Here is a 72,089-nt window from a genome sequence, read left to right as displayed (position 1 = left end):
TCATTGATACATAACTTAAGATACGAAGGCACATGAAGAAGACACAGAAATGAAGTCCTGGGACTACTCAACTAGCTGTTACATTCTTGACCACCAATGGTACTAATGTGGCATTTTCACACCATGCCTTATTTGACATACAATTAAGCATACATACGAGTACGAGTACCATTGGGGGCAAGAGTCGTCTAATTCTCGTTGGATTCGGTTTCACGAGCACCATGTCCAGAGTGACCGCCATGGCCAGGTTTGCCATGTCCATGTCCTCTTCCATGTCCATGTCCGTGTCGATATCCGTGCCCTTTTCCATGTTCGTGATGCTTAGCTTCCTCCACACTTTCCTCTGTAAAGTATGATCAGTCTCAAAATTAGTTGTGATTAGGCTTCTTTAAAAGATAATTAATGAAATCCTTAAAATTTACATCACTAATATGCTACTAATAGCTTACTAAGCAACAATAGTTGACTAGAAATTAAAATCAAAGGAAAAAAAGTTGAATTTCTTCAATTCCTAGACTAGTTTACAATATCATCAAACATTGAATAAAGGTGTCTAACATACCTACATATCAAATACGTATACAGCAAATATACATACATATATATATTGATACACAAACATGTATATATGAGGAATGAACTACTCACGTGTTTGGGTTGCCTCCGCTAGTTCTGTAGCTGAGACTTGGGAGGAAATGAGGAGCATGACAGCAAATAGAAGTCCAAGAAAAAGAAGGGAAGTCTTGGAGTAAGCCATTTCGAAATGAAGAAGAGTAGAAAATTAAGCACACTCACTCAGCTATAAGTGAATTGTTCTGCTCAAAGGGATGGATGAGAAGCGCAGAGTGACTCCCCCTATTTATACACGTTGGGAGAGAGAGAGAGAGAGTTAGAGAGAGAGACAGGAAAGGCGTCAAAAGGTCCACCTAGGAGAGTATGATAATGCTGACTTTTGATACACAAGAGTCAAGATCTTGAGTGACTAGTCTTCATCGATCAAATAAGATGAAAACAAATTATTAATCAATAATTGATTGTTTAAGTAAACTTCATTTTCCCAGCTAGGCAAAGGGCCCTCCCAATTGAACACTTCATGGAATATCAAGTTAGAAGGTCAGCAATGGTTAGAGTGTCCATAAAGTAACTTTTTTTTTTTTTTCCTCTCCTCCTCCCCCCTTATTTCATTTCTCTCGAAAACTCCTCATTTTTCTATTATATCGAGAATTTTTATTGAAAAAATTACATGAATCAAAATACCTTGAAATTATTGTATAGTTTATGAAAAGTAAAAAATTTTCATTAAGAAGAGTATCACATTTCAAAATTGCTTGTGGTATTGTATATTTTTTCCATCTTTTCAAATTTTAATTCGTGAAGACAAATATCAAGTGTTTATATAATGATGAAATATAATAATGTTTATACCATGTTTTATATCAAATGACCGACTAGAGATTCACACTCAATATTAACATAATTAATATACTAATAATCAATGAAAGGGTGGCATGTGTCTAACCATGAAAGAAATAAATAATTTATGGTGTAAGCTCCCAGAAAGAGAAATTGCTACAGTTTTATAAGAGGCTTTCATGTAATTTTTTTTACTTAAAACCAATGTGGGACTTTGTAATTTGAATTAAACTCTTTTTGTATTTTGTTAATTTGAATTAATTTTAATTTTATTAGGTAATTTTGAGTTTTATAGAATTTATATCAATTAATAAATAAATACTGAAACACTAAAACACTTTGCACATTTAATAATAGTATAGATATTAGGTAATTTTGAGTTTTATTGAATTTTTATCAATTAATAAATAAATACTGAAACGTTTTGCACAAAGGCCAAGAAAGTAGTACTACAACTGATCTTAGCCAAAAGACCAAGAAAGGTTAGCCAAAAGCCGACCCAAAAAAATTTAGTGCTACATTTGATCTTAGCCAAAAGGCCGAGAAGGTGTGATTATTTTTTTTTTAGCTCTATAGTTTTATAAGAGCCTTTCATGCAATCCTTTTCACTTAAAACCAATGTAGGACTTTGTAATTTGAATTAAACTCTTTTTATATTTTGTTAATTTAAATTAATTTGAATTTTATTAGGTAATTTTGAGTTTTATAAAATTTATATCAATTAATAAATAAATATTGAAACTCTTTGCACAAAGGCCGAGAAAGTAGTACTACACTTGATCTTAGCCAAAAGACTAAGAAAGGTTAGCCAAAAGGCCGACCAAAAAAAATTTAGTATTACACTTGATCTTAGTCAAAAGGCCGAGAATGTGTAAGTATTATTTCTTTAACTCTATAGTTTTATAAGAGGCTTTCATTTAATTATTTTTACTTGAAACCAATGTGGGACTTTGTAATTTGAATTAAACTCTTTTTATATTTTGTTAATTTGAATTAATTTTAATTTTATTAGATAATTTTGAGTTTTATAGAATTTATATTAATTAATAAATAAATACTGAAACACTTTGCACATTTAATAATAATATAGATATATATAGATATATATATATATATATTGGACAGAGGATCTTGTCCACACAATTTTTATGACCAAATTCCAAGATCCAATGGATTACACCTAAGTAGACTGAAATGCACTACTAGTCCAAGCCCACATAACATTTTCTCATATGTTGGGCTGGGCCATTAGCAGCTTTTGTAAGAACACGTTCAAACTCATCGGACATAAAGGTCAATTAATCTAAAGATCAATCTAGAAAAGCAAGGCCTAGTCGACGATATTCAGATCACCGGAATATGCATTGCCGGTCGCCGGAGATAAAGGTTTCCTCTCTCTCTATATATTGTGTGTATATATATAGTTAGGCATTTATATATTTTAGAAAATTGGGCGGAATCGTGAGACCCACATTTGAAAATTTTAGGCTAGAAATGATATAATTTTAAAAAAAAAAAGAAAAGAAAAGAAAAGAATAATATTTACCTTTATTCATGTTTGGATAAATTATGAAAGAAAAAAATAAATAAATAAATAATGATAAGAGTCAATTATTTGCGTCAGCCCATCGTCGTCACCGCCTTGCCCGCCGTTCAGCTCACCTTGCTCGCCGATCCATTCCACCGTCCATTCCAATCTCGCCGGCCCATTCCGCCATCTCCATAGCCGAGCACATCGCCATCTGTGTTTCGAGTACATAGCCGTCCACAGTTCACCGCCGAGCCCCCTTGAGCTCGCCGCAGCCTCCGCAGTTCACGGCCGAGTCAACTGAGCTCTCATCACAGCCGAGTCCTCCGCGCAAAAGCCGCCATCATCCGAGACCGAGCCATCCTGCCGACCTCGGATTTCTTTGGTCTCTTCTCTCTCTCTCTAGCTCTCAGTTTTGGGCTGTGTTGGGTGAAAGGCATATTTTGGCAGAAAAAAAAAAAAAGTTAAGAAGTGTATAAGTTAAAATGACGCAGTGTACGTTTTATAAGGGTAAACTGGTCTTTCAAAATTTTCGGTAACGGAAGTTGATGTCATGGGGGTAAATTGCAACAAAATCATAGTTTAGGGGGGTAATTGTGTTGGTAAAATATATGCTTAATGTGACTTTTAAGATATAACAACCTTTATACTAATATGTCATGAGATAATTAACAATATGCTAATAAATCATTAATTAAATATGCAACTCTATATTTAATTAAATATACAAAATAAAGCAATAAAATAATAATAATATGCAAGGAATGAACCTGGACCGAGGCTAGTATTGGATACTATGTCCTTAAGACAGATTCGCCCCGCTATGGTGCTAACGGACTCAGTGGCGTCTATCTCCCAGGATACAACGGTTTATATCCACCAGTAGCAGCACTACAAACTCGTGGATACGGCGAACCTCCTCCGTGTAATACTCTCTCTGACTAAAAAATGCATCTATATACTATATAAATGCTGCATTGGGTGTAATCCGAACCAAATGGTTCGGACCAATCTTAATATAGCTCGATGAAATTGGATTAGGATCGAAGTGGCTCGAACCACTTAACCTAAGGTTTGAACCCACTTGGGTTGGGTTCTAGTCTAGAGAGAGAGATAGAAGAAAATGAAAATGAATGACTTGCAAATGATCTAAAGGGGGGTATTTATAGAAATTGAAATGCCTTTTCGGATGGGGTGCGTCTTTTCATCATTGGACACAACCATTGCAATAGGTTGCAATGGTTCACATGGTGTCTATTCACCATTAGACACATCCATTCCAATAGGTTGCAATGGTTCACATGGTGTCTGTTCACCAATAGACACATCCATTCCAATAGGTTGTAATGGTTCACATGGTGTCTGTTCACCAATAGACACATCCATTCCAATAGGTTACAATGTGCCTTTTCGAGTGGGTGCAACTATGGGTTATGATGGTTCGGAAAAAGGTGTAACCCTTTGGAAAAAACTAAAAGTGGTTTTTTAATTTAAAAGGTATAACCCTTTAGAAAAAACTAAAATATGGTTTTTTAATTTAAAAGGTGTAACCTTTTAGAAAAACTAAAAAGTAGTTTTTTTAATTCAAAAAACCAACCACCCAAAAACCCTACTCATTTGTGAAACCCATTTAAATAAGCCCAGCCCAAAATTAGGCCCAATCCAAAATTCCAAAAAAAGAATAATCTGGACTTTACAATTAGGCCCAAGCCCAAGCCCAAATCCTAAACTCAACTTATTTAAATTTTAATTTGTTTCAACATTTTTTCCATGTGGGACAAACACTTCCCACATTTTGCATACCCATTTAGGCTTATCAAAACACCACACTTTGGAGCTAATTTCTCATTCATCCGGAAACGGATTTCAGAAAGTAAATATACCACATTCATCTCCTTACGGAGAGAAACGCGCTTGTCTAGAGATCCGTAAAAAATTATTAACGGAATCTATTTCAAATCTCATCCAAAGTTTATGTTTTTAATGCCCCCGTTTCCAACAATCCCCCACATGAATGGAAATTTGCGTAAAATGCAAAAGATGATTATGCAGACACTAGAGAGAGTATAATCGAAAAGTTACTGCATCAGGATAGGTGGCTTTTGGCTTTGAACCTTCCCTAGTGTATTGCTATCGGATTTACTGGCTAACTAGTGAACGCGATGTCTTGAACTGTTTAGCCGTTTGTGTAAACCAAGACAGTAACAAACACACAGTAGCTTTCCTCACAAAGTTGGTTCTCATTGTTGTGTTCATTTTGGCCCTGAACAAGTCCTGGTATTCAATGAGTGCTCTAGAAAACTTAGCCTTTATAGTTCTCATAGAAGCGGCCTTACTTCACACTCATATAGGTGACTTCTTATTAAGAGTATCCTACCAAACCCCACTTGAATTTTCAAGGTATAAGAGTCATTAAAAGCGTAGCTTATCCTGATCATCGCTGTAGGCAGCACTGTCTCATCATAGAAATGGGTAGAAGATTTATATCTTCCCAGTGCTTCTGGTGAGTCACTCAGAATTTCTGTTGTCCCTTTGAACCTAGATCTTGGGATCTCCAATCAGCTAGGTTGGGTTTCCATTAAGGTGACTCGTTAGCTTTCGGCTTTAAACCCCATTCCCCTCGATGAACTGTACAATTGCTCTCTAGTACAACCTTCAATTTTATATGTGGCCACAAGGTTGTGTTTAGAAATATTACACTCTGCAGAGATTTCTCCAGGTGAGAGCAACTGTATACTTTGTGCCCTAAAATTGCTTATTATTAGCAATATCATTTTCTTTAGTGGCACAGGTGTAGACTTACTTGAATTTTCCTCTAAGTGAAGTCTATTGACTTCCCTATTTGATTTATTCAAAGTTTCTAACTTTGAGTTATATTAAGAACATAGAACTACACCTTTAATATAAAAGACATATCCACTATTGGATTTGAAGTCTTTAATATCCCATATCCAGATTGCATCACTGTTACACCTCCAATTTAGTTAGATACCTCGATCTATGCAATATTGGATTTAGGGTGTATCTCAACTACCTAATTTATTATTTTTTAGTGATCCGATCCTGAATTGAAAATGTGCAATTAAACACAGTTATTAAGTTGCCTTACAATCTCAACCAATAATATACTTTGGTTAGTATATATATTTGAGATTTACATCTACAAAAGTTAGCTAGGCTTTTGTTATCATAACTAGTATTATCTCAATATCACTCTATTGAGAATATACTATATTATCAGATGTTAAATCTTTCATATCAAATATACCAATCAGTATATCATTTATATTTTAAGGCATACAATGACTTACGCATCACATTTATGTCATTGTCTCGGTAGTAGCTTTAATCCATTCAAGGACTTATAAGCTTACACACTTGACTTTTCAACTGGAACAAATAACTCAGCACTTCAACTGAAAAAAGAACTCTTCTAGTTGTTCTATAATATTTTCCTCATAGAAAATAATATGCACGTACTATTGTTATAATAATATAAATGATTTTTGGTTCTATCATAAAGCTCTTAGGACTTGGAACCCCCCACATTTATAAGTATTTCTGTTAAGATGAGTGACTCGTAACAAATTTCATCTATGGATAATATCTCCCCACAACTTTGAGATAATCCTGAAATTTTATCTCTAATGTATTTATTATGATTTTTCAACTATGAAAGTACCATATATTAAATACTTCACCTCATCTACCTTTTCAAGGTTCCATATTCGCTTCTCAACAAGCATATATAACAGTCTCTAGTGCATATGTACTCACTTTATCTTTAGCATATTCTTATAATAATTCACCGACAATATCGTGAATTAATGCTAAAGATATTAATTACAATGGGCTCGAATTAATATATTTGATTTTACTTCTTTTATATTTATAAATTGAGTTATTCATATTTAGGTTCATGTTAAGTCAGTCATATTAACATGTTATAACCTTTCATGTGTCACACATCACATAACTCAATCATTTAAGCAAATAATTATCTTATTATTTAAGCTTTGGATACAATCACTACAGAGTGAGCACTCACTTCTCAAGTATTATTACACACTCTTCTCATATCTCATTACTAAATTATGATGAGCACCTACTTTTCAGTTATTAACGCTAGCTTGAAGTTAAGTTTGTTTAGCTAGCAATTCTAGTAGCTCATACCTTTAGTACACACTTATCTAAGTGGTCTATCTTGGTAGTAGAGTAATTTGTTTTGAAGAATATTCTTCAAAAACTATTACTTTACAAGTAATATTATTTTCTCCTACATGAGCAACTATGATGAATAGCTCAAATAGCTTATGGCTAAAATAGCTACTCGTCACCCTCGTGTTCTTTTTTTTTTTTTTTTTCACTACCAAGTTGAGAGCTAGAACCAACTAACAGATTTTCCATCTTCCTCTTAGGTTCTGTGCACCTCATTAATCATTTTAACTTATAGCTAATCTAACTAGTTTGCAACTTAGTAACATTTTAGCTTTCAGCTAAATTGTACATTATAGCTAACTAGCTTGATTTAGCTTGTCTCAGTGTACTTGCTTACTGTATCCATAACATTTTCCATTAAACACTTTAAAGTTGTTGAAAAATCTTATCTCAGTGTACTTGCTTACTGTATCCATAACATTTTCCATTAAACACTTTAAAGTTGTTGAAAAATCTTATCTTATTCAGCCCATTCACAGCTATACGTGTCTTTAAACACTAGTATAGATCTTTTTCCCTTGACTATCAAGAGAATTGACATAGCTAGACTAGTCAATTTTTGTCTGTTGTATTAAATACACAAACCAGTCATGAACTCATACAAAATTAATAATATCAAACATTAAATCAACTATATTATAAAATTAAATTACTATGCACATTAAGTAATTCTACTACATAGTTTAATATTATAATCTCAATTAAAAGTAAGCACTTATATAAATAATATTGAACTCAGATAAATAATATTATACCATATGATTAATTATATCACATAACTAATCTAAGAAAAAAGATTTGTGGCTCATTCTCCAATAAACATGCTAGAAAATTAGGACCAAAAGATGTAAACGTTCTAGCCTACAAGAAAGTGATATGCACTGATGTTATAACCTATCAAAGGTTTTATGTAACGATCCACTCCATCACATAGTATGATATTGTCCACTTTGGGATCCAGCCCGCACGATTTTATTATTGGATTTTATCTCAAAAAGCCTCGTACCAATTGGAGATAACACCACTACATAAAATCACTTTACCTTTCCCTTACGTAGGTGGTGTGGGACTGTGCACCTGTAACTTGCTCAATGTGATAACATGTCAGTGCCTCTTGCACCCGCCCACGGCACACCCACCCACAAGGTTGCCACATTATAGGTCTCACTTTAACTTTTCATAGGAGTAAGATCTGCAACCTTAAATAGACACCCCCACACTTTTAAGAATTTATAGAAAGGTTTTCAACATTTCCATAATTCATATGATGTCACATTTCTAAGGTTTCATCTTTGCTTCGTGGCAAATACACATAACGGTATCTTGTGCAACCAATGATAAAAGTAACGAAGTACTTTTTTCCACCTCTAGTTGGTACATGTTTAAGGTAATGTCATATACTTCATAATATCATATTACAAAATTAAATAATTCAACCAATATTGAATAATTCAATAATCTACTTATATAACATGCTTCAATTTCACGTAATATTGAATGCATTAATATTTAACATATTATCATATAATAATGTATATAACATTATTTTATCATATCTCAACTATTAGTATAATATCTACTTATTTATATCTTAAATAGAAATATATAATAAAATCTACGCAAGGAAGGATTCTGTCTTAAGATTGTTGGTAAAATATATGCTTAATGTGACTTTTAAGATATAACAACCTTTATACTAATATGTCATGAGATAATTAACAATATGCTAATAAATCATTAATTAAATATGCAACTCTATATTTAATTAAATATACAAAATAAAGCAATAAAATAATAATAATATGCAAGGAATGAACCTAGACCGAGGCTAGTATTGGATACTATGTCCTTAAGACAGATTCGCCCTGCTATGGTGCTAACGGACTCAGTGGCGTCTATCTCCCAGGATACAACGGTCTACATCCACCAGTAGCAGCACTACAAACTCGTGGATACGGCGAACCTCCTCCGTGTAATACTCTCTCTGACTAAAAAATGCATCTATATACTATATAAATGCTGCATTGGGTGTAATCCGAACCAAATGGTTCGGACCAATCTTAATATAGCTCGATGAAATTGGATTAGGATCGAAGTGGCTCGAACCACTTAACCTAATGTTTGAACCCACTTGGGTTGGGTTCTAGTCTAGAGAGAGAGATAGAAGAAAATGAAAATGAATGACTTGCAAATGATCTAAAGGGGGGTATTTATAGAAATAGAAATGCCTTTTCGGATGGGGTGCGTCTTTTCATCATTGGACACAACCATTGCAATAGGTTGCAATGGTTCACATGGTGTCTATTCACCATTAGACACATCCATTCCAATAGGTTGCAATGGTTCACATGGTGTCTGTTCACCAATAGACACATCCATTCCAATAGGTTGCAATGGTTCACATGGTGTCTGTTCACCAATAGACACATCCATTCCAATAGGTTACAATGTGCCTTTTCGAGTAGGTGCAACTATGGGTTATGATGGTTCGGAAAAAGGTGTAACCCTTTGGAAAAAACTAAAAGTGGTTTTTTAATTTAAAAGGTATAACCCTTTAGAAAAAACTAAAATATGGTTTTTTAATTTAAAAGGTGTAACCTTTTAGAAAAACTAAAAAGTAGTTTTTTTAATTCAAAAAACCAACCACCCAAAAACCCTACTCATTTGTGAAACCCATTTAAATAAGCCCAGCCCAAAATTAGGCCCAATCCAAAATTCCAAAAAAAGAATAATCTGGACTTTACAATTAGGCCCAAGCCCAAGCCCAAATCCTAAACTCAGCTTATTTAAATTTCAATTTGTTTCAACATTTTTTCCATGTGGGACAAACACTTCCCACATTTTGTATACCCATTTAGGCTTATCAAAACACCACACTTTGGAGCTAATTTCTCATTCATTCGGAAACGGATTTCAGAAAGTAAATATACCACATTCATCTCCTTACGGAGAGAAACGTGCTTGTCTAGAGATCCGTAAAAAATTATTAACGGAATCTATTTCAAATCTCATCCAAAGTTTATGTTTTTAATGCCCCCGTTTCCAACAAATTGTAACAAAATTATAGTTCAGGGGGGTTTTTTGTAGTTGAGGGGGGTTTCTTACAAATGACCAATAGTTCAAGGGGGTAAATTGTAACAAAATCATAGTTCAGGGGGGTTTCTTGCAAATGACCAATAGTTCAGGGATGTTTAATGCACTTTACCCATTATTATATGATGATAGTTTCAAGATTATGAAAATACTACTTACTCACCGTCATTTCTTTCAAAATCTTCTCATTTTTTTTAGAGGATAACATATGAGAGACTTGAAGAGAGGGATAGTTATCCCTCAAAATCTCTCACAATTCTTTATTTTCTCTCTACTCAAAGTTATCCCGATTTTCACTATTTTTCTTTTATTTTCTTTCCAAATTTCTCCAAATCACTCGATCCAAAGGCAGCCGCAGCGTAACTTCTACTTTCCACATTCAGTGTAAGATAAACCAAAGTCACTTTCTAGGTACCTAACTTGATTGAATCATCCAAGTGGCCTTATTGTTCCTTCTTATTTATTGTCCGACCTTAATTATCATCAACTTTAGTAGCCATTAAATCTTTCTTGTCACTAAATTTGTTACTGTTTAAACTCTTTTTTTTTTTTTTTTCCTCACTTTTTGCTTTTCGGATCCCTGTTTCAAATAATAACTTTGGAGAGCAAGTAATTGAAGTAACTCAAGTCCTGCATTGATACATAAAAGGTACAAAGGCACATGAAGAAGACAGAAATGAAGTCGTGGGACTACTACTCAACTGTTACATATTCTTCCACCAACGGTACGTACTAATGTGGAAATTTCATACTATGCCTTATTGACACACAAGCAAACATACACATACTTGATTAATTAGTTTTCGCAATACACGAGTACAAGTACAATTGGGGGCGCGCAGGAGTCATCTAATTCTCGTCGGATTCGGTTTCACCAGCACCATGTCCAGGGCGACCACCATAGCTAGGTTTGCCATGTCCATGTCCTTTTCCGTGTCCGTGTCCGTGTTCATGTCCTTTTTCATGTTCGTGATACTTGACCTCCTCCACACTCTCCTCTGTAAAATATAATCAGTCTCAAAATTAGTTGTGAGTCAGCCTCTTTAAAAGATAATTAATGAGATCCTTAAAATTTTCATCACTAATATGCTATTAATGGCTAGAAATTAAAAGCGAAGGAAAAAAAGTCGAATTTCTTCAATTCCTCGACCAGCTTACAATATCATGAAACATTGAATAAAGATGTCGAACATACCTACATATCAAATAATATACATATCAAATAATATACATATAAATATAATATATATATATATATTTATAAGTGAGGAATGAACTACTCACGTGTTTGGGTTGCCTCGGCTAGTTCTCTAGCTGACACTTGGGAGGAAATGACAAGCATGACAGCAAACAGAAGTCCAAGAAAAAGAAGCGAAGTTTTGGAGTAAGCCATTTTGAAATAAAGATGGAGTGAATTGTTATAAGTGATTTGTTCTGCTCAATTCACGGGATGGATGAATGAGAAGTGCATGGTGACTCCCCCTATTTATACACGTTGGGATAGATAGACTTAGAAAGAGACGGAGAGAGAGAGGTTCACCTAGGAGAGGTTCACCTTGGAGAGTATGACAATGCTGACTTTTGATACACGACCAAGTTATCATCAAATACTATTATTAAAACAAACTATTTAATCAATAATACACGTGGACGCGGCAAATTGATTGTTTAATTAAACTTCATTTTCCAGAAGGGCCCTCCCAAATGAGTATCTTTAAGACTCTATCGGTTTAATTTGACACTTCATGGAAAATTAAGTGAGCAGGTTAGCAGTGGTTAGAGCGTCCATAAAGTAACTTCTTTTTCTTTCTCTTTTTTTTCACCCTATTTCATTTCTTTAGAAAACTTCTAATTTTTTTATTATATCGAGAAATTTTATTAATTCGAAAAGGTACATGAATCAAAATACATTAAAAATATTGTATACTTTATGAAAAAAATATATATATATATTAGGAAGTGTAATACATGTCAAAATAACTAAACCCTAAACCCTAAACAATATATTGTATATTTTCTCCTTCTTTTCAAGATTTAATTCATCAAAATAAATCAAGTGTTTATATAATGATGAAATATAATAGTTCCCTTTTTCTCTTAAATTCTAACGTATTATTTTTTCAATAGTCATAAAATAATTGTCATTTTTTTAAAATGTTACTTTGCTAACAACAATTCGTGCAAATTTCTTGTATTCCTGAATCATTAGAGCTAACCCGTGTGGGTTTCTTGTACTATGATAGACTTCTAGTTAATATTAGTGGTTTCGTAAAGGGAATATAGCAAACAAGACACTTCTTACCATATAACTTTTAACAAAGTCTAAAAGCAGTGCAAGTGGTAAAGCGTTTTATCTTCCATTGTTCAAATGGCAACAAATACTAGGGATAGGGAATAATATCTAACCAAATTAAAGCATATACTGTATTTGTGTATGTATATGTCATGTCTGACGTCACTGAGTCCTAAAGCTGGAAGGGAGGGTGACCCACACGTTTGACCTTGTTTTTCTGATCCAAAGGGTGTACCATCTCGGTCATCACGTGATTTTGGAATTTGTATGCATAGTCGATTGCCCAATTAATATTATATTTTGAAAGAAAAAATAAAGAAAGATTTGGCTCCTGTATGCCAGAGGAAATTAGGAAACAAGAGACATTTTTTGTCAAAAGTTGTATTCGGTAAGTAGGTTTTTTTTTGTCAAAAGTTGTTACATGCATACATATTAATTATGTTGTTTTTAATGTAATCTTCCTAAGTTTGTTTGTTAAAAAAAGGGACAAATTTTTACTTCAACTTGCATTTTTTTCATGTTTGGCAATTCGACGTACTTTTTGTCACTCCAAGCATTTATGCTACTATTTTGAAATTAAGGGTTTAATTCTTATAATTATTAAAAATGTGAAATCAAGCTACTACTGTTGTAAATTTATTTTATGTTTCATCTTGTATTAAGGGAAAAAGAATAAAGTTTTTTTCGAGAGAAAATACTTGTGTCTGTATCATTAAGGACATCTACGTAATATCAAAGTTCATTTATTATTACAAAGTGGATAGATATTATTCATGTGATTGTCTAACTATGGAGAATGGAACAGACAATAACAGGTAGGGACCAATAATTAAGGACTCTAATATTCCCCCATACTAGCCCCCCCTCTCTCTACTTTACATAAATATACTCTACATTTATCCCCACCCCGATGCTGTTAGTGCTAGTAGTCCTATCAATACTGACACCTGGTTGTTGTCGTGTTAGTTTTGTTCTGGCTAGTTTTTGTTCTTTGATGTTCTATGTGGTTCTTGTTGTGTTTGTGGTGATTGGTCCTTGTCTTGTACATGTCGTATGGCAGTTTTCTTGTCAGGTTAAAATATATATAGATATATATATATAATGGATTTTAATTAAGATTATTTTACTATTAAATGCACATAGAACTTCTTTATATATTTTTTAAGTTAAAGTGCATTAACACCCCCTCTGAGGTTTGGCAAAATGACACTCAAATATCTGTTTTTGGGACAATGACACCTTTTGAAGTCAACTAATTTGAAAAACTAACCAAATTGCCCTTTGACCATTTAGTTGACCTTTTTAACTTTACAAGTTAAAAAAATTAGACTAAACTACCCCTTATGACAAACTGCAACAATGCTAAAAATACAAACTATATATATACATCCCAATGAAGAATATAGACTATATATATATATACATCCTGAAACAGATTAATAACTGACATTTAACTTCATAAAAGTAGTCATTCACAGTCCATAACCCATAATAAACTTGCACCAAGTCATTACACATTATATAACCAACATTTGATACCAAAATTTACATAATCTATCATTACATAACCAACATTCAACATTTGACACCAAAATTTACATAATGTATCATTACATAACCAAAATTTTTGGTTTAAAAAAAAAAAAAAAAAAAAAACCATTTGTTTTCATTTTGCCACAATGTCTCAAAATAACAAAATTGATAACCCCCATTTGTTAAAAAAATTAATTTCATTCTGCCACAATTTATCAAAATAATTAAATTTTGGTAAAAAAAAAAAAAAAAAAAAAAAAAAAAAAAAAAAAAAAAAAAAACCAAACAGTAACAAAACTCCATATTTAGGAACAAAATTTAGTAAAAAAAAAACCACAAAAATCGAAGGGTTTTAGGAACAACGATTTCTTTACAAAAACAATAATAATAATAATAATTTAGGGCTTGCCAAAGCCTATGAAGTTCCTAAACAAAATTTAGGAACAAAGAAAATTTACCTTGATCGAAGCTCTTTACGATCAGGGAAGAAAATTTAGGCCTATAAAGTTCCAAAACAAAATTTACCAATCAGGGAACAATTCCTCGGCTTTTCCCTCTTGATTCGGATTGAACCAGTTAGGTCGTTGAGTAGGTCATTGGGTAACGAGACCAGAAGGCTTGGCTAGAAAGTCCTTCCTTCTTCCTTAATCAAAGCTCTTTATGAGTAAGGTCGTCTGGTTGCACCTCTGTAACGATATTCGCGATGAGATTAGGATATATATATATATACATATATGTGTGTGTTGATGTTGGGGCAGCAAGATGAGAAAGAGAGAACTGAAAGAGGAGAGACTCATCTCATCAGGAACTATGGCTTCCATGGATTCCGGCGAACTCATCGATTCCTGTCCGTTTTGGGCCTGAGCCCGCACGGTTTTGCTCTTGGACTTTACCCCAGAAGGCCTCATACCAATTGGAGATGACACACTTACATATAAGCACTTCACCTTTCCTGTACTCAGGCGATGTGGGACTGTACACCCGTAGCTCGCCAGTGTGGTAGCCTGTCAGTGTCTCTCGCACCCGCCCATAGGGTCATCACAATCCACACCCCTTAGAGGCTCGACGTCCCCGTCGGCACACTTCCGGCTGGGTCAGGCTCTGATACCACTTGTAACGACCCACTCCACCATATGATATGATATTGTCCGCTTTGGGCCTAAGCTCGCACGGTTTTGCTCTTGGACTTTACCCCAAAAGGCCTTATACCAATTGGAGATGACACATTTACATATAAGCACTTCACCTTTCCTCTACCCAGGCGATGTGGGACAGTGCACCCGTAGCTCGCTAGTGTGGTAGCTTGTTAGTGTCTCTCGCACCCGCCCATGGCACACCCGCCCATAGGGGCATCAACACTTCGTTCGTGTAGCCGAGCAACGTAAGACGATGTGTCTCCACAGCTTACCTTACGGACCGGGGGTAGACCAGATCTTCAAGCAGAGAGAGAGGGAGGCAGACGAGAGAATAAATGAAAGATTAGGGTTGTTAATCTGGCGCTAATTAGTGGCAGGGGCAATTGCGGTATTTTGACAGGTGCGATATTTTGTAATAAATTTGAATTTAATATTAAGGGCCAATTTTGTCTTTTCATATAATTTAAGGCCTTGTTTGGATGAAATTTTTTCAAGGGGATGTCAGTGTCTCAAAAGCAGCTAACTTTCATCTGAGTGTCTTTTTGCCAAATCTTAAAAGGTGTCAATGTACTTTACCCTATTTTTTATATAATATTTTGGTATAATTAATTGTCATCACCAAACCAAATTACTTTAATAATTACTTTTAACTATTATATTAATTCAAACTCATCCTTTATAATATTCCATCACAATAATAAGTGTCTAAGATGCTACGTATATAACAAATCAATTTACTTTTAAGAATTATCTCTATAATTGAATCCTCCTCAAACTTGTTTTTTTCAATTCTATACGTCTTTTTTTTTTTTTTTATGAAAATTATAAAAATACCAGCATTTAATGACTATGCACATTGCATAAATTAAAAATTAATCATTGGTTATTTATATATAAAGCTCAAATTGGGACTCTTATATGTTATTGTAAATAATAATATGATTTTAATTTTACTCTTAATACTTTCACTACTAGTATGCAAGGAGAAATCCCTCTTTAGCATAATATGATTTTATTTTATTTTTTCTCAAAACTTTTACCTATAACTTTTGGGTTAAAACACTCAAAATCAATATCACAAAATATGATTGGATGGCGTGACTTTGTAATTAATTTGACCAAAGTAAAAAAATTATTGTGTTAAAAATTTTATTATTCTATTAAAATCATACTACAGGAAGAGATTTATAAATTTGAATTTTAACGATCACACATACTAATTACTTAGTGTATTTCTTTATTATTATTGTAGTGCTATTAGTGATTTTCCTCTTAACATTGTCTCACTCTTCCAATTTTCAGGTAATATTATTTATTCGAGATGACACCTTTTCTACCTTCCCCACTTTCTTCGCTTCCTCAGTTGGTGCAATATGTAATCCGATAAATTAATTGAAAAAATTAATTTATTTTAAAAAAATTACTTAAACTAAATTTCAATAATCCAACATCACTCCCTTCATCATGGAACAAATGTCCTCTTTAATAATATATATATAGCTAATTGTCTTACAATGAATTGTGAGGATTTATACAAGCGTGTCTTGTTGGGAAACGTGCAAGTTTTTTAAAAACTTTTGAGGGATTTGCAATCATGGATCTTGATTCATCACATAGAAATAAGTTTTATGCAATAAATAAAAAATGATGTATCATTCAATAAACAGATTGAATACTTACATCAAAGGTTTGAGTAAACCTTTTAATCTTTCCTCTAAAGTGAATGTTCTCACTTATTGTACATCCTTTTAGCAAGATCATTTCTCCTTCTTCTTGATTATGATTTTCCCTTTAGGAATCACCAATATGCCTTGATGAACAACCTTGGAATCAAGGCTTGTGGTAGCCTCCTTTAGAAGAGAAAATAAACCCTAAAATCTAGAGAGAGAAAGTGTATTCATTTTTCTTGTTCTAAAAGTCACTCCTAAAATATACATGGACCCATGTATATATAGGCAAAATAAAAATAAGAAAATGAAACATTAAATCATTTTTCCATCTCTAATTCAACTTTCTCAATTCTAACAAGACTCCAATATCAACTTAGGCTATTAGTGAGAATCCTTTTGGGCTTACTATTTTCTCAGCTCCTATAAATTAATAATTGACCCGGTCCATTAAACAATGGACCCAATTCAATTAATTCATAAATTAATTTCTACTCCACTAAAAGAAATTACTTACACTCCAATTAAATAATAAATAACCTCTAAGTCAATGTTGCACTTTGACCCCTCTATGCTTATGATCGGTTGGTCAATTAAAATCAACCTTCGCAATAGCACGAATCATTGTAAAATAGGGCTATTGGTCGGGTAAGTCGAACCACTGGGACTGCGCTAGTCTATGGCAACCTAAGAGTCTAGATTACTTTTAGAATGATGAGGGGGTATATAGAGTTTTGTTGGTTTGTCACTTAGTCACTAGAATTGAAATGTGCTTAAAGAAATAAATGCAAGGAATTTAAGAGGAAGAAGTCTAGAAAAGGAGGTCTAGGGAAGTGAATTCACCACCAATCCTATAAACATACTAAATTTTTATTAACTTGGGAAACAATTTCACTACATGGCAATGATATGTAGCAATACTAGATTGCTACATTATCCTCAAGAAAATCATAGGATCAAGATTTAAGTATAATCCCTCAAAGAGCCACATGCTAGAACTACCTAGATTAGGGTGTAGCCATAACATGCTCACTAAGCTAGGGACCATCAAACCCCTCAATCACTATGGTAATAGCACATGAAGTCAAGATACAAGATTAATCTATCAAAAGGAAGTCTTAAGCTATGGATTAACAAATTTCTCATACAACATGCCTTTAAACCCATTTCACAATTTCATTTCCATTCTCACTATGAAGATGCAAGTTATATAATCATGAGAGGATAAAATCTAAGACAAGATAATGAACTCAACATGATCATTTATAGGCATTGAAATCCATTACAACAAGTGTAAGTGCTCTAAATCATGAAACTACCATATACATTAATCATTCCCTAAATTAGATGAAATTAAAACATGCTTACAAGAGAGAGCTTCATCACCTCCCTAGATGGAGGTTTAGTTATCCATGGATACAAAAATGGAAGAAGAAGAAGAAGGATCCATCTCCATTTTCGAGCTCCTACTGTAGCACTCTAGAACACCCTCTTCCTTGCTCTCTTCCCTCTCCTCTAATCTTGTAGAATTGAAGCTTCCTCAAAATGTGTGGCTCTCCCCTCTTTATCTAGATAAGAAATCCACCCAAAAAGCCCTCTCTCTCCTCCAAGAAACATCCCCAACTAACTCATAAAAGAGAGCTTCCAAAGTAGGTAAAATCTGAGCACAAGTGGGCTGAGTCGTGTAGAATTCTGCCCTAATTTCGAGTGCTCAAAATAGGGCCTCGAGCACTCGAAAATTGGGCAGAATGCCCTATTCTCCATTTGCTCCGCCCGGACCTACTTTGATGAAATGGCCATAACTTTGAGCTCTGAACTCCGAATGATGAACCGTTTAAAGATTTGGAAAGCTAATTCAGAGAATTAAATACTTCATGTTTTGGTGGAGATCCAATTCTCAAGGATGGTTGGTCGAAAATGAAGATCAAGGCAGAATTTCATTGCTGCCAGGCAGTTCTGCGCACCTCTGGTAACAAGGCCATAACTCTCTGTTCCGAGCTCCGAATGACAAACCGTTTGAAGATTTGGGAATCTGATTCAGAGGTCTAAATCTTTGATGTTGTGATGGAAGTCCAGTTCTTGAGTTTGATAGGTCAAAATGGTGAACAAAGTTCGGCCTTCACTGTTGCCAGAAATTCAGCTTTTGAGCACATTGTTGATCAAAAATCCACAAGGGCTTATTTTTGCTCCTTTTTTGCAATTAAACCTGAAAATGCATAAAAAACACACAAATGAAGATAATCTACTTAATTAAACAAACAACGGACTTAACTAATGCAACTTAGGGCGCTTGAATATACAATATTCGGCGCTTATCACACCCCCAAACTTACATTTTGCTAGTCATTTAGCAAAACTACAATGAAAAACTTAATGAAAAGACAACCATGGGCATGCTACTGCAAAAATATCATCCATGGTAAAATGAGATATATACATGGCTCAAAAATAACTTGAAACAGAAAAAAAGCTGGGGATGGGGTCATTGGGAAAACTACCTTGCATATATGAAACATTGATACAAAAATTGGCTAAATATATTTCCACATACATGCATCAACATCAAAGTCTATATAAATAACTCAATTGTCATCTCTTAAATGGAAGTCAACTCTAACTTCAGTGAAAGTGGATTGGATTCTCAACATGCGGCTTTCACTTTCTTTTCCAATTTCCAAGGACAAGTTTTCAAATCATTGAATTCCCCTTTAAATGAGGTCCCTAAGGCATGATTTTATTTACAAGACAACTTTTGTTGCTTGTTGACAATTTATTGTAACTCATAAGCGAAACATAGAATGGTTGTGCAATGCTGAAGTCCCTTAAGCTTTCTAACCAACCTATGTAGCAAACGTTAGGCCAACAGCTCCCAAACCAGATGGCTTTAGTTTGTTAAGTGTAGAGACACTCCAAAGGGCTTAATAGCTCAAGTTGGAAAGGCTACGAACTCCAGCAAACCATGTTTATTACAATTTTTTTTAAATGACCGTGCAATGTTTAAGTCATTTAAGCTTTCTAACCAACCCTTGTAACAAGCGTTAGGCCAACAACTCCCAAACTAGACGGCTTTAGGGTGCTAAGTGTAGAGACACTCCTAGGGCTTAATAGCTCGAGTTGGAAAGGCTACGAACGTCAACTGGTCATTTTTTTCTTTCTTTCTCAGGTCTTTTTTTTTTTTTTTTTTTTTTTTTTTTTTTTTTTAGACAACTTAAATCATGCCAAAGATATTCATCTATCAGGTTCATCAAATCAAATTAACTAGGCTAAGGTCAAGGTCGATCAAGTTGCATGCCTCACAGTTAAGTTTCCTATGTGCATCTGTGCATTGTGAAGCTTAAAAGAGTGTCAAATCCAGCGAGAATTTAATTGAGACATTTATACAGACTAATTTAAATCTACATGATCATTTCAACTCAAATTTTTCTTTATTTTCAAAAATTTCAATTGCTTCTATACACAAGGTATTAAACATATGCTTTATCTCCAACTAGTGTCAAGTTATACTATCATTGCTTAGCAAAAATTATGAAACCAAAAATGCATAAATGCACCCCCAAACTTGAATATCACATTGTCCTCAATGTGAGAAGACAAGTAAATGAAAATAAGAACAGAGAGGGTTAAAGAACAATAATACCAAGTCGAGTGACAAAGGCGAAGATGTTCAGCTATGTGAGTGCGCAACTGCGTCCCCCAAACTTGGACATGAAGACCTATCAAAATACGACGAATATACACAGGTAAAAGCATAGGTCTCTTAAGAAAAATCAAAACAAAAATGAAAATACTAAGATGAATATTATTGCAAGGTAAAAATCCATACAAAATACAAATTGGCATACATGAGTCATAAGTTTAAAATGGAAAACAAAATAATGCCAAAAGCCGTGCATTTAGAGAGATGAAGTTGGCTTAGGCAATTCGTCAAACACGTGGTGTGCAAAACAAAAAGGAAGAGGGCCAAAGGTTGATATGGTTGGTGCATGGTGAGGGGCATGCATGCATGGGGCTTGGGAGTTGGTTTGGTTGATGTGGTGGTATGCAAAGATGCCGAGAGGGGATTGTTTGCTGTGAGGACTGTGTTGGCATGGTTTATGGGTGGATGCCGAGAGTGAGAGGTGTGCAGGTTGGTGAAGTTCGAGCATGGTTTGTGAGGTGGGTTGGTATGTGGAGTTGTGGGTGGTGGCTTGGTGATGGGTTAGTTTAGTGTGTGCAAGGTGGTGTGCCGAGGGTAGGTGATGGTTTGTGGGTGATGAAAGGGTGGCCGAGAGGTGTGGCTTGGAGTGTGGGATGAGTTAAGAGGGACGGGTTAGTGGAGATTGCATGGTGGTGAGGGCTGCTAGGGCTCGGGGGTTTGTATGGTGGATGAGTTGGTCGATGCCGAGAGTTTAGTTTGGTGAAGAAGGGTGGAGTTTGTAAGGTTGATGCCGAGAGTGAGTTCGAGGGCTCGGGATTTGTGGGTTGAAGGCTTTTCGAGCACTCGAATGGGATCTTCGAGTGCTCGAAGATCTGGCAGTGGGTGCAGCACTTGGAAGAGGGCAGCTGCGAGCACTCAACATAGAGCTGAGATTGCTCGAAATTGAGGCAGAGGGTTCGAAATTTTGGGTTGGAATTTTCAAGCACTCAACTGGACTTTGGAGTGCACGAAATTGGCATCAGCAGGTGCGGAAATGAAGTTGCACACCATGGAAATTGAATGGTTGCAATGTGAAGGTAGTGAACTTGCATGGATGCATCGTGAGCTTGCATGATTGATGGTTCACATTTAGAGCACTCCAAATGGGAGCTAGAGTGCTCTAAATGAAGGCAGTAGCTTGGGATGAGATTGGTTCACATTTAGAGCACTCCAAAATGGAATTAGAGTGCTCTAAATACAAGCAGCAGCCTCGGAATGATGGTGGAGAAGTTTGGAGCAATCCAAATGGAAGCTAGAGCGCTCCAAACTTGGGCAGTGAGCATGCAAAATTGGTGTGGTAATTTGGAGCAATCCAAATGGAAGCTAGAGTGCTCCAAAAATGGGCAGTAGCTCATGGAATTTTGGTTAGATCATTCGAGCACTAGAATCTTGGTCCAGTGAGCATTTTGAATGGATGCAATTACTGAAACAAATGTGTCAAACTTTGCAACATCTTGCTAATGCATGAATCAAATTGGAGAAATTTTCAAAATGCAACACATTTCCAATGCATGGATGAATGTAGGAAAATTTTTAAACCTTTGCAACATCACACAATGCATGAATTAAATTTCAGAAATTTTTTTTAAAACTTTGCAAATTCATTCCAATGTAATGCATGGATGGAAAATTTTGAAAACTTTTCAACTTCTTTCTAATGCATGGACAATGTTCAAACTTTTGAACTTCAGTCCATTCTAATGCAAGGAGGGAAAAATTGAAATTGCACATCATCTCAAATGCATGGAAATTTCTTTTTTTTTTTTTTTTTTTTTTGTAAAAAAAAAACTTTCCAACTTCATTTTAATCCAATGCATGGAAAATTTTGAAAATTGTTCACAAGTTGCAATTTTTCTCTAATGCATGGAGAATATTGAAAAATTTTCAAACATTGCAAATTTCTAATGCATGGAAAAATTGCCAACTTTTAGAACATCACACAAAGCATGGGTGGATGTAAGAAAATTTTCAAACCTTTGCAACATCACACAATGCATGAATGAAATTTCTGGAGAAAATTTTAAACTTGTAAATTCATTCCATTCCAATGCATGGGAAATTTTGAAAGTTTTGTTTTGAAACCTTGCAATTTTTCAACTTTTAATCATCTCAAATGCATGAAGAATTTTGAGAAAATTTTCAAATTTTTCATTGAAAATGAGAAAATATGCACATGAGTCGCATTTGAAAAATCTAATGAAATTACTAGAAAGCGATGGAGACTTCCGGGAATGAAAAGTAGACTTGAGAAGGTGTAAGAAAAATCAAATTTTTGGCTTTTCTAAACCGTTTCCCAGAAAATTTGCAAGGCACGAGCAATTTCAAAGAGAAGGAAGCTTGGAAATTGAAAGAATTGCTTCCCTTGAGTTGCTAAATTTAATGTCGATAGCTAGACGAAGTTAGAGCAGGCACTAATCCTCAAAAATCTCGATAGCTAGACACACCGAGATCAAGTTAGTCCTCCTTACCCTATACCATGTCTCTCTAGAGATTCAAGCTTCCCTAAGTAAGAAAGTTCTTTTGAAAGCAGAAGGAAAAGAGCTTGAAGACAAAAGTTGGAAAGAGGTAATGGAAAGACCTCAATCCACTCTTCATCCTCAATGAAGAACTTTGGACTATGGGGCTGATTTGGATTAGGGAAAGGTGGATCAAATGAAGGCACATCAAGCAAAGACTTGTGAAGGTCCATATTGAGCACGGGTATGCTCGACCAATTATCCTTCAGAATTTCAACATCCTCCTCACACTTATCCGGCGGCTCAGGCTCAATAGCTTGAGATATTTCAAGTGAAGGAATAAGAGGAGGTGCAAGCTCCCAAGAGAGGGATACATTTGATGTTGCCCAAGGAAGAGAGTGAATGGGTGGAGGAATATTAAACAAAGAATTTACCTCCCAAATGGAATTGTCAACATTAAAATCCTCACAATTAAAATGAGCCAAACAAGCTTTTAGAGGATCCTCCATTGAAGGAGGTGCATCAAGCAAAGGATTATTTAGGGGTTGTTCTTGAGTTTTAAAGGATGCAATCTCATCATCTTTTTCCTCATTTTTAACCACAAATTCTTCCATTTTATGAGTGGTAACAATTTGATCTTCAACCACCATTTCATCATTTTCACATGTAATAACCACTTGATCATTCTCATGATGAAAGTTACTAGGAGTAATCTCATTATTCATAGAATTTTCTTTTGGATTGGCCATAAATTCAAATGAAAATGTTTCCTCCTCTTCATGATTTTTAGCATTAATCCTTTGTTGAATTTGAGATATTTGGTCATCTATCATTGCACTAACTTGGGACTGGTGATATGGTACCACTTGATTGATAGACTCTACTATGGATTGCATGCTAGCAAGGGAGGCCAATAGTTGATTGTTGGAGTCCATCATTTGTTTGTGCATAGACTCCATCATTTGTTTGTTAGCAACAATTAGCTCATCCAATGGAGACGGTGGAAAAAGAGAAGAGGGCTAGAAATAATGATCATTGGGTTGAAAATTGGCTTGAAAATGTTGCCCATGAGATTGTGGGGCTGAATTTTCCATGTCATGCCACAAGAAATTTTGGTGATCTCCCCTACCCGAGTCATAACCATTGAAGTATGGATCACTACCCGGTTCAGAGAAATTTGCATTTGGTTGCTCTAGATAAAAATCCGAGAATTGTCTCGTTGGAAGACAATCTTTTGTATGATGTGTATTACTAGAGCAAAAAGCACAAAACGCATGTGGTGTGTAGAATTGAGTTGGAAGATAACTACCCTCCATCTAGGACTTAAACATCAACAACACACAACATAATCAACATAACAATTCTTTATCATCAACTCCACATACAATGATCCCTTTCTCCTCAATTATCAACAAGATAGGAAATAAATGGCCACGACAAGGACCGATGCTTTGCAATATAGTAAAACAAAAATAGCCTCGACAAGGGCTTCACAAATAAATTAACTACTTCTAAGCTTAACACATGCACAATATCCATAATTCGAAACTAGAAGTCACGAGACTTACCTGGGGTCCTCTAGACTCACAATTTGCTAGCGTTCCCACGGCGAGTTTCGAGTCCCTAGAATCTCACAAACACGAAGATGATCAAAAATACACAAGGAGTATTCACAAGACACAATATTCACAATCAAACTAAAATTAACCCTAGAACTTTGGTCGCTAAACTGTTTGCAGTCCCCGGCAACGGCGCCAAAAATTGATCGGTTGGTCAATTAACATCAACCTTCGCAATAGCACGAATCATTGTAAAATAGGGCTATTGGTCGGGTAAGTCGAACCACTGGGACTGCGCTAGTCTATGGCAACCTAAGAGTCTAGATTACTTTTAGAATGATGAGGGGGTATATAGAGTTTTGTTGGTTTGTCACTTAGTCACTAGAATTGAAATGTGCTTAAAGAAATAAATGCAAGGAATTTAAGAGGAAGAAGTCTAGAAAAGGAGGTCTAGGGAAGTGAATTCACCACCAATCCTATAAACATACTAAATTTTTATTAACTTGGGAAACAATTTCACTACATGGCAATGATATGTAGCAATACTAGATTGCTACATTATCCTCAAGAAAATCATAGGATCAAGATTTAAGTATAATCCCTCAAAGAGCCACATGCTAGAACTACCTAGATTAGGGTGTAGCCATAACATGCTCACTAAGCTAGGGACCATCAAACCCCTCAATCACTATGGTAATAGCACATGAAGTCAAGATACAAGATTAATCCATCAAAAGGAAGTCTTAAGCTATGGATTAACAAATTTCTCATACAACATGCTTTTAAACCCATTTCACAATTTCATTTCCATTCTCACTATGAAGATGCAAGTTATATAATCATGAGAGGATAAAATCTAAGACAAGATAATGAACTCAACATGATCATTTATAGGCATTGAAATCCATTACAACAAGTGTAAGTGCTCTAAATCATGAAACTACCATATACATGAATCATTCCCCAAATTAGATGAAATTAAAGCATGCTTACAAGAGAGAGCTTCATCACCTCCCTAGATGGAGGTTTAGTTATCCATGGATACAAAAATGGAAGAAGAAGAAGAAGGATCCATCTCTATTTTCGAGCTCCTACTGTAGCACTCTAGAACACCCTCTTCCTTGCTCTCTTCCCTCTCCTCTAATCTTGTAGAATTGAAGCTTCCTCAAAATGTGTGGCTCTCCCCTCTTTATCTAGATAAGAAATCCACCCAAAAAGCCCTCTCTCTCCTCCAAGAAACATCCCCAACCAACTCATAAAGGAGAGCTTCCAAAGTAGGTAAAATCTGAGCACAAGTGGGCTGAGTCGTGTAGAATTCTGCCCTAATTTCGAGTGCTCGAAATAGGGCCTCGAGCACTCAAAAATTGGGCAGAATGCCCTATTCTCCATTTGCTCCGCCCGGACCTACTTTGATGAAATAGCCATAACTTTGCGCTCTGAACTCCGAATGACAAACCGTTTAAAGATTTGGAAAGCTAATTCAGAGAATTAAATACTTCATGTTTTGGTGGAGATCCAATTCTCAAGGATGGTTGGTCGAAAATGAAGATCAAGGCAGAATTTCATTGCTGCCAGGCAGTTCTGCGCACCTCTGGTAACAAGGCCATAACTCTCTGCTCCGAGCTCTGAATGACAAACCGTTTGAAGATTTGGGAAGCTGATTCAGAGGTCTAAATCTTTGATGTTGTGATGGAAGTCCAGTTCTTGAGTTTGATAGGTCAAAATGGTGAACAAAGTTCAGCCTTCACTGCTGCCAGAAATTCAGCTTTTGAGCACATTGTTGATCAAAAATCCACAAGGGCTTATTTTTGCTCCTTTTTTGCAATTAAACCTGAAAATGCATAAAAAAACACACAAATAAAGATAATCTACTTAATTAAACAAACAACGGACTTAACTAATGCAACTTAGGGCGCTTGAATATACAATATTCGGCGCTTATCAGCTTAATTATTTATCGGATAATTAAAGTCATCAATCCGACAACATAATTAATATAATTATTTTGTTACCTTTAATTATTTCCGGCTTGATCACAATAAAATATTTATTTAACAAAAATAATAATTTACTAAATAAATAAATATATATATATATATATATAATATTTGTCTAAAATATACGAAGGCCTTCGAATTTAATTTGTGATTAACCATAATCAAAACAAAATAAATACAAATAGCACTGATGCAAATACTGATAATATAGACCTCTAACAATTAATTACATAACTATCCAAAGTGTCAATCTAAGGATCCCAAGGTATCCGCCGAACAAATCAAAGTGATTATTAATTAATAAAAGAGTCTATACTTCTCTCATGCTTGAGAGTCAAAAGCCATGACTGTGATAGAGAGCAATTGCATACGACAGCTCTCGCAATATATCTCAATGTATCGTGGACTCGGTTCAAGTCTTAACTAATTAAATGTCAATCCATAATTACCGACTTTGAACCATTTATGATTACTAATTTATAACATAGTATTAATTGTCATTACATACATATATAAATATATCTTGTAATCAAGTGGACACAATTAATTCCATAATGAATAAAATAATAATACATTTCATTCACCAATTGTATAATGCTTTAATAATAATATTCAGATAAGGAACCATGACTTTTACAATTCAAAATAAGAATTTGCTATGTTAGGGCACACATATCCCAACAGCTCCCACTTGCACTTATAGCCAATTCGAATCATATCGAACTCCCATGTTCTCTATATGACGATTAAACATCTTGATCGGTAAAGCCTTTGTGAATGGATCAGCAAGGTTATGTTCCAGTGCAATCTTGGCTACATGTATATCTCCTCACTTTACTATATCACGAACCACATGATGTTTCCTCTGAATGTGTCTTGTTCCTTTATGAAATTTTGGGTCCTTTGTTTGGGCTATAGCAGCACTATTGTCGCAATAAAGCGTCATAGGCCAATCTATATGCTCCACAACTTCCAGTTCAATTAGAAAGATTCTCAACCAAACAGCTTATTTTGCTACCTCAGAGGCTGCAATGTACTCTGCTTCCATTGTTGAGTCAGCAGTACAACCCTACTTGACACTCTTCCAACTAACTGCCCCTCCATTGAACTTGAACACATATCCAGATGTAGATCTCCTGGCATCTAGATCTGATTGAAAATCAGAATCCGTATATCTGACTGGAACTAGATCATCACCTCTATAAACGAGCATGAAACTCTTAGTTCTTCTAAGGTATTTTAAGATATTCTTCACAGCTGACCAATGATCAAGTCCAGGATTGGACTGATATCTACTGACAATCCCTACAGAGTAGCAGATGTCAGGTCTGGTACAGACCATGGCATACATGAGACTACCAACTGCCGAAGCATATTGTACCCGCCTCATTTGCTCAATTTCCTTATCAGTCTTGGGAAACTGGTCATTAGAAAGAGCTAACCCATATCTAAATGGCAAAAACCCTTTCTTTGAGTTTTCCATTCCAAACCTGATCAGAACTTTGTCAATGTAAGACTTTTGAGACAAGCCTATTTTCTTTTTAACCCAATCTTGCATAAGCTTGATCCCAAGAATATAGCTTGCTTCTCCAAGATCTTTCATCTCAAATTTATTGAACAACTACCTTTTAACTGATGACAAAGCCTCTACATCATTACCAATGAGTAAGATATCATCAACATATAAAACGAGAATCATGATGACATTACCCTGTTTTTTTTTTGTAAACGCAAGGTTTAAACACTTTTTGTTCAAAGCCAAATAATTTGACTGCCTGATCAAAACAAATGTTCCATGTGCATGAAGCTTACTTAAGTCCATAAATAGACCTATTCAACTTACATACACAGTCCTCACGACCTTTAACCACGAAACAGTCTGGTTGCCTCATGTAGATGTCTTGTTCAAGATAGTCATTTAAAAATGCCATCTTAACATCCATCTGCTATATCTCATAGTCATAATAAACACTAATGGCTAAAAGAATGCGAATATATTTAAGCATTGCAACTGGTGAGAATGTATCCTCATAATCAATACCTTCACGTTGAGTGAAACCTTTGGCAACCAGTCTAGCTTTGAATGTCTCAACATTCCCATCCGTTCCTCTATTTCATTTGTAGATCCACTTACAACCAATAGGTTGAACCCCATTAGGAAGTTCTACAATATCCCAGACTTTGTTAGAATACATAGATTCCAACTCTGATTTCATGGCATCTTTCCAACGATTCGCATCTATATCGGTCAACGCTTCCGCATAGCTTACTGGATCTGACTCATGCTTATCAGGGACGGCCTCATAGACCTCACCCAAAAGCGTGAGTTTTTCGGGTCGGATGATAGTCCTCCCACTACGCCGAAGGACCGGTGCAGGAATGAAAGTACTAGATGATGGTAATTCAACAGGGACTTCTTGTGTCTCATCATTCTCAGTATTTATATCAAGTGTGTCCATAGGGGGTATATCTGATATGCCAACCATCTCCTCTAACACTATTTGGCTACTAGGTCTGTGGTTCATAATATAATCCTCCTCCAGGTAAACAACATGAGTACTGACAATAACCTTATTGTCCCTGTGATCATAAAATAATCCACCTCTTGTGCCCTTTGGATAGCCAATAAATAAGCATGCATCTAATCTTGCTTCTAACCTGTCTGCCTGTTTCTTACGCATGTGTGCTGGACACCCCTATATATACATGTGATTTAAACTATGTTTCTGTCCAAACCACAGCTCATATGGCGTTCCTGAAACAGATTTGGATGGAACACAGTTCAAGATGTACATCGCTAATTCTAAGGCTAATCCCCAAAATGATAGAGGTAATGTAGCAAAACTCATCATCGATCTAACCATGTTAAGTAAAGTTCTGTTTCTCCTTTTTGCCACTCCATTCTGTTGAGGGCAGTTAGGTGCGGATAACTGGCGCACAATACCCTCATTGACCATATGATCCTTGAACTCCCCCAAGAGGTATTCACCTCCTCGATCAGATCGAAGTGTTTTGATAAGTTTACCTAATCTACGCTCCACTTTCGCCTGAAATTCACGAAATTTTCCATAAGCTTCTGACTTGTGTCGCATTAGGTAAATATATCCAAAACATGAATAATCATCAATGAAAGTGATGAAGTACTCAAACCCTCCTCTCGCTGTGTGCACCAACTCTAATTGTTCTTTGGCTCTACATCCTTTGGCTGAGTAAGCCCTTCGAGTCATCTTTCCTTCAATACAGGATTCACAAGTTGGCATAGGCTCCTCTGCCTCACAAGGTAATAAACCTTCTTTAACCAACATTTGAATCCTATTTTGATTTATGTGACCCAATCGTAGATGCCAATGATGCAATGAGTTTGGAGAAACTACTTTTCTTTTAACATTCAATCTAGATGAAGTTGCATTTAATTCATAGTTTTGCATTTGATATGAGTTAGGAGTTAAAACATATAGACTATCTTTCAATGCACCAGAAGTTATAATACAATCATTTAATTCAATTAAAACATTTTTTCCAAAAGTAAAAATATAGTTTTTGCAAACCAACGAAGAAACTGAAATTAAATTGCGCCTAACATTTGGCGCATAAAGACAATCTTCTAAAATAAGACTCCTCCCACTATCAAACTACATATGAACCACTCCCACTGCTTTAGCTTCCACCTTGGCATTAGATCCCATATGCAAGTATATCTCTCATTCATTGAGGCTTTTAGACTCCTAGAATCCCTGCAATGAATTGCAAACATGATTAGTGGCTCCAGAATCTATACACTAGGAATCTATAGATTCAACCACATTACATGCCTCAACAATGAATATACCTTTTCCTTTACCTTGCGTGCGAAGTGTTGGGCAGTTAGGTTTCCAGTATCCCGGTTGACTGCAATGGAAGTAGTTTCCTTCGCCTTCAACCCGCACTTTCTTCTTCCACTTATCCTTTTTGATCACTTTGTTTGGCACAAACACAGTTTGGGCACCATCCTTCTTATTTTTCTTGCCCCTCCTCTTGGGCCTAGAAGTGGATGGTCCAGCAGACTGAGTGTAGTTGATAGATGCACCCTTACTTTTGATTATCCCTTCAAAGGTTACCAATTCATTCAGAAGTTCAGCAAGAGAGTACTCAAGCTTATTCATATAATACTTAACCCTAAAAGAGTTAAATGAGTCTAACAATGAAGTGATAATCATGTCAACCTGAAGTTCACCATCCAAGTTGCATCCAAGGATCTCAAGTTCATTTAGAAAACCAATCATTTTTAAACCATGTTCCTGAACTGAAGTACCTTGGACTATCTTGATGGTCATCAAGTTTGTCATAGCATTTTGGCGTGCACTCTTACCAATTTGCCCAAACATTTCCTTGAGGTTAAGCATGATGTCTGCAGAAGTGAGATATTGAAGATGTTAACTTTGGAGTACATTCGAGAGTGAAGCAAGAATGTAGCACCTAGTCATCTCATCTGCTTTATTCCATTTCTTAAAAATTTCATGCTCCTCAGGAGGATCCTCAGGCAAAGGTGGAGAAGGTTTAGGAGTAGTAAGCACATAATTCAACCCCTCATATGTGAGTACAATATCTAGTTGCCTTTTCCAATCGATATAATTAGGTCCAGTTAATCGATTTTCTTTTAGTATATTTGCAAGTGGACTGAGTGGACTAGTCATGATAAATCTGAAAATAAAAGCATTCATACAATAAATAAAGTGAATAAAAATAATCATGTAAGAATAAAATAATTAATTAATTGTGGGTCCCTTAACCACATTGCATGAAAAAACTGGACAATCAATATGATAATAACTTATCCGGTTGGCGAAATTCATTATTACTTATTGACGAGAACAACTCATTATTTCCATATCTCTTTAGACAATGCCTTATCTATATATGAAATAATTCCTGATTAAATTTAGCCTTTCTAAAATCACCTAGTATAGACCACTCCGTTGGGGAGCTAATACTATTGATTTTAGATTGAGTGTATAACGTAACTAATGCTCCGACGAAAAATCAAATATTAAATATATTGTCATTATTAACTTAGACTCTTTAAATCATGCGTAGGGCCTTATTTTTAAAGATCTAACTATAATGATCATTTAATAAATATATTTTCGTGAGACAACCATTATTGTAATCTAAACTCTTTAAATCATGCGTGGGGCTTTATTTTTAAAGTTCTAATCACAATTGTTATAATTACGAAGGCCATGGGGTAATATATAAAAATCCCTGCTCCCACTCAATTTTTAATTATATATAACTAGGGTTTTCTATTCATGATTTAATGTATGCAAAATGCCTTAATTTTAATCCAATTAAATTTAGAAAATATATGGATTATAAACGATTCACTAATATATAATTTGAGGCATTCTGTTAAAATAATTTTCAAAAATTATTTTTCGTTTCCCAATAAATGCCCTCAAATTAATTAGTAATCCAATCCAATTTATCTTCATAATTTAATTAATATAAATCAAGCCATTTAGATAAAAATCATGGATCCAATGCATGAACAATTATAATCAGTATTAAATTATTCCATGCATCATATAAATAAGTAAACAATAGACAGAAGCAATTTAAATGGCCAATGGATTCAACTTTTAACATTTAAATATTATTCTTGCTGTACGGGCGTCCTTCAACTGCCGGTAACCACCTATTGGAAGCTGGTACACATTAGGAGAAGCAAAACACCGCTTGGAACAAGCCCGGAGGACCCTTCATGCGCTGGCACGCGCCTAGGGAAGCTGGCTGGTCAAGGCACGTGCCCCCACGCGCCCCCACGCGCTGGCACGCGCCTAGGACGCGTGGGACGCGCCCCCACGGAGGAGAAAAAACTTTGGCTGGCGCGTGAAATGCACAAGCCAGCTTGTTCTCAATTTGCCACCTTCTGGCGCGTAAGGAACACGCGCCAAACTCACCTTCCCTGCATCACATGTGATTCCAGCCTCCTCCAACGCCACTTCTCGCTGTCGGTGATGCTCCGGCCACCGGAAAAAGGCCGAAAAATCCCAGAAAAATACGAAAAATTCCAAAAAATTAAATTAAACCTAAAAAAATTCCAGAAAAAATTCCAAAAAATTACTGAAGCATAATTTAACCCTTTCAGAATTTCTTAAAGCTTCATAGCATCATTTGATGAATATTAAATGACTTTAATAAATACTTACAATTTGTAATACAATGGAAAAAATAAAATTACATCATTGAATTTTCAAACGATTAAATCAAAGCCTTAATTACATTCATCCAAAGATAAAATTATATTCAATATACCTATAAGCTTGATCCGTGGCCCAAACACACATTATCATCCATTCACAATTATACATACATCATCATGTATAAATATATATCAATATAATAAATCATACATCAATAAATAAATATATATATATATATATATATGTAAATATAATTTGGATCCATGAAGATAATTCTGATAAACACATGATCTCTAGTAATGAATCAAACCATGCTCTGATACCACTGTTGGGAAACGTGCAAGTTTTTTAAAAACTTTTGAGGGATTTGCAATCATGGATCTTGATTCATCACATAGAGATAAGTTTTATACAAAAATAAATAAAAAATGATGTATCATTCAATAAACAGATTGAATACTTAAATCAAAGGTCTGAGTAGATCTTTTAATCTTTCCTCTAAAGTGAATGTTCTCACTTATTGTAGATCCTTTTAGCAAGTTCATTTCTCCTTCTTCTTGATTATGATATTCCTTTTAGGAATCACCAATATGCCTTGATAAACGACCTTGGAATCAAGGCTTGTGGTAGCCTCCTTTAGAAGAGAAAACAAACCCTAAAATCTAGAGAGAGAAAGTGTATTCCTTTTTCTTGTTCTAAAAGTCACTCCTAAAATATATATGGACCCATGTATATATAGGCAAAATAAAAATAAGAAAAGGAAATATTAAATCATTCTCCATCTCTAATTCAACTTTCTCATTCTAACAGGACTCCAATATCAACTTGAGCTATTGGTGAGAATCCTTTTGGGCTTTCTATTTTCTTGGCTCCTATAAATTAATAATTGGCCCGGTCCATTAAACAATGGACCAAATTCAATTAATTCATAAATTAATTTCTACTCCACTAAAAGAAATTAATTGCACTCCAATTAAATAGTAAATAACCTCTAAGTCAATGTTGCACTTTGACCCCTCCATACTTAATTATTTATCTTATAATTAAAGCCATCAATCCGACAACATAATTAATATAATTATTTTGTTACCTTTGATTATTTCCGGCTCGATCACAATAAAATATTTATTTGACAAAAATAATAATTTACTAAATAAATATATATATAGAAAACATTTGTCTAAAATATACGAAGGCCTTCGAATTTAATTTGTGATCAACCATAATCAAAACAAAATAAATACAAATAGCACTAATGCAAATATTGAGAATATAGACCTCTACCTATTAATTACATAACTACTCAAAGTGTCGATCTAAGGATCCCGAGGTATCAGCCGAACAAATCAAAATAATTAGTAATTAATAAAAGAGTCTATACTTCTCTCATACTTGAGAGTCAAAAGTCATGACTGTGATAGAGAGCAATTGCATACGACGGCTCTCGCAATATATCTCAATCTATCGTGAACTCGGTTCAAGTCTTAACTAATTAAATGTCCATCCATAATTACCGACTTTGAACCATTTATGATTACTAATTTATAACATAGTATTAATTGTCATTACATACATATATAAATATATCTTGTAATCAAGTGGACACAATCAATTCTATAATGAATCGAAAAGTAATACATTCCATTCACTAATTGTATAATGCTTTAATAATAATATTCAGATAAGGAACCACGACTTTTACAATCCAAAATAAGAATTGGCTACACTAGGACACACATATCTCAACATGTCTATCCCATAGTTACAAAAAAAAACAAATTTCTAGAGAAATTTATACAATTATTCAAAATTTAAGTGTCTAGAATATACAAGTCATGTAGACAATTTAGGTGGACATTTGTTTTTCTCGCAGCTTAATCTTCATAAAACTTCAAAAGTATATGGGTGATAGTAAGCTCATAACGAAAGTTTCCCGTACGTGCCCATATTCATTTGTGTTTTCTTTCTTGCACTTTTTGCTATTTTTAAAGGATGTTTTTAATGTAATTAAAACAGAAATAAGAAAGACTTTTTGAATCCCAATCGAATGAAACGAACTTGATTGATCGAAAGGTATGACGGCTCATGAAATGAACAATAAAATAATTTTTAATTCACAAAGTTTAGTTTAAAGAAAATTCTGAAATGTTGTTGTTTATTAATGAGTGTGTATTCAGTTTTGCAATAGATGAATATATATATATATATATATATATATATATATATATATAGATTTTTTTTCAAGATGAATATATATGGTAGACAACACCTAAAACTACAGAGAAACCCTCTAAAATGATGTCCATAATTGATTTGCCGAACGTGCCAAATGTGTGCTTAGACTTCTAATGATTTAATTGGGATATATAAAATTTCAATAATAACTTTTATAGCAAGGGCTTGTTTGGTTTGTAATTATGAAAACAATTTTCTGTTATAAAAATTTTGAAAACAAAAAATTGTATAAAAAAAACTATACTTAATTCAGTCTTTTGAAAATTCAGTTATAAAAAGACTTATTTTAAGAGAAAAGTCTTTTATAATTCTCTGAAAACTATCATCTGTTTTTTAATTTTCTAAAAGTAATTTTTAGAGTTACAAAAAAGCAAGCCCTATTACTTACCTCAATGTGATTCTTCAACTGGACTCTTATAAAAATGGCAATAAACATTCAAACAATTCATAACATCTATTATTTATTATTATTATTTTTTAGTTGATACTACGTACTCATGCGTTCACTGAGGTTCAAATCCCTAATATCTCTTTAAGAAGTAGGGACCTAATATTGCTGGGTCACTGCCCATTAAATTTTTTTTTCTATTTCTATAACAAAAAAACACACCCACACACACTCAAATATTTTTTATCTACACGCAAGCTTGAACACCCTCTTCCTGATAATTGTAAAGTTATACCACTGAACTAAATGCACTTTGCTAACATCAATTAATTTTATCTTATTGTCATAAAACTATTAATATTAACCTTTATATTAATTTGATAAGATAAATTATGTTATTGCTCACATCTTCACATATAATATGTACACATACAACCATATAGGTGAAAAAGTGCTTCTAGTCCTAGAAGCATGCCAACTTTCAATTGATCCTATAAGTTATGTTCCAAAATTACATGAAATTGAAGTTTTGAAAAAAAATAAAAATAAAAAATAAACTTAAAAAGTAGAGTCAAAGTAGAGTCAAATTTTCTTTTACTTTGACTCTACTTTTTAAGTTTCTTTTTTTTTTTTTTTTTTTTTTTTAATTTCACTAATTTTAATTTTAGAACTTAAATTTCATTCCGTCGAATAAATTTTAAATTCTATTCCGTAATTGAGGAATTCCTCTTTTAAAATTTTGAATGATATTTTAATCTAAATGAATCCTGTCCAAACATATTTCCTTTCCAAGTATCTAAAGGTCCAAATTCAACAATTACAAACGTGTCATGTCTTCACTCGTTAATTATCCTTTATGTTATTGTTTCATACACAATTTCACGAAAAGATAATGTGATCTATTTTCAACCTTCAAATACATATATATATATATATATATAAATATATATATATATATATATATTGGACAGAGGATCTTGTCCACACAATTTTTATGACCAAATTCCAAGATCCAATGGATTAGACCTAAGTAGACTGAAATGCACTACTGGATTTGGGCACTAGTCCAAGCCCACATAACATTTTCTCATATGTTGGGCTGGGCCATTAGCAGCTTTTGTAAGAACACGTTCAAACTCATCGGACATAAAGGTCAGTTAATCTAAAGATCAATCTAGAAAAGCAAGGCCTAGTCGACGATATTCAGATCACCGGAATATGCATTGCCGGTTGCCGGAGATTAAGGTTTCCTCTCTCTCTATATATTGTGTGTATATATATAGTTAGGCATTTATATATTTTTAGAAAATTGGTTGGAATCGTGAGACCCACATTTGAAAAATTTAGGCTTCATTTAGATAAACATAAGAAAAAAGAAAAGAAATGATATAATTGAGAAAAAAGAAAAGAAAAGAAAGAATAATATTTACCTTTATTCATGTTTGGATAAATTATAAGAGGAAAAAAAAAAATAGTAACAGTCAATTATTATATGATAATAGTTTCGAGATTATGAAAATACTGCTTACTTACCGACATTTCTCTCCAAATCTTCTTATTTTTTTTAAGAGGATAACATATGAGAGACTTGGAGGGAGGGACGGTTATCCCTCAAAATCTCTCACAATTCTTTATTTTCTCTCTACTCAAAGTTATCCCGGTTTTCATTATTTTTCTTTTGTTTTCTTTCCAAATTTCTCCGAATCACTCAATCCAAAGGGCAGCCTCAGTGTAACTTCTACTTTCCACATCCAGTGTAAGGTAAACCAAAGTCACTTTCTAGGCACCTAACTTGATTGAATCATCCAAGTGGCCTTATTGTTCCTTCTTATTTAATGTCCGACCTTAATTATCATCAACTTTAGTGGCCATTAAATCTTTCTTTCTTGTCACTAAATTTTTTACTGTTTAAACTTTTTTTTTTTTTTTTTTTTCACTTTTTGCTTTTCGGATCCCTGTTAAATTTCAAATAATAACTTTGGAGAGCAAGTAATTGAAGTAACTCAAGTCCAGCATTGATGCATAAAAGATACAAAGGCACATGAAGAAGACACAGAAATGAAGCCGTGGGACTACTCAACTGTTACATATTCTTCCACCAACGGTACGTACTAATGTGGCAATTTCATACCATGCCTTATTGACACACAAGCAAACATACACATACTTGATTAATTAGTTTTCGCAATACACGAGTACAAGTACCATTGGGGGCGTGCAGGAGTCATCTAATTCTCGTCGGATTCGGTTTCACCAGCACCATGTCCAGGGTGACCACCATGGCCAGGTTTGCCATGTCCATGTCCTTTTCCGTATCCGTGTCCGTATCCGTGTCCATACCCGTGCCCTTTTCCATGTTCGTAATGCTTGGCCTCCTCCACAATCTCCTCTGTAAAATATAATCAGTCTCGAAATTAGTTGTGATCCAATCTCTTTAAAAGATAATTAATGAAATCCTTAAAATTTTCATCACTAATATGCTTACTAATAGCTTACTAAGCAACAATAGAGTCTAGAAATTAAAATCAAAGGAAAAAAAGTCAAATTTCTTCAATTCCTATACTAGCTTACAATATCATGAAACATTGAATAAAGATGTTTAACATACCTACATATCAAATATGGCTTTGCTAATACCAGTCGTCTTGTGCGACTGTGACTTTACAATCGTTTGTCCTATTAGTATAGGAATCAGATCCCATTAAATGCATTAATTACTTAAGTTTCTATTTTAGTAGAACTCTACAAACATTACTTTTTAAAACAAATATACCCTTTTAAATTATCTAACATTTCTTTTTCTCTCCCCTTTTAATCTATCCATATGAAAATGTGTGCGTGTTATATATATATATATATATATATATATATATGTTTCTTTTTGTTTTTATTTTTTATTTTTACAACTATCCTTCTTTAAATGGATTTTTTTAAAAAAACAAATAATTCATTCACCAAAATAGTTGTAAAAAGAAATATACACGTGTGTGTGTGTGTGTGTATATATATATATATATATAACTAATTTTGTATTTTTTAAAAATCTTAGAATCTATCATGTATATGGATTCTTTTCTCGTTCTCTTTTATTTATTATTATTATTTTTTCTTTTCGGATTTTGTTCTAGCTCCTTTTTTTTTTTTCTTCAGAATCCATCTCTTGAGAATGGATTATCCTAACTGTAGTTTTTTTCCTTTTTCAGAATTCATTCACATGGCAATAGTTATTTTATATATATATATATACACACACACACGCACACACACACATTTCCATATGGATATATATATATATATATATAGACACACACAAGCGCACACACATTTTCATATAGATAGATTAAAAGGGGAGAGAAGAAGAAAGGTTAGATAATTTAAAAGGGTATATTTATTTAAAAAAGTAATATTTGTAGAGTTTTACTAAAATAGAAATTTAAGTAATTAATGCATTTAATGGAATCTTATTCTTATACTAATAAGACAAATAATTGTAAAGCCACAGTCACAGTCGCCCAGACAACTGTGATTAGCAAAGCCCTATGAAATAATATATATATATATATATATATATATTTTTTTTTTTTTTTTTGATACACAAACATATATATAAGTGAGGAATGAACTACTCACGTGTTTGGGTTGCCTCGGCTAGTTCTCTAGCTGACACTTGGGAGGAAATGACAAGCATGACAGCAAACAGAAGTCCAAGAAAAAGAACCGAAGTTTTGGAGTAAGCCATTTTGAAATAAAGATGGAGTGAATTGTTATAAGTGATTTGTTCTGCTCAATTCAAGGGATGGATGACTGAGAAGGGTATGGTGACTCCCCCTATTTATACACCTTGGGAGGGAGGGAGAGATTTGGAGAGAGAGAGAACGCGGGGGAACGCGCCCGGGGGGTGGGGGGGGTTTGTTCACCGAGGAGAGTATGACAATGCTGACTTTTGCGATCTTTAGTGACACAAGTCATCATCAAATACTATTATAAAGCAAATTATTAATTAATAATACACGTGGACGCGGCAAATTGATTGTTTAATTAAACCTCCCTTTCCAGAATGAGCTAGGCAGAGGCACTTCCAAATGTATGTTTTTTATTTTTCTATACTCTTAAAAAAAATAGAAACATAATTTTATTTTTTTGAATAAAAATAAATAATAAAAATAATATTTATTAATACTTGTTATTGTCATAAATTTAAAAATATAAAATAATAATTGTGTTTAGTAATATAACATATTTATTACAAAATGTACATAATATTCTTTAAATTTTTTATTTTATTTTTTATTTTTTTCATTTCTATTTTATTTTTTTCATGACAAGAATTTTAGGAGGTAGTGATTAAAGGGGAGGGTAGATGATTTAAACACGAACTCTCGAACACAGAGAACAACTCAACCACTCAGGCACGACACTTGCTTTCATTAATATTAAAAAGCCATAAATCTAAAAAATTTAATTTAAAATTATAAATCATAAAAATACCCGATACATCATAAGTACAAAATTAAATATACCAAGACAAAAACATTCCCACTAACTATGTATATAAATACATGTATATGCATGATGTATACATTTATTATATGATATATAATATATTTAGCTTATGATAATTTATTATGAATAAAAAATATTAAATAATATATCTTATATGTAATAAAATATATATTGTCTTATAATATTGTAAATTAATTATAATTTAATATTTACACATAATATAATATAAATATGATATATAATAATATAAAATATCTAGTGCTTAATAATTTAATAACATTACATTTTACATCAAAAATTATTTTGTCACAAAAAATCATTTACATTATTATTTAATATATTATATATTAAAATATATTTTTATCAAATAAAAAATAATATACAATATTTAATTTATTATATATATATATATATATATATATATATATATATATTAACATTTAGTATGCAACTTAGTATATAACACAAATAATATGAATTTTATTTAAAATAAATAGTGCATGTGCACTAACATTAATGAAAAAGTTTCTATGCTACAGTGCCGAAAACATAAGAAACATCATTTTGATGTTTTCTCTTTTCTCCACAAAAATTGAAAACATTTTCTGTTATAGAAAAACAAAAACATTTTATTAAACGCGATTTTTGTTTTCGTTTTGTCATTTTAGAGGTTGACAACAGAAAATAAGAATCGTTTCTCGTTACTAAACGCAGCCTTCACACTTCATAGAAAATCAAGTGAGCAAGTTAGCAAAGACTAGAGTGTCCATAAAGTTACTTCTTTTTCTTTCTTTTTTTCACCCTATTTCATTTGTTTCGAAAACTTCTCATTTTTTTATTATATCAAGAAATTTTATTGATTCAGAAAGGTACATGAATCAAAATACATTAAAATTATTGTATACTTTACGAAAAATAAAAAGTTCTTATTGGGAAGAATAACACATGTCAAAATAATCTGAGATATTGTATATTTTCTCCTTCTTTTCAAGATTTAATTCATCAAGGTAAATCAAATGTTTATATAATGATGAAATATAATAGGTTCTCTTTTTCTCTTAAAATTCTAACGTAATACTTTTTTAATAGTCCTAAAATAACTATCACTTTTTGAATATGTAACTTTACTAACAGCAACTCGTGCAGATTTTTTTGTATTCCTGAATCATTAGAGCTAACCCGTAAGGGCTTCTTATACTATTATAGACTTATTGTTGATATTAGTTCAGTAGTTTGGTAAAGAGAATAGCAAACAAGACACTTCTTACCATATAACTTTGAACAAAGTTTAAAAGAACAAAGTCTAAAAGTAGGGTAAGTGAGAAGTGTTGGGAAACGTACTAGTTTTAAAAACTTTTCGAGGGATTTAAATTCATAGATCTTGATTCATCACTTAGAGACAAGTTTTATGCAAAAATAAAACATGATGTATCATTCAATTAAAAGATTGAATACTTACATCAAGGTTTGAGTAAACCTTAGATCTCTCCTCTAAAGTGAATGTTCTCACTTATTGTAGATCCCTTTTGCTAGACACCTTTTCCATGGATCTCCATCTTCTTAGTAATTCTTTTGCCTTTAGGAATCACTCATATGCCTCCATGAATGACCTTGGAAAACTAGGCTTGTGGGAGCCTCCATTAGATGAGAACATAAACCCTAATTTTCTAGAGAGAGAAAATTTATTCCTTTTTCCTTCTCATAAAAATCACACCCTAAAATATATATAGACCATGTATATTTATAGGCAACATAAAAATAAAGAAAAGGAAACAACAAATCCTTCTCCATCTCTAATTCATATGTCTCAAATCTAATATGATTCCAATATCAAGTTAGGCTATGAGTGAGAATCCATTGGGCCTATTATTTTATTGGCTACAATGAATTAATAATTGGCCCGGTCCATGGACCCAATTCAATTAATTCATAAATTAATTTCTACTCCACTAAAAGAAATTAATTGAACTCCAATTAAATAATAAATAACCTCTAAGTCAATATTGCACTTTGACCCCTCTATGCATAATTAGTTATCGGATAAATATAGCCATCAATCCGACTACTTAATTAATATATTTATTTTGGTACCTTTGATTATTTCTGGCTCGATCACAATAAAACATTTGTTTGACAAAAATAATAATTTAAATAAATAAATATATAATAAATCATTTTGTCTAAAAACACACGAAGGCCTTCGAATTTACTTTGTGATCAACCATAATCAATACAAAATAAATACAAGTAGCAATGATGCAAATATTGAAAATATAACCCTCTAACTATTAATTACATAACTACCCAAAGTGTCGGTCTAAGGATTCCGAAGAATCCGCCGAACAAATCAAAGTAATTATTAATTAATAAAAGAGTCTATACTTTTTTCATGCTTAAGAGTCAAATGCCATGACGGTGATAGGGAGTAATTGCATACGACGGCTCTCGCAATATATCTCAACCTAACGCGGATCCAGTTCAAGTCTTAATTAATTATGAGTCCATCCATAATTACCGACTATGAACAATTTATAATTACTATTTATATATCATGCATTGATTGTCATCACATACATATATATAAATATTTCTTGTAATTAACTGGACACTATCAATTTCATAGTGAATTGAAACATAATATATTGAATTCACCAATTATATAAATCATAAATATTTCAGATATGTCAGGAACATATGTCAATACAATCCAGATAGGAATTTGCTATGCCAGGGCATATAAATCCCAACAGCTCCCACTTGCCCTCATAGCCAATTCAAATTGCACCTAACTTCAATGTTATCCAGATGATGATCAAAATTATTGATCAATCACACCTTTGATAATGGATCAACAAAGTTGTGTTCCAATGCAATGTTTTAACTACAAGTGCATTTTCTTGCCGGACAATATCATGTCGAACATGATACTTCCTCTCAGTGTATCTTGTTCCTCTATGGAACCTTGTGTCATTGGTTTGGACTACTTCTGCACTATTGTCACAATATAGCTCGATAGGCAGGCTAGTATGCTCCACAACCTCTAAATCAGTGAGATCAAACCAATAGGCTTATATTGCCACCTTTAAGGCTGCAATATGTTCCACCTGCAGGTTTGAGTCAACAGTTGAAATCTGTTTGACAATCTACCAACTGATTTCCCTTCCATTAAGTGAACATACACTAAGTCATGAACCTCATAGTATCTACTTCTGATTGAAAATCAGAACTAGCATACCTGACTAGGACCATATCATCACATCCATAAATGGGTATGATATCATTGATTCTCCTTAGGTACTTAATGATATTTTTCACAATAGACCAGTTGTCAAGTCCAGTATTGGACTGATCTCTACTGACTATCCCTACCATGTAGCGGATGTCCTGTTTGGTATAGACCATGGCATATATGAGACTCTCATATGCCGAAACATATTGTTCCAGTCTCATTTGCTCAATCTCCTCTGCTAGTCTTGAAAAACTACTTACTAGAGAGAGCGATCCATATCAATAAAGTAAGAACTCATTCTTTGAGTTATGCATACCAAACCTGGTCAAAACTTTATCAATGTAGGATTATTAAGATAAGCCTATTTTCCTTTTAACCTGATCTTGCAAAAGCTTGATCCTAGGAATATAGCTTACATCTTGAAAATCCTTCATTTAAAAGTAATTGAACAACTACCTTATAATTGATGACAAAACTTCCACGTCATTATAAATGAGTAGGATGTCATCAATATATAGAATTAAGAAAAATAATAACATTCCCTTGTATACTCATGATTTATTCACTAAGAAATCTTCTGGTATCTTTTTGTAGATTAACTTGCCTTCCATAGGAATCACCCTACTAGAAAGTTCTACAAGATCCCAGAATTTATTAGAATACATAGATTCCAACTCTGATTTCATAGTAACTCACCAAAACGATCTGTATCCACATCAGTTCACGCTTCCGTGTAGCTTACTGGGTCCAACTCATGTTTAACAGGGATGTCCATAATGGTCTCACCTAAAAACATGATTCTGTCGAATTGGATGATAATCCTCCCACTACATCAATGTACCGATGCAAGAATTTGTGTAGTAGATGATGCTAACGCATCAATAGGGAATTCATATATTATTCTCAATCTCTATAATAAGTGTGTTCACATGTGGTACACCTGGTACTCATACCAAATTCTCTAACATTATGCTACTAGGTATGTGATTCATAATATGATTCTCCTATAGATAAATAGTGAGTGAAAACAATCAACTTTTATCTTTGAGATCATAAAATAATCCATCCTAGTGACATTTAGAGTAGCTATCAAATCTAGCATGCCTATGATCTGCTTCCAACTTACTTGTCCATATCAAGCGCACATGTGCAAGACTACCCCATATGTGCATATGATTCAAACTAATATTTAGTCAAAAACACAGCTCAACGGTATCCTTGAGACAGACTAAGATGGAATGCAGTTCATAATGCGCATCGATGTCATTAACGCTAAACTCTTAAATGAAAGAGATAATGTGGCATTACTGATCATAGATCTAACCATGTTAAGTGGAATTCTGTTATTCCTATTTGACACCTAAATTAATTTAGTGTCAATTGCGGAAAACTGGTACACAACACCCTCATTGACCATATAGTCTTTGCACTATCCCAAGAAATACTCAAATACTCGATCAGATCGAAAGTGTCTTGATAAGTTTACCTAATCTGAGCTCCACATCAGTCTTGACCCTCTCAGAATATACCAAAAGTATAAGACTTGTGTCGCAACAGGTAAATTTATCCAAAACGTGAGTAATCTTGATTGGATGTTCATAAGACTACACGTGTACGTGTGTACCGACTCCAATTGTTCTTTATGTATATTTCATTTGGCTGATTAAGCCCTTAGAGTTATCTATCCTTCAAAACAAGATTCACAAGTTTGGTTTAGGCTCCTCTGCCTCACTAGGTAATAAACCTTCTTTAACCAATCATTAAATCTCATTTTGATTGATTACAACCCAAACATAGACACCAAAAATACAATGAGTCAGGAATAACAAATTTTCTCTTAACATTCAATCTAGAAGATGCAACATTAGTTTCTACATCCTGCAAATCTTAAGAGCTTGTGATTATAGTATATTAACCATCTTTCAATACACCAGAAGCAATCACATATCTATTCAATTTTATAAAACCAGTTTTACAAAATAACGATCTAGTTTTTATAAGCCAAAAGTGAAATAAGAATGAGATTGCGTTTCACTTCTGTGCATAAAGATAGTTCTCTAATACTAATATCCTCATACTCTCTAATTTCAGATGTAATACTCCCACTGACTTAGTTACAACCTTGGCATCAGGTCAAAAGATAAATATATACCCATATCATCAAGGCTTCTGGATTCCTGAAATCCTTACAATAAATTACAAACATGTTTAGTGGCTCCAGAATCTATCCATCAGGAATTAATAGATACAACCACATAACATGGCTCAATGATTAAATATATATTTTCCTATGCCACGTCATTGCTTAGACAGTTTGTCCTTTAGTGTCTTAGTTAACGGCAAAAGAAACAGTTTCATTCGCCCTCAACATACACTGCCTTATTCCCTTTAACCTTTTAGATACCTATGTTTTGTGCTAGCCTAGTCCTATTATCATCCTTCTTCTTTGCTTTGCCCATCCACTTGGGCCTAGAAGAAGATGGTATAGACTAGGTTAGATTGATAGGAACGCCCATACTCTTGATTATCCCTTCTTCTGTTACCAATTCTATAAGAATATCAGCGAGTGTGAACTCAAACTGATTCCTTATTTAGTTCACTCTAACAGAGTCGAATGAGTTTGGTAACAAGGCAATAATCATGTCATCTTGAAACTTACCACCCAAGTCAGCCTTATTGATCTCCAGCTAATTTTTAAATAATAAACAATCATTTTCCAAAATTTGATTTCAAACTGGAGTTCATCAGGCTATCTTGATGGTATTTAAATTTGACACAGTACTTAGGCATATGCTCTATCTAATCTCACCAAAATATCTCATTGACATTTAATATGATGCTTGAAGAAAATAAAATAATACAAATGTTAGCTTTGGAGTATATTCGAGCTAAACTCTAGAATATTGCACCAAGTCATATCATTTGCCTTATCTAATTTATTAAAAGCATTAATGTCAAGTTTGGTATCTCAAAGTAAAAGAGATAGGTATAGGAGTAATAAACACATTTTGTACTCTTACGTTGTGAATAAAATATCTAAGTTCATTTTCCAGTCATTATAAATAAGATCCAATATCATAGAATATGTAAGCAAGTAGATAAACTGGATTAGACATAATTAATCTGAATATAAATGCATTCATACAATATGCAAGGTGAATTATTAATTCTGTCATGCATATTTAAAATTAAAATGAGTTTGTTAACCACATAATATAATAAATCTCAATCGAACAAGAGATCATTATCATTATTGGTGAACAATCCCTTTTAATTAATGCGGGTCCCTCAACTCTGTAGCATAATAAATCAACCAATCAATATGTCAACAACTTATCCTGTTGGAGGAGTTCATTATTACTATTGTTGAGATTCATTTACTATAAGGTGAGCACTTCCATTAAAATAGTATGTGGGTCCCTTAACCACAGCATGAAAAATCGGATAACCAATACACCAATAACTTATTCGGTTGGCGAAGTTCATTATTGCTATTGGCGGGCAAATCCCATCATCTCCATATCTCTTAAGACAATGCCTTGTCTATCTATATGAAATGACTCCCGATTATGTTTAGCCTTTCTAAAATCACCTAGTGTAGACCACTCCGTTGGGAAGCTAACACGATTGATTTTAGATTGAGTGTATAACATTATTAATGCTCTAATGAAAAATAAAACATTAAATATGTTGTCATTATAATCTAGACTCTTTAAATCATGCGTAGGGCCTTATTTTTAAAGATCTAATTACAATGAACATTTAATATTTTTATTTTCATGAGACAACCATTCTTGTAATATTAAGACTCTTCAAATCATGCGTGGGGCCTTATTTTTGAAGATCTAATTACAATGGTTTTAATAACGAAGGCCATGGGGCAATGTATAAAAATCCCCGCTCCCACTCAATTTTTAATCATTCATAATCAGGGTTTTCATTTTATTCATTTACATGATATAATGCATGCAAAACGTCTTGATTTTAATCCAATTAAATTTAGAAAATATTTGGACTTTAAACGATTCACTAATATTTAACTTGAGGCACACTTCAAAAATAATTTATAAAAATAATTTTTCGTTTCCCAATAAGTGCCCTCTAATTAATTAGTAATCAAATCCAATTAATTTTCATAATTTAACTAATATAAATCAAGCCATTTAAATAAATATCATGGATCCAATGCATGAACAATAATAATTAGCAATTAATTATTTCATGCATCTCATACAACAATAAATGACAGATAAAGCAAATAAAATGGCCAATGGAATCAGCTTTTAACATTTAATTGCTCTAATCACTGCGCGAAGATCTTCCATCAGCTTGCAAACACCCACATAAGGTTGGTACGCACCAGGAGAAGCAAAACACGGCTTGGAACGCGACTGGAGGGCCCCACACGCGCTCACACGCGCCTGGGGCATGCTGCAGGTGAAGCCACGCGCCCCCACGCGCTGGCACGCGCCTGGGGCGCGTGGGACGCGCCCCCACGCGCTGGCACGCGCATGGGGCGCGTGGGACGCGCCTCCACGCGCCTGCACGCGCGTGGAGGCCATACACATTTGGCTGGCGCGTGCAATGCACGCGCCAGCAGATGTCACCTCCTGGCGCGTGTTCCTCACGCGCCAGGCTCACCCCAGATGCACTACACTTGATTCTAGCCTCCTCCGACGTCTCTTCTCGCCGCCGGTGATGCTCCGGCCACCGGAAAAACGCCGAAAAATCCAGAAAAATTAATAAAAATTTCCAGAAATTAAATTAGGCCTTAAAAAATTCCAGAAAAATTCCAGAAAATTGCTAAAAAATCCCAGAAAATTTCTGAAGCCTAATTTAACCCTCTTGGACCTTCTTGAAGCTTCATAGCATCCTTTGACGAAGATTACATGGCTTTAAAAATATTTACAATTTGAAATACAATGGAAAAAATTAAATTACATCATTGAACTTTCAAACGGCTAAATCAAAGCCTTAATTACATTCATCCAAAGATAAAATTACATTAATTTAACCTATAAGCTTCATCCATGGCCCAACCATACATCATCATTCATTCACAATCATTCATACATCATTATGTATCAATATATATCAACATATTAAATCATACATCAACATACATCAATAAAAATATATATGAATATAATTTTGGATCCATGAATGATGATTTTCATAAAATCATGATCTCTAATAATGAATCAAACCATGCTCTGATACCACTGTTGGGAAACGTGCTAGTTTTAAAAACTTTTCGAGGGATTTAAATTCATAGATCTTGATTCATCACTTAGAGACAAGTTTTATGCAAAAATAAAACATGATGTATCATTCAATTAAAAGATTGAATACTTATATCAAGGTTTGAGTAAACCTTAGATCTCTCCTCTAAAGTGAATGTTCTCACTTATTGTAGATCCCTTTTGCTAGACACCTTTTCCATGGATCTCCATCTTCTTGGTAATTCTTTTGCCTTTAGGAATCACTCATATGCCTCCATGAATGACCTTGGAAAACTAGGCTTGTGGGAGCCTCCATTAGATGAGAACATAAACCCTAATTTTCTAGAGAGAGAAAATTTATTCCTTTTTCCTTCTCATAAAAATCACACCCTAAAATATACATAGACCATGTATATTTATAGGCAACATAAAAATAAAGAAAAGGAAACAACAAATCCTTCTCCATCTCTAATTCATATGTCTCAAATCTAATATGATTCCAATATCAAGTTAGGCTATGAGTGAGAATCCATTGGGCCTATTATTTTATTGGCTACAATGAATTAATAATTGGCCCGGTCCATGGACCCAATTCAATTAATTCATAAATTAATTTCTACTCCACTAAAAGAAATTAATTGAACTCCAATTAAATAATAAATAACCTCTAAGTCAATATTGCACTTTGACCCCTCTATGCATAATTAGTTATCGGATAAATATAGCCATCAATCCGACTACTTAATTAATATATTTATTTTGGTACCTTTGATTATTTCTGGCTCGATCACAATAAAACATTTGTTTGACAAAAATAATAATTTAAATAAATAAATATATAATAAATCATTTTGTCTAAAAACACACGAAGGCCTTCGAATTTACTTTGTGATCAACCATAATCAATACAAAATAAATACAAGTAGCAATGATGCAAATATTGAAAATATAACCCTCTAACTATTAATTACATAACTACCCAAAGTGTCGGTCTAAGGATTCCGAAGAATCCGCCGAACAAATCAAAGTAATTATTAATTAATAAAAGAGTCTATACTTTTTTCATGCTTAAGAGTCAAATGCCATGACGGTGATAGGGAGTAATTGCATACGACGGCTCTCGCAATATATCTCAACCTAACGCGGATCCAGTTCAAGTCTTAATTAATTATGAGTCCATCCATAATTACCGACTATGAACAATTTATAATTACTATTTATATATCATGCATTGATTGTCATCACATACATATATATAAATATTTCTTGTAATTAACTGGACACTATCAATTTCATAGTGAATTGAAACATAATACATTGAATTCACCAATTATATAAATCATAAATATTTCAGATATGTCAGGAACATATGTCAATACAATCCAGATAGGAATTTGCTATGCCAGGGCATATAAATCCCAACAAGAAGGGACTCGGACAAATTATCTGGTAAAGCGTTTATCTTCCATCGTTCAAATGGCAAGAAATCTAGGTAGAATATTTTGAACGAAGTCTAAAAGTAGGGTGAGTGAGAAGTGGGACCCACACGTTTGAACTTTTTTTTTCTGATCCAAAGGGTGTCCCATCTCGATCATCACGTGATTTTGGATTTTGTTTGCATCGTCGATTACCCAATTAATATTATATTTTGAAAGAAAAAATAAAGAAAGTTTTGGCTCCTGTATGCAAGAGGAAATAAAGAAACAAGAGACATTTTTGTCAAAAGTTGTATTCGGTAAGTAAGTTTTTTTTTTTTTTTTTTTTTTGTCAAAAGTTGTCACATGCATGTACAATTAATTATGTTGTTTTAATGTAATCTTCCTAAGTTTGTTTGTTAAAAAAAACAGGGACAAATTTTTACTTGCATTTTTTTTCATGTTTGGCAATTCCTTCGTACTTTTTGTCACTCCAAGATGCCACCTGCTGCAACTTGGTTTCACATTGATAGTACAAACGGCTTCTTTGAAATAAATGTGCTGAGTACTACAAGTCTACAACTTTACAACGTTCACACTCAGTTTGCAAAATGGACATAAGATATGATGTCATGCATGACGCATGAAGTAAATTGCCTTTTGCTTTCCTTGATCAACATTCTCGGCCCAAGACATGCCGTGCCAAACCCTACAAACACTTTAGTAATAAAGAGGAGATCGATCAATGAAGAGAGAAGTGATGGACTTGCAAAACCAGTCCACCGAATTGGAGTGACAAAGATCTCTCCATTGGATGCATTAAAGTGTACTCACATACACAGGGACGATCGTAGAAAAGTATATGAGGGGTAATAGTTAGGGCTGTAACTTGGGCGGGCCTAATCCAAAATAACCCGAGTCCAGCCCGAAATTTTAATCAATGAAGAGAGGAGAGAGAAGTGATGGACTTGCACAACTAGTCCACTGAATTGGAGTGACAAAGATCTCTCCATTGGATGCATTTAAGTGTGCTCACATACACACGTACCGACTCAGGAAAGAATCTGAAGTGGTGGCAGGTATTAACGAAAAATGGAATACAAATAGAGAAAATTGTTTACCTACATTAGGTCTCACATAATCCATTCAAGAAAAAGTGGTTCTGGAGGTATACATTTGGCAATCATAATTGTTTTGTGCATTTACTTCGACCAAAGTCGAAGCAATGTTTTTACTTTAAATAGTGTTCAATACTATTTAAAAGTTTGTTTGGTAACGTATATTTGTTACAAGATTTTTGAAAACAAAAATATAAAAGCATGTTTAGTAAAAAAAATATTTGCAAATTTAAAAAATTAAATGGCTAGTTAAAAATGTTTTTTTTTTTATTTTTTTTTTATTTTTTATTTTTTAATGAACAATGTTTTTGCTACTGTGCGAAAGTAATCAAAAGTATCAATTTGCTTTCGATTTTGGTCTTTTTTCAAAAATGTTTCGGTACGAAGCAAACATTACTAGGGACTTCTGATGATCTATGTGGAAAAGAATAAACGTATTTATGGAGAACGACATAACAGAAACGTCTAATGATGCGAGTAAGGATACAATTTGTCCTAAAAACAAATTCTGGGACTATATTGTCATTTTGATATTATAAAAGTTAAATTGGAGCGCCGAAATATTTTCATGGAGAAAGAATAGCATCTCCCAATAATAAATTAACTATAGGAATAACTAAATCAAATTTACAGACCTCAAGAGACTCATGATTGGACATCCAGTAATGGCCAGGGTCCAAAAGCACAAAATGTAAAGTGAGGAGGTGAAGTAGATATTCGGTGCGCCTCGTGTGTCTACAATACGCGTCTAACTCATGCATATCACGAACAACTCATATTAACCCGATGCACCGTGCACCGGTCACTGAATATTTATTAGAGAAGGTGAAATCATGTAGTTATGGAAAACTTATTTTCAAATTTCAAACCACTTTTGAAGTAGAAGATCGAAGATTGAATTCCTAAATAAAATTCTTGTGTGAATTTAATTTTAAATATATATATATATACATACATATTCTCCAGCAAACTTTTATTTGAGCGAGTCTCCAGCAATTTTTATTTGAATGAATTTCAAATCGAAATATATATATATATGTATATATATATATAGTAATGCTCCAAACTCGTCCCTGTCATGCTTTCATAGTTAAGTCGGTTAGAGCACCCGTTTAGTAAGCATTTTTATCATTTTTCGATTTACATACCAAAAAAGAAAAAGAAAAAAAATAGACCTCTATCATGAGAAGAGTCATAAATTATCCCTATTCTTTTATATCTCAATTTCTCCTCTCAAGCAAAGGAAGCCTTATGGATACAAAAGCCAACCCTTTGAAGTACGAGTTTCACCTTATGGATTTGTGATACAGAAGCCAATCCTTTGAAGTACGAGTTTCACAACTTCAGTTATGAACAATTAAGTTTTAAATTCGGTAACCAAACACTACCATAATAAAGGTTATTGTATTCTTACATCATTTCATATTTACAACTAAATAGTAGAATAAGAAGAATGACTATTCCATTCATTTCTCATTCCAATTTCATTCCAACCTATTTTTCATTCTGGCATAAAACATACTTAATTGTTCATAACTTTTTCATTCCCATTTCATTCCAACCTAAGAACATAAAACATACTTAGGTTGGAATGAAATGGGAATGAAAAAGTTATGAACAATTAAGTATGTTTTATGCCAGAATGAAAAATAGGTTGAAATGAAATTGGAATGAGAAATGAATGGAATAGTCATTCTTCTTATTCTACTATTTAGTTGTAAATATGAAATGATGTAAGAATACAATAACCTTTATTATGGTAGTGTTTGGTTACTGAATTTAAAACTTAAATAGAAATTAATTTTAAATTGAATTTTCTAAAATACCCCTCCTAATAAATAAAAAAATTAAACAAACAAAATATATCTTTCTTCTATAAATTTTGTAAAAGAAATGACAGTGCTGATGATGGTGGTGGTCGTGGACCCGTGGTGGAAGGCAGCAGCAGCGTTGGGCAGCAGCGATGGTGACGACGACAATAGTGATGGTGACGACGACAGTGGTGTGGTGGCGGAGGAAGGCAATGTTGGTGGTGGTGGTGGAAGGCGACAATGGCGATGGAGGTGGTTTTTGGATTAGCGAAAGGCTTTGTTGGAATGCGAAATTTTTTTATTTTTTATTTTTAAAAAATCACATGTAAATGGAAAGGTAATTCTAAAGGTTATGAAGTAAAATAACGTGGAATGATTTTTGTGAGAATTATCATTTCAACGGATGGTTTGGAATAATTATTCCAATTTTAATTTTTCCTACCAAACTAAAAACGCTACAAAAGAGTGGAATGAACATTCAATTCTGTTATTAATACTCTCCCCTTGAACGTGAGGAGAAATCTTCTAACATAATATGGTTTTTTTTTTTTTTTTTTCCTTCAAATCTTACATGCAATCTTTCTATAACAATATCATAGGATCAACTTAAAAATGGGTTAATTTGGTTCACCAACGTAAGAAAAACTATTGGTGTTAAAACTTTGTTATTTTTATTCCAAGAGATTTTTAGGGAAAATATATGATGTGGGTATATAATTTGATACCAAACAATGCTTCCGTTCCCTTTATCAGGGAAACAAATATACCCAATTGTCTTAAATTTATAAAAGTGTGTCTACCCAATAGTTAAAAAAATTTAAATTTAAAACAAATTTCTAGAGAATTTTATACAAATATTCAACATGCAAGTGTCTAGAAACAAGTCATGTAAACAATTTATGTCAACATTCGTTTTTCTGTCAGCTTATTTGGCGTCCACATAACATAGTCTTCATAAAACTTTAAAAATGGTTATGCGTGTTGGTAAGCTCATAACGAAAGTTTTCCCTACATTCGCATTTTCACTTGAATTTTCTTTCTTGCACTTTTTGCTGTTTTTTAAAGAATTGTTTAATGTAATTAAAACAAAAATAAGGAAGACATCTGAATCCCAAACGAATGGAACGAACTTGATAGATGGAACCAACTTGAATCCCAAAGTTTAGTTTAAGAAAATTATGAAATGTTATTAATGAGTGCCTATTCAATTTGCAATAGATGCATATATAGTAGACACTAGGTGTTACAAGTGGGATTTATCCTATATTGGCTTTGAATAGGGATTGAAGGATGTATAAATGAGTGGGTATGTTACACTATCTAACAGTTTAAGATTTTAGATAAATGGGCAAGCGTTCACCCGTTACTCTTAATATCAAAGCCAGACCCAGTCCTTCCGCTATCATGCCAAGCCTCCGGCTTAGAGGATGTCCGAGTCTGACCCTAGGGTAAGCAGGGTGGCCTAACAGTGAGGGAGATGTCCAACATCGGATTTGAATGTGGGGCATCCGTTACACTAGCATAGATCTAAAACTACAATAGAAAATAAAAAATGATCGGTGTGTTTGGTATTTTTTTTTTTAACACACACAAAAAAAATAAATAAATAAATAAATAAATAAATAAAGGAGGAGGAAATGGAGGGGTTTGGAAGGATACAAATTAGGCATGGAATGTTAGTTTTGTAATCTCCCAAAAATTAATGGGAGGAAATGAAAGAAAAGACCAACATTTTTAATAAAACTTGGTTAATGCCGAATTTGTCGTTACTTTTATAAAAGACAAAATTTATGAAAAAATGATATGATAGTAAATTTATTTAAATAGTTTCCTTTCATTTCCTTTCCATGATTAATATCATTTCCTTTCTTTTGCTTTAGTAATTAACAATGTTTTCTCATTTCCTTTCTTTTCTTTTCTCTTAATGTTTCTTTTCTTTTTCACTGTACCAAATATAGGGTTAGTGAAACTTCTATTTTCCACATTGGTAAACGGAGTCACTTTCTAGTACTCCAACTTGATTGAATCATCCAAGTGACCTTACCGTTCCTCCTCTGTTTTTTTTTGTTTTTTTTAACGTCCGTCCTTAATTATCAGCAACTTCTGGCTCATTATTCATGGTACGTAGCCATTAAATCTATCTTTCTGGTCACTTAATTTGTGACTGTTTAAACTCTTTTTTCCTTTTTTTTTTACCACTTTTGTTGGTGTTCACTAAATTTGTTACTGTTAAAATTTTAAAATCATCACATTGGAGGGCAAGTAATTGAAGTAACTCAAGTCCTTCATTGATACATAACATAAGATACAAAGGCACATGAAGAAGACACAGAAATGAAGTCCTGGGACTACTCAACTAGCTGTTACATTCTTGATGACGTCCACCAATGGTACTAATGTGGCATTTTCACACCATGCCTTATTTGACGTACAATTAAGCATACATACGAGTACGAGTACCATTGGGGGCAGGAGTCATCTAATTCTCGCTGGATTCGGTTTCACCAGCACCATGTCCAGGGTGACCACCATGGCCAGGTTTGCCATGTCCATGTCCTTTTCCGTGTCCTTTTCCATGTCCATGTCCATGTCCGTGTCCATATCCGTGCCCTTTTTCATGTTTGTGATACTTAGCCTCCTCCACACTTTCCTCTGTAAAGTATGATCAGTCTCAAAATTAGTTGTGATCAGGCTTCTTTAAAAGATAATTAATGAAATCCTTAAAATTTTCATCACTAATATGCTACTAATAGCTTACTAAGCAACAATAGTTGACTAGAAATTAAAATCAAAGGAAAAAAAGTTGAATTTCTTCAATTCCTAGACTACTTTACAATATCATCAAACATTGAATAAAGATGTCTAACATACCTACATATCAAATACGTATACAGCAAATACACATATGAATATATATATATATATTGATACACAAACATGTATATTTAAGTGAGGAATGAACTGCTCACGTGTTTGGGTTGCCTCTGCTAGTTCTCTAGCTGAGACTTGGGTGGAAATGAGGAGCATGACAGCAAATAGAAGTCCAAGAAAAAGAAGGGAAGTCTTGGAGTAAGCCATTTCGAAATGAAGAAGAGTAGAAAATTAAGCACGCTCACTCAGCTATAAGTGAATTGCTCTGCTCGAAGGGATGGATGAGAAGTGCAGAGTGACTCCCCCTATTTATACACGTTGGGAGAGAGAGAGGGAGAAAGAGATAGAAAGAGGAAAGGCGTCAAAAGGTCCACCTAGGGGAGTATGATAACACACGAGTCAAGATCTTGGTGACAAGTCTTCATCGATCAAATAAGATTAAAACAAATTATTAATCAATAATTGATTGTTTAAGTAAACTTCATTTTCCCAGCTAGGCAAAGGGCCCTCCCAATTGAACACTTAATGGAATATCGAGTTAGAAGGTTAGCAATGGTTAGAGTGTCCATAAAGTAACTTCTTCTTTTTTTTCTTTTTGTTTTTTTTGCTCTTCTCCTCCGCCCTTATTTCATTTCTCTCGAAACTCTTCATTTTTCTATTATATTGAGAATTTTTATTGAAAAAAGTACATGAATCAAAATACCTTGAAATTATTGTACAGTTTATGAAAAGAAAAAAAAATTCATTGAGAGAAGTATCACATTACAAAATGGCCCGAGATATTGTATATTTTCTCCATCTTTTCAAATTTTAATTCATGAAGACAAATATCAAGTGTTTGTATAATGATGAAATATAATAATGTTTTTACCATATTTTATCGCAAATGGCCGAGAAGAGATTCACACTCAGTATTAACATAATTAATATGCTAATAATCAATGAAATGGTGGCATGTGTCTAACCATGAAAGAAATAAAAAATTTATGGTGTAAGCTCCTAGAAAGAGAAATTGCTATAGTTTTATTTGGCATGAGATGATTATTTTTCATGAAGCGAGTAAAATTTACAAAATTATGAAGCAAGAAGAATCGTGTGTGAAGAGATTTGTTGTAAGGGAATTATGTGCCAAGATTATAGCGCTACATGAGAATTAAGTCGCCACAAGGCGGCATGTTAGAAGTGATGGGGATTAATTATAATTAATCTAAAAGAGCGTGATTACCAACGGGCGTTAGCGGTATTAACCTCTTACTTTTCAAATGGAGGTCAAAAAAATAAACATGATTAGAAAAATGAAACAAGATGATAACATGTTGGTTAGAGATAAGATTGTTAAAGAGGTTTCTATATTCAAGAAGTGGTTGCGAATGAATCTGGATGAAATTTTGGCATGATTCAAACATGATAACATAATAATAGGAAAAGATTTTTTAGCATTTTACAATATGGAATCTGGATGGAATAATTTTTGCATGATTCAAACATGATAACATAAAAATAGGAAAAGATTTTTTAGCAGTATAAAATATGGCCTAAACTTGGGAAATACGTTAAGAGAAATAAGGAATATGGTACAAGCGGCAGCTCTTTATTGGCATAACAAAGAAATACTTGGGGAAGACTTTAAGGGTAACCTAACCATCACTCAAAGGCTTTTATAAGTAGAGAAGTTTAGGACATTTTACAACCAGTTCCATAACCACTCAAAACATCACTTATTTATTTTATCTTTTCTATGCAATTGTCTTTCAGCAAATTAATTTCAGCACTGGTAATTTATTTCTCAAGCTTAATAAAATTACTTTCCCAATTGAATTTTCCATTTTGGCACTTTCAATTCGTTAATTAATTATTTTCAACCATATAACCCAAAATTCTTTGTTCCAAAGGCAAAAAAAAAACTCTTGAGAGCTGTCATTCAAGGCTCTCTCACAATCACTTGAATACTAATTGTCCGACAATATTCTGAAATATCATTCGGCTCATTCTCTTGGAATGTTATGTGATTCCTGGCATGCGCCGCACACCAATCTTCCATCTGAAAAATTTAACAAGCCAAACAAATAAGTTGTCTTTTCTCCTAAACTCTAACTTGATACTTTGTTCCAAAATAAACGTCATTTAAATGTGCGGGCTTCTTGTACCATTATTATAGACTTATAGTTGATCTTAGTGCAGTAGTTTCGTAAAGGGAATAGCAAACAAAGACAATTCTTACCATATAACTTTGAACAAAGTCTAAAAGGGAAGTGAGATTTCAGAAGTGGGACTTGGACTAATTATCTATCTGGTAAAGTGTTTTATCATCCATTGTTCAAATGGCAAGAAATCTAGGTGGAATATTTTGCATTATTCCTTTCTTAATATATACGAAAGATATAATTAGAACTAGAAATTTGATGGAAGTCCCTGTCCACTGATGTTGTTAAATTAAACATTTATGAGAGAGACTTTATCTTATTAATTATTGCATAAAAATTCTTATTTCCTTTCTATGCATCATTATCCGTAAATAGTACTCATTCAGTCTCAAAATTCTTGAAGTATTTAGGAATCTAACTTTTTATGGTTTGAAAATTTTTAATACCTTTTTTTTATTATATTGAAAATAGTGAATTTTTTAAATTTATCCTTGTTAAAAGACAAATGAGTATTAGCTAGGAAATTTTATTAAAAATATATATATTACATTTATTTTTTAATTAAATGCGATATGTATTTTTTATAACATTGCAAAATAATTAGAAGAACAATGATTTTGGAACGGATCACTTCCTAATTTTTCATATAATACATGCTAGTAATTAATACTCCCTGTTCGAGTTTAGATGTTCAACTTTGAAATTTACTCTTTTAGAGAAATTGAATTTTAATATTATTTTATTACATTTTAGTTGTCTAAAGGTTATTATTGGTGGGAATAACGTGTTGTCATTGACACTTTAATTTATTTTATTATTATAACGTAATAAAGGTTGTTTAAGAATGTTATAAAATGTATGGTATTGATTTTAAAAATTGTAAATCATTTTGGGAGTGTTAAATATAAAAAGATATACTATTAAAACATATATTTGTGTTTGTATATGTCATATCTGATGTGAATGAGTCCTAATGCTTGAAGAGAGAGTGACCCACTTATTTGACCTTATTTTATGATCGTGTCGCATCTCGCTCATCACGTGATTTAGGATTCTGTTTCATGATTAAATCATCACTCCCGTCAGTCTCCTATATATATTATTTGTGATAAAATAATTTTACTAAAAAGGAAAATGCCAATACTTTTTAAATTATTTATTATTTATTTATTTTTTTAATTATTGATAAGAAATTCATACATACACTTTGCTCATTTGAATACTCAAACTCTTATCATTTACTTTAAAAAGTAAAAGAGATGCTATTGGACCACAAAGTCTTGATACTTTTAAAAGTGAAGTGGTGCCAAATATACAATTTGAAAGAAACGAAAAAGAGATATCAGGGAGTTAGTATGATTTTGGAGAAATTATTAAATGGTTCTACAACCATTAACATTAGGTGGATCAGTTAAATACAAATTCTGGAATTGAGAAGATGGCCCCTCAAGAGTGTATTAATAAATTACAAAATTTTATGATCGAAGAATTTTTATTAAATTAGTCCACCAAGTATCAAATAGACCAGGACTATTTAATAATTTCTGACAATTTTAGGACATATATGCTTGAGGAAGATAAGGAAACCAGAGACATTTTTTTCAAAAGTTGTTTTCGGTTTATATATATATATGTACAACATAATTAATTGTATATGCATGTGACTCACATGCATATACAATTAATTATGTTGCTTTTAATGTAATCTTCCCGAGTTGAGTTCGTTAAAAAAAAGGGACAATTTTTTACTTAAACTTGCCATTTTTCATGTTTGGCAATTTGACTTTCTGACACTCTAAGCATTTGTACTACTACTATGAAATTAAGAGTTTAAATGCTTAATCAAGCTTTTGTTAACAATGTGTTATCAAGCTTTTGTTATAAATTTATTAGTAATTACTTATTTTATGTTTCTTCTTGTTTTTTCCACCGACAAGGCTTATGTAAGCCTATATCATTCTTAAATACTTTTAGGTAGGATCAATGTCCATTTATTAAATGGTAGCTATTTAAAATAGGACTACGTGGATATTTTTTTTTTTTTTTTTCTCTTTCGTTGAAGAAAAACAACGATTAAATTAGATAACATTAATTAAACATGCGAGTCTATTTTATACGAGTAGATATTAAGTGCGTCGCATTATGTGAATTACAATGCATTATTTTAAAATAAGTTGGTTCACCTACTTATAAAATTTCTGATAATGAGATAATACGTGCATTATGATTGGAAATTGCACTTAATGACATAGGGTCCCTGAATGCACTTATTGCAATATGGTTTCACTTGAATGGTACAAACAACTTCTTGGTCACAAAACCGTTGTTATAATGTGATAGACTACTACTACTACAACTTTTCAACGTTCACACTCCTTTGCAAAATGGACATAAATTAGGATGTCATGCATGACGCGTGAAGTAAATGACCTGCTTTCCTTGATCGACATTATCGGCCCAAGACATGCCGTGCCAAACTCTAGACACACTTTAATAACAACGAGAAGATCGATCATTGAAAAGAGAAGTGATAAACTTGCCCAACGAGTCCACTGAATTAGAGGGACGAAGATCTCTCAATTCCATGCATTTAAGTGTGCTCACATACTGCATTCAAGGAAAAGAGGTCCTCGTGATATACGTTTGACAATCATCATTGTTTTGTATTTTTATTTTGATCGAAACAAAAATAATATTTTTATTTTAAAGTATTTAATATTATTTGAAAGTTTGTTTGGTAAGTATATATTTGTTACAAGATTTTTGAAAACAAAAATATGAAAACATGTTTAATAAAAAAAAATGTTTACAAGTTTGAAAAATTAAATGGCTAGTTAAAAATATAATTTTTTTTTTTTTTTTTAACAGTATTTTTGCTAGAGTGCAGAAGTAACGAGAAGCATCAACTTTTTGCTTTGGATTTTAGTCTTTTTTCGAAAATGCTTCGGTACTATTTAAATAGGAGTAATCATTATAAGGGACTTCTGATGATGTGAGAAAGAAGAAACGTATTCATGAAGAACACCGAAACAGAAAAGTTTGATGATGTGATTACGATTTGTCCTAAAAACAAAGTCAATGACTATTTTGTCATTTTAATGTAATAAAAGTGATATTGGAGAACAAAAATATTTTCATGGAGAGCGAATAGCGTCTCCTAATAATAAATAAATTATAGGAGATTACAAATGAGATAGTAACTTAATCAAATTTACAAACCTCAAGAGATTAATGATTGGATAGCCGGTAAAGGCCACAGTCAAAAGCACAAAATATATAGTGAGAATGTGGAGTAGATATTCAGTGCGCCTCCGATGCACCAGGCTAAGCTGAGTCGTGCGTCCACAACACGTGTTGACTCGTACACATCACAAACAACTCAGATTAGCTCGGTGCACCGTACATCAGGCGCACTAAATATTTATTCAAGAAGGTGAAATCAAGTAGGTGTGGAAAACTTATTTTCAAATTTCAAGCCACTTTTGAAGTAGAAGATGGAATATTGAATTCCTAAATAAAGTCCTTGTGTGAGTTTTAAATCAATATATATATATATATACATATATTCTCCGGCAAACTTTTATTTGTGAGAGTAATGAATATCAAATTGAAATATATACATATATAGTAATGCTCCAAATAGGTCACTATCAGGCTTTCATAGCTCAGTTGGAAAGCATTTTTTATTATTTTTTATTTACATTTCAAAAGAAAATAAAAAAATAAAACATGAGAAGAGTCAAGAATTCTCCATATTTAACCAATGGAACAATTATTTAATGCCCTCCTATCATGAGAGGGATATCTTCGGAGTATCACTCTTTCTTTTACATCTCAGTTCTCCTCCCACGTGAAGGAAGCCTTATGAATTTATGATACATAAGCCAACAATTAAGTACGTCATGCCGGAATGAAATGGGAATGAGAAATGAATGGAATAATCATTCTTATTCTATTATTTAATTACAAATATGAAATGATGTAAGAATACAACAATCATTACAATTTTCAAAATACGTGGTTATGGCGGTGGTGAAAAGCAGTGGCAGTGGGTAGCAGCAATGGTGACGACGACAATAGTGGCGGTGACAACAGCAATGGTGTGGTGGTAATGATTGTGGAAGGCAACAATAGTTATGGAGGTAGTTTTTGGACTCGTGCAAGGCTTTGTTGAAACGTAATTTTTTAATAAAAAAATAAATTAAAAAAAAAGTTCTTGAGAATGGAGTTGTCATTCTATATATTAAGAAGTAAAATAACCTGACATTCAATTATATATATATATATATATATATATATATATTTATTATTATTTTTTTCTAGTTGGTACTCACACACACGGCACCAGTGAGATTTGAACCTCTAACCTCCTTTTAGGAAGTAGGAGTCTTATACCGTAGACCACACGTCTATTAGTCATTTAATTATATTATTAATACTTTGACTCCTTCAATGTAAGGAGAAATTCCTCCTAACATAATACAGTTTTATTTTATTTTTTCTTCAAACCTTACTTGCAATTTGGAATAATGATTCAAAATCAATAGCACAAATCTAACACAATATGAGATTTAAAATGAGTTAATTAAATTTTTTATTTTTTATTTTGTTTGGAAGGTAAAGGTAATTTAATAAATTAAAGAACACTACATTGTAAGCCCCCTATTTATACACGTTGGGAGAGGGAGATTGAGAGAGAGAGAGAGAGAGAGAGAGAGAGGGAGGTCCACCTAGGAGAGTATGATAATGCTGACTTTTTAGACACAAGAGTCAAGATCTTGAGTGACACAAGTCTTCATCAAATACAATTAAAACATAATTATTAATCAATAATACAAGTGGAAGCGGCAAATTGATTGTTTAGTCAACTTCATTTTCCAGAAAGGGCCCTCCCAAGTGAGAAGGTTAGCAATGGTTAGAGTGTCCATAAAGTATTTTTTTTTTTTTTTTCCACCCTATCTCAATTCTCTCGAAAACCCCTCATTTTTTTATCATATCGAGAATTTTTATTAAAAAGGGTACATGAATCAAAATATCTTGAAATTATTGTATACTTTACAAAAAGAAAAATAAAAAATAAAATCATTGAGAGGAGTAGCACATATCAAAATATCTTGAGTTTTTGTATATTTTTTCCTTCTTTTCATGTTTTAATTCAAATCAAGTGTTTATATAATAATCAAACATAATAAGTTCTCTTTTTTTCTTAAATTCTAACACAATACTTCCTTTGTCTCAAAATAAATGATACTTTTTATGAATGTAACTTTACTTCAGCAACTTAATTGCGCGGACTTCTTGTACTCAATCCGAAACCATTGGAGCTAACCCGTGCGGGCTTCTTATACTATTAAAGACTTATAGTTGATCTTAGTGCACTAGTTTCGTAAAGGGTATAGCAAACATCAACTATCGGACTTGGACTAATTATCTGTAAAGCGTTTTATCTTCCATTGTTCAAATGGCAAGAAATCTAGGTAGAAAATTTTGCATTATTCCTTTCTTAATATATTCTAAAGATATAATTAGAACTATATATTTTTTTTCTTGATGTATTTACACACACATATCTCCACCAAGACTCAAATTTTTAACATCTTTTTGAAAAGTAGAGTTTGTGGGTACTCCATTGGTAGAACTAGAAAATTGATAGAAGTCCCTGTCAACTAATGTTGCAATTGCTAAATTAATTACTGTGTAAAAATTCTTATTTTATTTCTCTCCTTCATCCTTTTCTATAAATTAGTACTCTTTCAGTTCTAAAATTCTTGAAGTATTTAGGAATCCAACTTTTTATGGTTTGAGATTTTTAATACTTTTTTTATTGTATTAATAAGAGTAAATTTTTAAATTTATTTTTGTTAAAAGACATAAAAGTAACTATTTGGAAATCTGATGAAAATAATAATAATAATAATACATTCATATTTTAAATGCGATATGTATTTTTTGGAACATTCCAAGCTAAAAAAAAATGAACAATGATTTTGGAATGGACTACTTTTTAATTTTTCATACAGTACGTGCTAGTAATTAATATTATTTACTCTTAATAACTCTTTTTAAGAGATTGAGTTCTAATAATTTTTTTATTGCATTCTAGTGAATAGAATTTCTAATTTATTCCTATGTAAAAGTTATTATTGGTGGAATTCATGTGTTGTCATTGACCGTTAAATTTATTTTATCATTCTAATATAATAAGAGTAGTTTAAAAATGTTATAAACTATATTTATTGATTTTTTAAAATGACAAATTTTTTTTTTTTTTTTTTTTAATTAAAAGGACAACTATTTTGAGACATCTAATTAACAATAAATATGGGGGAGAGGGAATAATATCCAACCAAATTAAAGCATACACTAGGTATTTGTGTTTGTATATGTCATATCTGACGTCAACGAGTCCTAAAGCTAGAAGGGTGACCCACAGGTTTGACCTTTTTTTCTGATCCAAAGGGTTCTCGATCATCACGTGATTTTGGATTTTGGATAATATTATAATTTGAAAGAAAAGAAAGAGATATCTCAGAGAAAGATTAGGATGATTTTGGCTCCTATATTCAAGAGGAAGATAAGGAAACGAGAGACATTTTTGTCAAAAGTTGTATTCGGTAACTTTTTTTTCTTTTTCTTTTTTCTTTTTTGTCAAAAGTTGTCACATTCATATACAATTAATTATTTTATTTTTAATGTAATCTTCCTAAGTTGAGTATGTTAAAAAACGGGATTTTTTTTTAACTTAAACTTGCATTTTTCATGTTTGGCAATTCGACTTTTTGTCACTCCAAGCATTTGTGCTACTATTTTGAAATTAAGCATTTGACTCTTGTATCCCAAGTAGAAAAAAAAATGTATCATGCCTATATCGAACTGGGGTTCACGGGAAATTCAATACATAAATAAAATAAGGCAATGTTTTAGGAAATACTTTTTCTTTTTTTTTTTTACTTAGAATTATTACTGGTCCCAATTGATTCAACATCTGGATGGATCATTGGAGTTATCGTGTTTCACCAAACATATATGGTTAAAATTATAAAATAAAATAAAATTTGTTTTTACTTAACTTAAGAGAATACAAAAAGTATGGAAAGTTATGCACAAAGTTATTCTCATAACTTCCCTCTAGACCTAGCTGCTATTGACAAATGGGTAAAACTTTTTCTTAGTGCATACGAGTTTTTGAAAGTAAAGGAACAATAACCAATTTCAATCTTATACATACCACCGGGAAGGTAATCAAAAAAGAAAGAACAACTCATCTTCTTATTAACAATGTCAAATCAAGCTTTTCTTGTTATAAATTTATTAGTTATTATTTATTTCATGTTTCTTCTTGTTTTAAAATAAAAAAAAATAAAAAAATAAAAAATATATAAAGTTTTATAACCAAAAGTCATGGAATCCAATACTTTAGTATTCCCCACCACTTTTGTATTTTGTGTACTTAAAAATTTATAAAGTTACGGAGTAAGATATCGATTTCTCAAAATTACCAAAAGTCTGTGCTTAACCGATTGATCCAGCACTGCTTTTGTATTCTTGTATTTGAAAAATCTATGATACAGAATTATATAACCAAAATCATGCTTCAATCCTTCATAATTCACACCATTTTGTTTGGTATACTCCAATATCTTAAACTGCATTTAACAAATTGATCCACGACCACTTTTGAATTTTTGTATTTTGAAAAATTTACATTTGTATATTTGTACTTCAAAATTTTACGTGAATGAAGCAGAATTTTATAAAAAAAACTCATAGAATTCAATACTTTAGTATCCACAAATTTAAACGAAGAGTTTAAATGAAAAGTCGTATCATTCAATTTTTCAGAATTCACAGCATTTATGTGCAACAAAATGTATTCTTGTATTCTTGAATGGAGCAGAATTTACATTTTTACATGAATGGAGCAGAATTTACATTTTTGTATTATTGTATTTTTGTTTTTTTTTTAATATATAAAAATAATAAATTATTATTATTATTATTTTTATAATAAATTTCATGTTTAAGAGTTCCATCACGTAATCATTCGCGTTGTTTGTCTTCTTGACGTAACTTTGAAGTATATTTTACAATAAAATAAATATTTCATTTATTATTTAAATAAGGACAAAAATGGTATTATATTATTTTTATTCAAAATCCCATTTTAAATCCAATTTGATCCAAACATGTAAATAGAATTTCATTTTAATTCCAATTCAGATTCCTTTTCCAAATCCTAAAATAATTGATTACAAACAAAGCGTTAAGGAATTCTACGTTATTATTAGATTAGTGTAAGGAATGGACCCAGAATATTAGGGGGGTAAGAATGAATTTTTTTAATAATTTTAGGGAAGGCAAGAGCAATATTTTATGAGTATATAATGAAAAAAGAAAATAATTGCAAGGTATTATAGTTAGAAAAAAATATATATCTAGGGGGCAATTCCTCACATACACATAGATGAGTCCCAGATTATAGTAGCTATTTAAAATAGTACCAACGAGGACAATTTTTTTCCTTCACGTAAGTGTAGAATAATTAGGAGCGTATAAGAGAAATCATTTGGAAGGCAAAGACATCGAGAGTATTCTCTCCTCTCTGCGGTGCATTTGAATTTTTTATCCGTTGATAAAAAATAGCGGTTAAATTGAAGAATTTGAATAAAACAAGAGTTTATTTTGAGAAAAAAAAATTTCTACACCGGACCGTTAGGTGCTTACATGTATCAAGTGAGACACATGTTTAGATGCCACTTGGTGTAACATGGTTTCACTTGAATGGTAGAAACGACTTCCTTGTCACACAAGAGTTGATGTAAATGTGATGACTAACTACTACAACTACAACTTTACAACGTTTACACTCGGTTTTGCAAAATGGACATAAGATAGGAGGTCATGCATGACGCTTGAAGGAATGGCCTTTTGCTTTCCTTGATCAACATTCTCGGCCCAAAGACATGCCGTGCCAAACTCTACATACACTTTAGTAATAAAGAGAAGATCGATCAATGAAAAGAGAAGTGAGAGATTTGCAGAACCAGTCCACTGAATTAGATTTGATGCATTTAAGTGTGCTCGCATAAATCATAATGCATTCAACGGAAAAGAGCTCTTGGCGGTGTAGGTTCGACAATCATAATTGCTATTTGCTTTGTATTTTTGTTATGTTTGAAGTAGTCTACTTTAAAATGTGTTCAATATTATTTGAAAATATATTTGGTCAGTATATTTGTTACGAGGTTTTTTAAAACAGAAACATAAAAACAAATTTGGTAAAAAAGTATTTACAAATTTGAAAATTTAAATGGCTAGATAAAAATGTATATATATATATATATATTAGTGAATTGTGTTTTTGCTACTGTGCAGAAGTAACCAGAAATATCAACTTTTTGCTTCCGACATTAGTCTCTCTTTTGGAAACATTTTTGAACTATTCAAATAGCAGCAAACATTATTAAAGACTTTTGATGATGTGAGAAAAAAGAAATGTATTCATGAAGAACACTGAAACAGAAACTTTTGTTGATGTGGTAAGGATACAATTTGTCCCAAAAACAAATTCAGGGACTATTTTATCATTTTAATATAATAAAAGTGAAATTGGAGTGCTGAAAAATTTTCATGGAGAGCGAATAGCATCTCCCAATAATAAATTAACTATAGGAGATTACAAATTAGATAATAACTTAATCAAATTTACAGACCTCGAGAGACTCATGGTTGGACATGCAGTAATGGCCACAATCCAAAAGCATAAAATATGTAGTGAGAAGGTGCATTAGATATTCGGTGCGCTAAATGAGTTGTTCGTGGTGATGTTGACAAATAATTTAGATTAGTTCGATGTACCGTACAATTTATTCGAAAAGGTACAATCAAGTAGGTGCGAAAAATTTATAAATAAAGTCCTTGTGTGAGTCTTAAATTAAAATATATACATTCTACAGCAAACTTTTATTTGTGCAACTCTCGAGCAATTTTTATTTGTATGAATTTCAAATTGAAATATATATATATATATAGTAATGCTTAGGGAATAGGTCATAACTCGGTTAGAGCACCCATTTACTATATATATATATATATATATATATATATACAGTAATGCTTTTTTACCATTTAAAAAAAAAAAGAAAAAAGAAAGGGTCCCCATCATAAAAAGAGTCATGAAATCTCCCTTGATGAAACAGGCTTTTTAAAGAGAGCTCGGGCTCTTCTCATCAAAGGGACTACTTTGGAGCATTACTCTTTCTTTTATATCTTAGTTTCTCCTCCCAAGCAAAGGAAGCCTTATGAATTTACGATACAGAAGTCAACCTCTGAAGTACGAGTTTAACAATTTTAGTTATGAACAATTAAGTACGTTATGCGGGAATGAATTGGAAATGAAAAATATGTTGGAATGAAATGGGAATGAGAACTGAATGGGATATTCATTCTTATTCTATTATTTAGTTACAAATATGAAATGACTTAAGAATACAATAACCATTATCATTCTAGTATTTGATTGGACCAACTTAAAATTTAAATACAAATGAATTTTAAATTAAATTTTTCAAAATACCCTTCGTAATGAAATATATATATATATATATTTGAACTTACAAAATAACTTTTTTCTATAGTTTTTTAGAAAGAAATGACAGTGATGATGGTGGTGGGGTCGTGGTGGATGACAATGTTGGTGGTGGAAAACAAAGGGTTGGGTAACAGCAATGGTGACAGCGACAATAGTAGTGGTTGTGGTGGAAGGTGATGTTGATGATGGTGGTAGAAGGTGACAATGGTGACGGAGATGATTTTTGAAAAAAAACGTAAGACTTTGTCGGAATGTGATTTTTTTTAAAATACAAAATAAAAAAAATTACTTGGGAATTGAGCGGTTATTCTATAGGTGAAATAAGCTAAAATGGCTTTTGTGGAAATAATCATTTCAATGGATGGTTTAAAATAAGAAATGGTTTTTGTGAGAACAATCATTTCAATTGATGGTTTGAAATAGTTATTCCAATTTTAATTTTTCCTACAAAACAATATATATATATATATAAAATGGTGGAAGCACATTCAATTCTATTATTAATACTTGGACTCATTGGATGTAAGATGAAATCCCTCCTAACATAATTTGGTTTTATTTTATTTCCCTGTTCACATAATATGGTTTTATTTTATTTTTTTCTCAATTTGGGTTAATGATTCAAAATTAATAGCCGAATATCTGTCTAACACAATATAATATAATTTGATACCAAGCTATTTTTTTAATTTTAGGTACTATTATTTGTTCGGGGTGACGCAACCTTTCGAGGAGGTGGATAGAAAGGTGGGCCTAGGTGGCTGTAGCCCACGTAAATTTTTTTTTACTATACTAGCATTAGTCCAACCCAAAAAATAAAATTTAATAACATTAGCCCCCATCAAATCCAAGTGAACTCAACCACCATATTAAAATTAGCCCACCCCAACTAGTACATTCACCACTTTCTGGTTGGTGCAATAAATAGTTAAATACTTCATTAAATTCATTGAGAAAATGAATTTATTTTTAAAAATTACTTGAAGAAATATATATTTATAGCCAATTGTCTTACAATGGATTGCCAGGATTTAAACAAGTTTGTCCATCCAACAGTTAAAATATTTTATACTGGGAACAAAATTTTAGAAAAAATTTATACAAGTATTCAACATCCAAGTGTACAGAATATACTTTTAACAAAAAAAAAAAAAAAGTGTACAGAATATACAAGTTATATAGATAATTTATATCAATATTCGTTTTTCTTTATTGCACTTTTTGCTGTTTTTTAAAGGATTGTTTAATGCAATTAAAACAAAAAAAAAAAAAAAAAAAAAAAAAAAGGAAGACTATTTGAATCCTAAACACAATTACATACATTATTATTATTTTTTTTTATAATTATTTTGTATGTACAAGTGAGATCGAACCCTTCCCTCCGTTTTGAAAATAGAAAGGTTATACCATTAAACTAAATAGATACCCTTCAATAATGTTTATTAATTTGGGTTAATTACAACGACACCCCTTGAGGTTTGGCCTAATGACACTTATATACAAATTGGACGTTTTTTGGACAATGACACCCCCTGCCAAGAGTTTGATCCAAACAGAACCTTAAAAGGTTTGAAAAGACAAAATAGTCCATCAATATTTAACTAATTTTAATTGTAAAATATCAAAATTTTAAAATTCCACTTTTGCCCTTCTACCAATCTCCCATAACCCATTCAATGTTTAATTTCTCTCTATTTTCTGCATCAAGTTCGGCTCACCCACAATCGCCACCACTATCACCCACAATCGCCACCACCATCATCCCCTCTATCACCCACAAGCAAGACAGCCTTCCCCACAAGAAAAGAGACAGCCTCCCCCACCATCGTCCTGAATCATCACCACCCACCCACCTTCACCACCGCCTACCCCTTCTTTCCCCCTCTCTCCACTCACCTCTACCACACAACCACCACCCAACAACCATCACTCACTATCGCTATGGATCCTATTTTTGTAAAACCACCATAATTCTCACCGGGAAACCTTCGCCGACCCAAATTCGAAGAAAACAAACAGAGGAGCAACCCACAGATCAATTCGGATCCATTTACATTATCAGACCGTGGTCGGAGATTGCGACGGAGTTGGTGGTGGCATCACCTAAATAAACTGAATCGGATTCATAAATTGATTTGATTCCTTTGTGCGATCTGAAACCTCACTTGAATCTACTCCAGGAATCAAAAGGATCGGAGAAGTCAGAAGATTGTTAGCCAGCAACAATGTCATTTTGAACGGCACTGTCTTCTGGCCATAGATCGGTATATGTGAGTCAATATATATATATATATATATATTCGGAACAGGATCTGGTCATCTTATGCTCGGAAGAGAAATGACTGGTTTCGGCCTACCTTGGCCTCATCAGGGGAACGGCTCCAGTTCCCGACCAGTGTTGCAGAAGAAATGAAAGTCACGGGGTTGGCACCCAAGTAGGAATAGTCTGGTCTGGGCTCGCACCCATCCCATACTATCCCGCCTCGGAATTTTTCCCCGGACCCAAACCCATTCCCTCCGCAAGACGCTGAAGGAAGGGAGCATCCCCTTTATAGGACGCGGCAGGTCACATCAAGAAAAAGTTTTCACCACGTGGGTAAAAACTGTTTGTCCTTTTTCTCCACCGACAGCAAAAAGCATCTGAAAAAGAAAGATGCTATGCCGACATCTTCTTTGCTCTGTCATCCATCGATGATGGATGTGACAAGAGCTACCGTCACGCCTAACATCAGCATCGATAAAGCGTTCATCTATCCGGTCACCTCATGGTCTATCTGATTTCCTTCCCTGCGCTCATCCGCTCATGCCGCACCGCTCATGCCCATCGCAGGTCTTACTGTTTGGATCTTGGACTTACTGTTTGGATCCGGACTCACGGGAGGTGGTCTGACTCCACCACTTTCTCAGCAACCATAAAACTCATCATCTTCACAGCTGAAATGGGTGTTGACTGATCGCCACTTGGCTCTGATACCATTTTAACAAAAAGAAGATCGATCGTCGGCACACAAGATGATGATCTAGCCATCCGGAACAGGATCTGGTCATCTTGTGCTCGGAAGATAAATGACTGGTTTCGGCCTGCCTTGGCCTCAATTTGAGTAATCTATTCTGTGTCTTCTCTCCTACTTACTATATTTGATTATCCTGTTTAAATTTGGTATCAGAGCCATTTCAGTGGTTTATTTGAGTAATCTATTATGTGTCTTCTCTCCTACTTACTTTGTTTGATTATCCTGTTTAAATCATTCAGTTTATTGATTCTTAAATCGTTATACTCTTACTCCTTCCTATAAGTCCAGATCCAAACAATAAGACTCGAGCCAAACAGTAAGACCCAAGAGAGGCCTGAGCAGGACGGCATGAGCGGATGAGCGCGTGGATAGGAATTAGATACCACTTTGAGAGAATCATGAAAATAGTATGTTTTATCCAGTCATTCAACCATAGATAGTTCGAGATAAGTAACCATAAATAGGTTATTCAGGTCTTCCTCTTCAATGAGTTCTAGATCCAGAACCAGCCTACCTCCTATTCCAAACATAGTCAATGAAGAAGAATACCAAGTTGAAGATATTAGTTTAGATTTCAGTGATTGGAGTATTCCTCGTATTCCAACCAGAGAAATCTACAAAACTAATTTCTTCAAGTTAACCTTTCTTAGTGACTACACAGTTAAAACAGTAGAACAAATCTACTCTCTATCCAGGGAACATGAAAAATGCCAGTTACTCACTAGTAAAGCAATTAAGAAACATAAAGATCGTGGATCCAACTTCATTCACATAGGTTTAGTCCAAGTGGCCATTAA

At 33.1% G+C, this 72,089-nt stretch overlaps 4 protein-coding genes across 4 annotated transcripts in view; all 4 read right to left on the bottom strand.

Moving 5' to 3' along the window:
* The window catches only part of LOC132314942 (uncharacterized), an 849-nt gene extending 22 nt beyond the window's left edge, over nucleotides 1-827 (bottom strand). Inside the window, exons 1-2 of the mRNA XM_059813711.1 lie at nucleotides 649-827; nucleotides 1-343 (exon numbers count right to left, since the gene is read on the bottom strand). The exon at nucleotides 1-343 is cut by the window's left edge and continues 22 nt beyond it. Coding sequence (XP_059669694.1) covers nucleotides 189-343; nucleotides 649-757 — 264 coding nt within the window. The 5' untranslated portion in view covers nucleotides 758-827 and the 3' untranslated portion in view covers nucleotides 1-188. The remainder of the gene's footprint in view (nucleotides 344-648) is intronic.
* A 10,038-nt stretch (nucleotides 828-10,865) lies between these two features.
* LOC132314941 (dormancy-associated protein 2-like) lies at nucleotides 10,866-11,710 on the bottom strand. Its single transcript, XM_059813710.1, has 2 exons — nucleotides 11,537-11,710; nucleotides 10,866-11,250 (listed from the first exon to the last, which is right to left on the bottom strand). Exons 1-2 carry the CDS (start codon nucleotides 11,643-11,645, stop codon nucleotides 11,102-11,104), a joined length of 258 nt encoding a protein of 85 aa, XP_059669693.1. The 5' UTR covers nucleotides 11,646-11,710; the 3' UTR covers nucleotides 10,866-11,101.
* A 25,657-nt stretch (nucleotides 11,711-37,367) lies between these two features.
* Nucleotides 37,368-39,252, bottom strand: LOC132312214 (dormancy-associated protein 2-like). Its single transcript, XM_059810490.1, has 2 exons — nucleotides 39,005-39,252; nucleotides 37,368-37,763 (listed from the first exon to the last, which is right to left on the bottom strand). The coding sequence occupies exons 1-2, from the start codon at nucleotides 39,111-39,113 to the stop codon at nucleotides 37,603-37,605; spliced, it is 270 nt and encodes an 89-aa protein (XP_059666473.1). The 5' UTR covers nucleotides 39,114-39,252; the 3' UTR covers nucleotides 37,368-37,602.
* Nucleotides 39,253-54,938: 15,686 nt separating this feature from the next.
* LOC132312213 (cold and drought-regulated protein CORA-like) lies at nucleotides 54,939-55,840 on the bottom strand. The gene is made up of 2 exons (XM_059810489.1): nucleotides 55,642-55,840; nucleotides 54,939-55,324 (listed from the first exon to the last, which is right to left on the bottom strand). Exons 1-2 carry the CDS (start codon nucleotides 55,748-55,750, stop codon nucleotides 55,152-55,154), a joined length of 282 nt encoding a protein of 93 aa, XP_059666472.1. The 5' UTR covers nucleotides 55,751-55,840; the 3' UTR covers nucleotides 54,939-55,151.
* Between the last annotated feature and the right edge of the window lie 16,249 nt (nucleotides 55,841-72,089).

The sequence above is a fragment of the Cornus florida genome, unplaced genomic scaffold, assembly GCF_030987335.1.
Source record: "Cornus florida cultivar Cherokee Brave unplaced genomic scaffold, ASM3098733v1 CherokeeBrave_3.0.0_Hap2_Chr06, whole genome shotgun sequence".
Lineage (NCBI taxonomy): Eukaryota > Viridiplantae > Streptophyta > Magnoliopsida > Cornales > Cornaceae > Cornus > Cornus florida.
The sequence above is the reverse complement of the archived record's forward strand: the minus strand, read 5'-3'. Positions and strand labels throughout refer to the sequence as shown.

Coding starts and splice junctions, on each gene's coding strand:
- LOC132312213 (XM_059810489.1), bottom strand. CDS start 55,750: ATGGCTTACTCCAAGACTTCCCTTCTTTTTCTTGGACTTCTATTTGCT. Junction 55,325..55,641: donor AGCAGAGGCAACCCAAACAC/GTGAGCAGTTCA, acceptor CATACTTTACAG/AGGAAAGTGTGGAGGAGGCT.
- LOC132314941 (XM_059813710.1), bottom strand. CDS start 11,645: ATGGCTTACTCCAAAACTTCGCTTCTTTTTCTTGGACTTCTGTTTGCT. Junction 11,251..11,536: donor AGCCGAGGCAACCCAAACAC/GTGAGTAGTTCA, acceptor TATATTTTACAG/AGGAGAGTGTGGAGGAGGTC.
- LOC132312214 (XM_059810490.1), bottom strand. CDS start 39,113: ATGGCTTACTCCAAAACTTCGGTTCTTTTTCTTGGACTTCTGTTTGCT. Junction 37,764..39,004: donor AGCCGAGGCAACCCAAACAC/GTGAGTAGTTCA, acceptor TATATTTTACAG/AGGAGATTGTGGAGGAGGCC.